The sequence below is a fragment of the Phoxinus phoxinus genome (genome assembly GCF_949152265.1).
Source record: "Phoxinus phoxinus genome assembly, chromosome: 2".
Taxonomy (NCBI): domain Eukaryota; kingdom Metazoa; phylum Chordata; class Actinopteri; order Cypriniformes; family Leuciscidae; genus Phoxinus; species Phoxinus phoxinus.
Window position 1 is genome coordinate 36,470,066 of NC_136877.1, and position 52,842 is coordinate 36,522,907.

At 38.6% G+C, this 52,842-nt stretch overlaps 3 protein-coding genes across 4 annotated transcripts; 1 reads left to right on the forward strand and 2 right to left on the reverse strand.

Moving 5' to 3' along the window:
* Window positions 1–1,002: 1,002 nt before the first annotated feature.
* Window positions 1,003–6,080, forward strand: anxa2b (annexin A2b). Of its 2 annotated transcripts, none has more exons than XM_079604801.1 (13): window positions 1,003–1,138; window positions 1,914–1,968; window positions 2,141–2,234; window positions 2,940–3,034; window positions 3,191–3,304; window positions 3,993–4,083; window positions 4,156–4,235; window positions 4,401–4,460; window positions 4,615–4,708; window positions 4,794–4,889; window positions 5,193–5,251; window positions 5,377–5,499; window positions 5,649–6,080. In XM_079604801.1, exons 2-13 carry the CDS (start codon window positions 1,918–1,920, stop codon window positions 5,706–5,708), a joined length of 1,017 nt encoding a protein of 338 aa, XP_079460927.1. In that variant the 5' UTR covers window positions 1,003–1,138; window positions 1,914–1,917; the 3' UTR covers window positions 5,709–6,080. The 2 variants fall into 2 exon arrangements, with proteins under 2 accessions (XP_079460927.1, XP_079460926.1); XM_079604800.1 differs by lacking the exon at window positions 1,003–1,138 and adding an exon at window positions 1,309–1,549 and having other exon boundaries at window positions 5,649–5,939.
* A 715-nt stretch (window positions 6,081–6,795) lies between these two features.
* On the reverse strand, window positions 6,796–11,335 carry LOC306987866 (intelectin-like; the record flags this gene model as incomplete). Its single annotated transcript, XM_079592468.1, has 7 exons — window positions 6,796–7,429; window positions 7,644–7,747; window positions 8,043–8,163; window positions 8,241–8,399; window positions 8,530–8,769; window positions 8,855–9,054; window positions 11,284–11,335. The coding sequence occupies 7 exons, from the start codon at window positions 11,333–11,335 to the stop codon at window positions 7,277–7,279; spliced, it is 1,029 nt and encodes a 342-aa protein (XP_079448594.1). The 3' UTR covers window positions 6,796–7,276.
* A 21,278-nt stretch (window positions 11,336–32,613) lies between these two features.
* Window positions 32,614–33,504, reverse strand: foxb1b (forkhead box B1b; the record flags this gene model as incomplete). Its single annotated transcript, XM_079601310.1, has 1 exon — window positions 32,614–33,504. The coding sequence occupies one exon, from the start codon at window positions 33,502–33,504 to the stop codon at window positions 32,614–32,616; it is 891 nt and encodes a 296-aa protein (XP_079457436.1).
* Between the last annotated feature and the right edge of the window lie 19,338 nt (window positions 33,505–52,842).

Below are 52,842 nucleotides of genomic sequence, written 5' to 3' on the forward strand. Positions count from 1 at the left end.
TTTTACATTATTAGCTCTTCCCCCTTCCGATGAGGATGGGGAAGCTAATCTGCTCTGCCCTGTTAGAGCTCTGAAGGTCTATTTGGAGCGTTCTGCACCCTATAAGCTATCAGAACAGCTCTTTGTCTGCTTTGGTGTCCGATTCAAAGGGTCTCCAGTCACGAAGCAGAGACTGTCCAGATGGATAGTGGATGCCATCTCCCTGGCATACGCCTCAGTGGGTCAGGTTTGCCCTATAGGCACTAGAGCCTATTCAACTAGAGGCATGACCTCGTCTTGGGCTTGGTCCTCTGGGTTTCCTATTCAGGACATTTATGCGGCGGCCGGTTGGTCCTCGCCCTCCACATTTGTGAGGTTCTAAAACATGGAGGTTCCTTCCCTGCAGGCGAAGGTCCTTTCTGTATGATTAGACCCGATGAAGTCCGGTCTCATCTATGTATCATGCCACTGTTCACAAGCACACTATCCCTTACTATGAACCAGCCCCTGGCTGTTTTTGGTTCCTATACATAATCAGACCCAACGGTGTCCGCTCTATTAGTATATTATTTTGAGCTTATTAACACAATCATATATATATGATTCAGACCCGACAGTATATATATATATAGTTTGGCTTGTTTCTGTGAGCCCAGGGGTTCTGGGCTTCAGTGCAGCCAGTTACTTGGTGCGGCGTTTTACATTGCGTCCCCACTGCATATAGCTACGCAATACGAAGTGACTGTTCTCGAAAGGAAACGTACTCGGTTACTTATATAAACAAATAGTAAATTTCAAATAATGTAAAATTATAAAACAACAACACAACAACAACTGTTTTGTATTTATGATGCCAGTGATGGTTAATACAAAGTTCTGTTTGAATTTTTTTTAGCTATACAGTAGTAACCTTAACTCTAATAACTATGAGGTTTGGTCACAAAGTGTGAATACCATGGTCCATTTTTGTAAGGAATGTGTAGCCAAGTAAATGAATAACTATTAAGTGACTTTTGGGTCTGCATCTTGAGTGGGTGTGGGTGTGGATTAATAGGAGGAGGCAGTGAGTCATTGGCTGGGTGCATTTAAGAGGTAGTCCCATTGAGAGAGATACAACTGGAACTCCAGAGCTACACCATCACACTCCACAGCATCTAAGGTAAGAATCTTGTCATCTGTTGTGGTGCTCCACTGATTAGACTGAGAAACATAAACCGACTACAGCAGTATTGTGAATATTAGCAAAAGTTTAGCATTGTGACATTTTTGTTTCTGATTGTAGCTACTACTTTTCATTTTCTAGTTCAGTATCTGTGTGTGTGTACGTGCGTGCGCGCGTGTGTGTGTGTGCGTGCGTGCGTGAGTGTGAGTGTGAGTGTGAGTGTGAGTGTGTGTGTGTGTGTGTGTGTGTGTGTGTGTGTGTGTGTGTGTGTGTGTGTGTGTGTGTGCGTGTGCGTGTGTGTGTGTGTGTGATGGTCAGAAGTCTGTGGAATGTGTCATGGGTGTGCGTCCGGGTGCGCCTGAACAAAGTTCCAGCAAACCTTCTTGTCTCCTTCACAAATCACCTCATGTATGCTTCAGAAGGAAAATGATTTCCTGTTAGCACTGCAGGGCGCTATAACCGCTGTTGTGTTGGCTGCAAAGAAATAAAAACACACCAAACAGCTTTAGTCTTTATTAATAACATACAGCTTTCTTATTGACACCTTTAAGGCCAGTAAAATGGCTTATTGACTTACATAATTGCCTGTGATGACACTGAAGCCTTTATCTACACTGCCACACTAATCACTGTATCTATGACAACTATCACTTAGACCTTTGAAACTATGGGCGAGGTTGTATTTTACAGTGGCTTAAAACACAGATTGCATCTCATTTTTCCTCTACTCATTGTTCACCTTGGATGATTGCGTGTTCTCTGTCCTCTGCAGGAAAATGGCTTTAGTGTCTGAGTTTTTGACGAAACTTACATTGAGTTATGGAGGGGTAAGTATGACAACTAATATAAAATGCAGTATTATCAAAAATGCAACAAAGTACATTTCTTTGTTAAGGTGGCTATTAAGATTCATCATTCGTTTTGGCCAAAACTTATTTTTGATTCTGTTCGGAATATTATCTAGTTATATTTCTATATTTCTTTATGTCTTTTTTTCAGGAGAGAGAACCTAAATGCCCTACGGTGGTACCAGCATTTGATTTCAACCCAGAAGAGGATGCAGCCAAAATAGAGACAGCCATCAAAACCAAAGGTAAAATAGGGTATAGTGCCATACATATTTCACATTTTCCCCAAACATTTGCAAAGGAACTTTCCAAACTTTCATGTTGAACACAAAAATGAGTCCTCAATGTAATTTCATAATTGTTTCAGGGAAAGATTTCTTTCATTGTTTTTTTATATTTGCTTAGCAAACTAAATTATCTTTGGCCTTCTGTTTTGGCTATACCTTAAACAGGATTTGTGGTCATTTAAGACTGCAATTCAATGGGCGTTGAGCCCTTCTCTGTTGAAATAGTATTTGTAAATAACTAATGCTAACTGGCAAATATGAGTAAGTATCTTGGGATTTGTATTTAGATAGCATCCGGAAGTATAATTACAATTTAGTAGAAAGAAAAAGAAAAACGGGTTTGTGTTGCACTGCCTTGTAAGACATAATACATATTAAAGTAATAACATAACAGTTCTCTCAAGCATTGCTATTTAATAAATATTTTGCTGCACCACTTTTGAGTCATGCATCCTTCAATGTTTTTAAGTGCTTGGGATTGTGCACTCTGTTTCTTTAAAAAAAATGTATGCTAGTAGTGTCAGTGTCAAATTAGTTAATGACTGTTTAATGATTTTATACTAGGAAATTAAAAGGTGCAATTAGTCCTTCAAGACCTTATCTTAATAATGCTCTCTGGCTTTTTTTCTCAATCACTATCTTCTCCTCTCATTCTCGCTTCAGGTGTTGATGAGCAGACCATCATTGACATTCTGACAAAACGCTGTTGCTCACAAAGGAGCGAAATTGTGTTTGAGTATGAAAAACGTGCAAAGAAGGTACACACCATAATTATTTAATTTTAAACATCTGTATTTTCTGTTTTAACTGGATCATCTACTAACCTTAATGAAAACTATATTTGAATATATGTATGTACATACTGTATATTGTCTATCAAAGTTTCAAACAACCTGAGGCTGTTTGTGTTGTAGGATTTGGTGAGTGCCCTGAAGGGGGCGCTCTCAGGCTCTTTGGAGCATCTGATTGTGGGGTTGATGAAGAGCACAGCACAGTATGATGCCTCTGAAATTAAATCATCAATGAAGGTATGTTGCATTGATCTCTAATCGTTTATGAAAACTCTGCTTGCTTTCTGCTCTCCCCTGTTTTAAAATTCAGCTCCTGGTCCATATTTAAAAATGTTCTGTCCTGTTACCGTTCAAAACATATTACCGTTCAAACGTTAGGAGTCTGCAAGATTTTTGAATGGTTTTGAAAGTCTCTTATGTTCACCAAAGCTGCATTTATTTGGTCAATTTTACCGTTCAAATATTGAATATTTGAATATTATTCAAATATTCTTCAAATATTCAAATATGATTGAATATTATTTGAATATTACCGTTCAAATATATATTACCGTTCACATATTACCGTTCAAAAGTTAGGAATCTGCAAGATTTTTGAATGGTTTTGAAAGTCTCTTATGTTCACCAAGGCTGCATTTATTTGGTCAAAATTCAAATGAATATTTTACAATATTATTGCAATTTAAAATAGCCTAACTGTTTTCTATTTTAGTGTATTTTAAAATTGCCTCATTACTCCAGTCTTCAGTATCACAAGATCCTTCAGAACTCATTCTAATATGCTGATTTGGTGCTCAAGAATGATTTTGTATTATTATCACAGTAAAAACAGTTCAAAAGAACCGCATTTATTTAAAAATGAAAACATTTGATAACATTCTAAATGTCGTTAGAGTTGTATTCACGGTATGCATGTGTTTTGCAGGGTCTGGGCACTGATGAGGAGAGTCTAAATGAGGTGCTGTGTTCTCGCAATAAAGAAGAGCTGATGGAAATCAAGAAGGTTTACAGAGAAAGTGAGTGCCCTTAAAAAGCATAACAAGCAAAGCACAAATACACTGGCATTCATTTCCCCTTTTCTCCTGCAGTGTTTAAGAAGGAGTTAGAGAAAGATATTTCCGGAGACACATCTGGTGATGTCGCTAAGCTGCTCCTGGCCCTTGTACAGGTAACATAGATTAACCAAAAATGTCTCAGAGTTATTTGTGGTAATTATGATCAAATTCCACTTTATTTCCCAATAAGTAACTGGTAATTCCTTTACCGCCAACATAGCCTGCAAAGTGCAGATCCTGAATTGCTGTGCTCATACTGTATTCATTCATGTCCACAGGCCAAGAGAGAGGAGCCAAGTAGCGTGGTCGACTATGAGAAGATTGACAATGATGCAAGAGTGAGTAGAGCCCTTTAAACTTAGGAAATTCAACTGACTCTTATTCAACATGCTTAAAATAATATTATGATAAACCATTGTACATTCAGATGACCACTGGAATAACCAACAAGTTAACTTTTTGTAATCCTGTGTCCATTATGGCGATTTTTAGGCTCTTTATGATGCTGGAGTGAAGCGAAAAGGAACTGATGTGACCACCTGGATTACAATCTTCTCTGAGAGGAGTGTCCCACATTTGCAGAAAGGTGACAAGTGAACAGAGATGTATTAGAAGTCAACTCTCATGATCATCCTTTGTGCAACAACCTAATAAAAGCCTCTTTTTCTCAGTGTTTGAAAGGTACAAGAGATACAGCCCATACGACATTAAGGAGAGCATTAAAAAGGAGGTGAAAGGAGATCTGGAAAAATCCTTCCTCACACTAGGTATCTATCAGCTGTCTGTTCTTCATATAAGCTGTCGTCAAACTTAAGAGATGTGCTTGGCAGATTTGATGATGGTTATGCCTGCTGGCTTAATAACACTTTCACACTCTTACTCCTTCCTTGGGAATGTCTTTATCATGTCTTGTTAACCATAATCACAAGCTGTTTGGTGAGGAACATTTTGTGGAAAGCCCTGTGGAAATGCATTAGTGGCAAGAAGCCAGAAGAGAACTGAAGAGAGTCTCCTACCAAAGTCAGAGAACCTGTAACCTTTTCTTACGATTGATCTCTGTCTTTCTGCAGTTGAGTGCTTGGAGAACAAACATCTGTATTTTGCCAGCAGACTCAATGACTCCATGAAGGTGAGTATCTAATTGTCTATATCACATTTGAAAATCTAACCGTGTCATTTGACATGTAAGGAGATGACATTGGCTAAATTTGAGTTCTGTGGGTCAGTTTCTTCTATCGATTTTGATGTTCGCAGAGTAAAAGTGTGAAAGAGAAGGTAGTAACGCGCATCATCGTCTCCCGCTGTGAAGTCGATCTAATGAAGATTCGCTCAGAGTTTAAGAGGAATTTTGGAAAATCTCTGCACCAGACAATTTCAGTAAGTATCCAGTTGTATACTGTACATCTTTCTTATTTGTTTTGTTATTATCACCCTCTTCTTTTCTTTCTGCTCTTAGTTTGCCTTCATTCAAGAAGCATTTTAATAAAAATCTCTTTAATCTCTTTTCATTGTCTTTTTCTCTTCAGGAGCACACTAAGGGTGACTACCAGAAAGCTCTACTTAATCTCTGTGGAGGAGATGACTGAACATAATCTATAATGTTCTGCTGAAGATGTCTAGCAGTGACCTTTCGAAACAATTAGCTAAAATGCAGTATTATTATAAGCATGCTTTGTGAAAAGAATACAGAATAAAGTTTTTTTCAATTGTTGTTCAAATTAATAAAAACACTTGTAAGTACACATGGTTTTGAATGTGTAAATTGTTCACTTTCCCATGGCCACGGAGGGTAATCAAAGATTGTGGGTCACATTCAGTGGACATTCATTTATTATATATATAATATACAGTGAAATAAGGCAATTTCTCTCAAAAATCCTGTTGTCACTGGTGCGCAATACATTCTGAGGTGGGGTAGGCAAGGCCGCGAAGGATCCATCTGGTGTATCCTTCATTGCATGGGAAACGAAGGACGGATTTGGAGGTCGCATTTGAAGATGCCCTCGAATTGGAACAGCCTTCGTCGCGCCTCAGTGACGCAATCGGCCTTTGAAGGATGCAGCCTCTGAATTGGGGCGCAGCTGACAGCTATAGGGAGGGGCTCTAAAGACACCCCGAATAGCTGTTTCATTGCAGGGGGTATACCTTGTTGTAGGGGTGTGGTTTTTCATTACTGTGAATCAGAACACACTTGTTTTCACGGGCACTGAGCAGAGTTGAGCTGCTGCAGTCTAAACAATACACTGTAAATGAGACCACAGGCTGCTCAAGAGGGTTCAGACAGTTCCACATCTCAGGGACCTCTGTAACTATAAATCAGCCGTGTTTTCTGGTGCTTCTTTTTGGATATCTGGAAAAATAATAAATATTGTGGGAGAAATTCCCCTACGCACCTGACTTTAGTTTACCTGGGACGTCACTTAATCGACCCCAAACGTCGCCTAATAGATGTTTACAAATTTATCCTCAAGCATATCCTAACCTCCGACGACTCGTCCCCTATGAACGCTATCTTGGGAATAAGATCTCTGGTGTTCCACTAACCTGTTTTGCAGTAGTAACCAGACAGACTCCAGAAAATGTCTTTGAATATGCTTTAATCACGACCGGGAGGATCTCACAAATTTCATAGAGAATCCCCCCAGCAACAGTTTATATAGGATAGGTACATAGTAAAGGTAACATGACAAATTACTCATCATCATCACATCATTTTTCTCTATTATGATTCATTTAAAAATTCCTCCACAATATGTATTCATAAAACATTGTCAAAGTATCTTGTAGACTAGAAGTTAAACTGAAGTACATTTTTAATCTGATGTCTGAACAGTATTGACAACCCACTGGTTTTATTTAAACATTATACATTTGTATCCACGTTTGAACAGTTGTAAAAAGAAAACCATGAACATTGATAGGTGCTAGATGTAAATAGCCGAAGCTCAATAAACAGCTCTATAAATCTGGTTTGGTTGTTTTTACAGTTACAAACCCATATATGCATTCATAGATGACAGACCAACATAGAAGATATTATCATAAAGAAATACATTTGAGCAAATAATTGTGTATGTAAATTTCAGGTGTTAATAAATGTGTAATATCTTAGAAAGAAGGAAAGGAAGCTGACGATTTTAGATTATCCGGAGTGTCAGCGATAAAAGAGAAGCACAGCTGCTTCAGTTATCTCTTTGGAAGCACTCCATCCTGCATTAGTACCATAGCCATCCAAGTCGAAACCCGCAAAGTCCCCACACTGCCTCGGGACCGCCTCAGGAAAGTGTCCACCTCCACCAATACAGAACTGCAACAATATGAGGACATTGCTAACAACAAGACATACACTTCTTCAAATTCAAATGCAGTTGATTTATTTTCATTGTAAATGTTTTATTATCAATGTATTTACTGTTTATACACACAGTAGTATGAAATATTGTCTGTGGTGATTAACAGCATGTCACAAATGTTGTCCATATACAGTTATTTAAATAACCCAGAATATTATTTTAACTCACATGTTCAGTGTGGCAGCCGGTTGGTTTGACACCTGAACAAAGAGCCATGGCAGCCTTTTCAGTATTGAAGACTCTGAATGAGATGAATCCAGGCATAAAATTTGCTGGGAAAAATGTACAGAATATCATTGATGATAATATGTCATGATATGTCCATGAACACATGAAATGGCTTTCATTCATTAAAGGGATTGGATCTCAACAATGATGATGCCTTGCCTTGTACCTCCCTTAATAATACACAGATTTTCTGACTGTCAACTGATGAAGCCACTTTCATTAAAACTATTTGAAAAATATTCATTCAAGAGGTATTGCCAGGCTGTTGTTGTAAATAAGAATTTGTTATTAAGTGACTTGGCTGCTTAAATAAATTATAAATTGGGGGGAAAAACATACTTCTTGAATTGGGACCATATAGATTTTTGTTGTAATCCACATTTCCGGTATCATACACTATTGGAATGGCAGGTCCATTATCAGTGATGCATGTCCCTATTCCAAACCTCACAGGGAATTTCTGGGGGAAAAAAATGTGTTTTGTAATTTCACAAAAAATATTTTCGTGAATGTTTCAAACCCAAAAGTGTATCTGACCTTGAATAAATTGAAAAGGTTTCCTCCGTGGAGAGTTAAGAAGTGATTCTCAGTGTGGTATCGCAGGACGGAGGTAGCGGCCCAGTATTCCAAATCCATATTATTAGGAACATGCCACACAGACACATCTTGTGCTGGAATGTCAAAGTATCCAGGATTCTGAGACAGAAAGGAAACAGACTATCATTTCAGATTCTACAAAAAGTAGAATCTGTGTCCTGAATTTCAGTGTCCTTTCTGTTGCTGCTATTTAACTATTGCTGTAAAACCATACATTTAATAAAAATACCTTATAATCATCACTTGTAGAGGCCTCTGCAGTTCCAAATGTGACTGTGTTTGCCCATGTCCAGATAGATTGAGCCCACTGCAGCGCGTGTCCAGATAGAAGAGAAATCATGAAGGCTATAAGTGCACGTTTGGCTGTGGTTGCATCTCGAAGTATAATGAGCATTGTAGAAGGAACCCACTGCGTCCGATGGACCATCCCTGCTGGGGTCAATCGTGCTCTGCATGTTGGTCTGGTCTTCTGTCATGATACAGAAGAGAACAGACAGGTGAGTTATAGCACACAGGTTTTATAGTAAGCAGAGGGTAGAGACAACAGTGGGAACCAGGCGATGGTGAGTGGAAGGTGACTGGAGATTGTCGATGGTGACTAAGCTGGCTGTAGACTGATGATGGGTTTCTGTGCAGCTGGTGATGAGCTGAGATGACTGGCAAACTGGAACAGGACGATAGATGAAGGACAAACGGAAGACAGGAGACAGGATACTGGCGTGAAAGATCACAGGTGAGTATTCAGGTAAGGAGTCTGTATGTCGATGTAGCATTGATGAGACCAGACACTGAGGTGAAGGTGATGTGTGTATATAGTGAGTAGTGATGAGGGAGTGCATTGTGCAGAGAGTCAATAATCAGGTGATTGGGAACGAGTGTGCGTATCCTAGTGATTGAGTGATGATTGGTGTTGTGTTGTGACACATCCACAGTATTTTTACATTAGGACTTCCCTTGTATCTAACTGCATTTTCAGAACTTTATTGTAAAATATACAGTACTTTACTGCCTATTTTAGTCCAGTTTTTACAATTGTACACTTAAAAAAAAAAGCTTAGTTTTACTAAGAGTTTACAGTATTGGAAAATATAAAAATTACTGGAAAAAACCCCCCAATATCATAATGTATTTCTAGTGGATACTATGAAGGTACCCAGCATTCAATGCGTTTTGTTGTATGTTGCGTTTTGTTGTATTGTTATCTGTGCAATGTGCATCATTAGTTGATGCTTATAAGAAAAAAAAAGTGTTCTGTTGCAAGATGATGTCATATCTTTCAAAGATAAATCTCAGCAGTTGTTTCACTATTGTGAAAGATCCATCAACACACATTTATGAATTTGAAACAAGATATTGGTAAATCGTCATGCAAAGATTAGTTTGAATAACTTAAAATCAGCCAATTAGCTTATTTTATATATTAGTTTTTATATTCTTATTTTTTATATTTTTATATTCTTTGTTTTAACAAATGTTTTCATTTGTCATACTTCTGACTTGACTAGATCAGAAATTTTAGTAAAGTCTATGATCCCATGGAACGATAATACTATTATGGTAAATAATATCATTTCTGTGGCATGGTTAAAGACAACTTTATAATGTGAATTCACAGTGAAAAAAGATCAATGCCCGGTATGCATTGATTTTACAGTACATTTTTTACTACAGTAATTTATTGTCAAATAATACTATAATCCTGTATTTCTGTCAGGACCACTATCGTTGGTAGAGTTTGGATTGCCAGTATGGTTCTGTTCTGGGCAAGAACTCCCGGCGCATCCATGCAGCCTAGCATGGATAACAGCAGGGAGAGCAGCAACATGAATGAATTGCAGATATATTAATTCAAGATTTTTAAGGCCTACAACATAATTCGAGAATTTATTCAGATTCAATGGGCAATCAGAATGCCAAATATTGACTGCACGAGAGGAGGAGCTGGGGATGGAGGAGGGTAATTTGCTCCTGAGAAACGCTATAGCCACTGATAATACTGAAAGAGCTTATAGTGATAGGCGTCGTATTCCTATAGGTAGACGTGGATCAGCTGATGCGAGCTTGACTAACGTGACCTGCCAGAACTGACACTACGCTTGATTTTCCTGGCAATTATTTTAGAGAACATCCAGAAGACAAATGATTTTGTTAATATTGCATAGGTTACTTGAATGACATACACTGCAAGTTTAAGGGCAGGTCACCCAGAACACCCTAGAAACCATTTACTGTAGCAACAACACCCCAGCAGCAACCACTTTAGTAAACACCAAGAACATTTACATATTCTGACATAACAACATTAAGCTATTTTACATTTTTAAACAAGATGATAAGTTGGCTTTAAGACAAGCCAGCATAAATGCTTCAATCTAGTTAAAGATTCTTACCTAACTCTGCTGTTAGTTTCCGTGATCTTATTGATTTACAGACGGCATTAGATTTCTCAGTTAGCCGAGAAGCGGTCATTTTCCGATTCACATTCACAAACAAATGGAAAAAACAATGGGCCTTGCTGTCTTTTTCCCCCCAGTTATTTGTTGAATGAAACTGACTACAATGTGCAGCTATAAGACAAATATAGTGTTTTTGCCATTATTTTGCGGTATACTTCAAATTTTATTACTGGGATAATTCTGGGGTGGCATTAGGGTGGCAAAGCTTTTGAGTGGTAGTTGCCACACCGTGCAACCACGGTAGATCCGCCCCTGCAAAAAAAACATTGGCTGCATTGCTTTACCTAACAGTGTGTGGGACAAAAGAAGTAGCCTATGTCCGAATTGACAGGTTGCTTCTCTATACTCAAATTGATGCTTCCTCGTTTCCTCGCTCCTACGTCCTCAAGCCAGTGACCCGGAAACCAATCAAACTCTAAGGAAATCTCAATTCTCTGGCTGCATTCGAAAACTTACAAATGCTGCGATGGGGTTTGGGGCTGGGTCCATGGGACTGTTTCTGGGGGTTCCCTTTTTTTTTTACCTACCTTTTGTCTGCATTCTCTTTACCCTTGTCTCATGTTCTTCCCTCAGACTCATCCCCTAGAAACAGTCCCACGGACCCAGCCCCATACCCCATCTCTGCAATAATAATTAATAAAGGCTGGTTTAAAGTACTTCTTCCTGCCTCTATGTATTAATGCTCATGGGTAGCCTAAATGAGTTCCATTCAGACCTTAACAAGTCTTTTACTGTTATATGTCAACAAGATTCAACAACATTTTCACCTGGCTATACTATACCCAATACTATACCCAATGTTTATATCTGTTGTGGTATTTATGCAAATTAGCACATAATTATTAGATTATGCTCCGTTTGCCCATGTTAACAAACAATAAAAACAACTTTTTATTAACAAAAACTTTTGTTTGTCTTGATGTAAGTAATCAACTCAGTCATTTTCATGGTGATATTTAAAGGTTACAATTTTGTACTCTATTTACGTGAGAAAAGAATGAACAGGCATATATGAATAGGCTATATTTGGGTCTTTTTCTAAACTTTCCCCTAATGGGATTTTTCCCCCCTTACTCGGGATAAGTAATTGAGGACTCCATATTGAGAATACAAAATCAGTTAAGTTTGCTTCTGTTTTCATAAAATGACTTGATTAATAAGGCAGCGAGGCAACGGGTCATCTGCCTAACGTGAGGTGAGGGCTGCTGGGGCACGTACGCATCCAATGTTAGCTCCTGGGATACCTTCATCTGATTGATTTTTGAAGGCAAGGCAGCATAGATGTATCCTTCCAAAGTGTGGGCAACAACACAGAAGGTAAATGAAACAACGCAGTTTAACTTGAGGCGATCATCAGCGTCCAAGGACTAGGCCTATGGCTTTTGTAGATGATATAGTTAGGCTATTCAATGGATATGTCTCTTTCCATATAAAATATGACTCTTTAAGTGTCTCTTTAGGCAAGGCAAGGCAAGGCAAGTTTATTTATATAGCACATTTCATACACAGTGGTAATTCAAAGTGCTTTACATAGAAGAAATTGAAATAAATACATAAATAATAAAATAAATAAGAATAATTAAAACAGTTTAGAAAATAAAATACAGTGCAAACAGTCGGACGAACAGTGGCACAGTGCTCATTCAGTAAATGCAAAGCTAAGCAGTGGTAATTCAAAGTGCTTTAGAAGAAATTAAAATATTTTTTTTATAATACTTTATGGAAGTATTATTATATGTAGGCTAGCCTACTATAGACAAATAATATTGTGTCTCTTCTTCAATTGGACATAGGGCCTTCATTCATGCCTGCAACTTTACAAATATGTTTTCAATATCATTAAATTAAGAAAAAAATAATGAATGGTCTGTAAGTATTTTGGAGATCACAGTTTTTGCAAACTTATTGTATTGGGCTTTGTTCAACTTTATGAAACTATAATGAATATGCGAGTTTTTACAACAAGGCAATTTATTGAACATTTTTCAGTGTTTAAACTGAGATCTTAAAAGGATTTGCTATCCTGTGGCCCCCTCTAGTGGACAACATTAGTATAATAGCCTTCATCTCTGAATCGCATATTCTAAATGGCTAATCATTTTTTTTATTTAATTATACAAGAAAATTAATGATTACTTTATAGTAATTATACATTATTATATCACTTGTTAAATTGTTATTAACTGAGCACAACCACTGGCTATGCACCCCTATTCCTAAACTCACTAGCCTACTTCAGACCTGTGTGCCCCCCAGAAGCTTGTGTTACAAAGCAAGAAGAGACACAAAATCACGTTCACTGACCTTTACTTTGACTGTTCCAAGCTGATGGAATGACCTGCCTGACTGACCCGAGCTAAATCTTTAGTCATTTTCAAAAAAGAAAAAGAAAAAAAAAGGCTGAAGAAGCATATTTGATGTGTAACACTTTACTGGCTGTATGGCCTACTGCCACAAGAGGGCAGTAGGTTAACTTGAACTATTGAATTGCCCTTTCCAACTCTTCGGAGCAGATCTTCCAAGCTGCCTTACATTCTCTAGTCTAGCAGACAAACTGATTTATTTTTTATTAAAACTTAAAAGGCGATTTAATTATAACAAAGCCACAATAAACTTTAACATTCATAGATTGGATCGCTATGACAGCTCCTATACTACTCTTTGTATAAAGTTGAATTTGAATAAAATGTACAAAATAAACTGTTTGTCCTGGCCGGTTTATTTGTATGTTTACGTTTTTTTAAAGTACATTTTTCAATATTTCAATATTTAATTGCATATAGATTATATAGGTCTAATATATAGCCTAATGTTATTAAAGGCCCATAATCTTAATGATCTCAAGTTGAGGTAAAATTACAGCTTGAACCAGGGGAACTAAGAATGCTGATAAGAATGGCAGAAAAGAATGTGATGTGTGTATTTGTCAATTGAACATAAGGTATTTGCTATCTTGATCATTTGTTGAACTTGTGCATACAGTCCACTGCCACACACCTTGTCGACATTTCTGACCCTCGGTTATTGTAATTGAGTCCTCCAGGTCAACTATATTGTTATGATCACAGTCTGAAAGAGCATGAATAATAGAGTGTGCACTGCTGTGTGTTTTCTGAAGGTGGATGGCAGTACATCATCAGACGTGACAGTTTTTAATCTTCCAGATTAATGTCATTCCTCAGAAGCACAGGGGATAGAGCAATGAGGATGTTGTCATTGCTTCTCTCTGGTTTCCCTCTCTCCTTTCATTTCCCTCTCCTTTTTCCCCGAAAGCTCCAAAAATGTTACATTTTATTATGAACAAAATCTATATGCTTATATACAATCTATTTTGTGATGGCATCAGCTGTTGTAAGAATTGTATTGGTTTTAACATGGATAGGGTGAGTTGATTTTATTATACTAATCACTTAATAAATCTCAAAACACATTCATCTGATATTTTTTGTAGATGTTTACAGGCGATCATTTTTCGTGAAATTAAACTTGTTTACAACAGCTACAGGCTATAATTGCTATGGGCAGGCGTCTAGAAAAGCCCGCCAGCACACCCTCACAGAACTAAACACATATTTGTATTTCAAAGCAAACTCAATTGTGCCATAGAGCAACCCTGATCAATCAGTCATGTGCTCAGAGACAAACCCAATCATACAGGCACAACATACACAGGCACATACACAGCGATTCTAATGGACTGGAAGGGTAGAGGAGGCCAAACTCTGCAGGCCACATATAACGTAAACATTAGACGTCTCATTGAATTAGTATCACAGTGTGAAAGACAAAGTGCTGGCAAATGTAAATGAGGCCAGACATGCAATACTGCTGATTGGACTTACATAATTAGAATAATATTGCCAAGAGTCTTATTAAGAAGCAGAGGACATAAATAACCAGGGAGATGAGTTAATAGCAGCCGGCTAAAGTAGCTCTTAAATATGCTAAGGCCAGCTATTTCTGTTTATCCATGGCCCACTGATAATCTGATTATTGATGTGCGGGTGCTATCGGAGGTGAACGATCCCATCCTTGTGGTGCTAGATGTGGTGGCTATTTTAATTTCAATTATTCAGCTGAGTAATTAGGGTGAAGACAGCCAGTGAATGGCATCCCTCCCTGCCTTAGGAAAACAGTCACTGTAACCACACAACTGCAAAAAATAATATTAGAGCTACACCACCGTTCAAAAGGATTTTTTTAAAAAGTAATCAATATTTTTATTTACCAAGGAGGATGCATTAATTTGATCTAAAGTGACAGTAAAGGCGTTTAGATTTTATAAATACATGTCAAATAAATGCTGTTCTTTTGCTCTTTACATTGATCAAAGAATCCTGTTGAATTTTTTAGTTTTTTTTCCCACAAAAATTGTCCATTGTATCTTGTCTAGTTTTGTTTGTGTATCCGCTGTTGGTGAGTCTCATATAACCATGTAAAATAAATAAAAATTACGTTGTGTCTTGTCCGTGCTGGTGTCCGTTTCCGTTCCGGTGCCTGTGTCGTTGTCTGTGCTGGTGTCCGTGTTTCATGTCTGTGTGCCGGTGTCCCTGCCAGTGTCCGTTTCCGTTCAGGCGTCCGTGCCGGTGTCCCTGCTTGTGTCCGTGCCAGTGTCTGCTGGTGTCCGTGTTTCATGTCTGTGTGCCGGTGTCCCTGCCAGTGTCCGTTTCCGTTCAGGCGTCCGTGCCGGTGTCCCTGCTTGTGTCCGTGCCAGTGTCTGCTGGTGTCCGTGTTTCATGTCTGTGTGCCGGTGTCCCTGCTTGTGTCCGTTTCCGTTCAGGCGTCCGTGCCGGTGTCCCTGCTTGTGTCCGTGCCAGTGTCTGCTGGTGTCCGTGTTTCATGTCTGTGTGCCGGTGTCCCTGCCAGTGTCCGTTTCCGTTCAGGCGTCCGTGCCGGTGTCCCTGCTTGTGTCCGTGCCAGTGTCTGCTGGTGTCCGTGTTTCATGTCTGTGTGCCGGTGTCCCTGCTTGTGTCCGTGCCGGTGTCTGCTGGTGTCCACGTTTCATGTCTGTGTGCCGCTGTCCCTGCTTGTGTCCGTGCCGGTGTCCGTTTCCATTCCGGTGTCCGTTCTGGTGTCTGTGCCGGTGTCTCCGCGGTCCAGTCCCTTCACTGCTCCGTGGTCCAGGCCCACCATATCTCCACGGTCCAGGCCCACCACTTCTCCACGGTCCAGGCCCACCACTGCTCCGAGGTCCAGGCCCACCACTTCTCCACGGTCCAGACCCTCCACTTCTCCACAGTCCAGGCCCTCCACTTCTCCACAGTCCAGGCCCACCACATCTCCACGGTCCAGGCCCACCACTTCTCCACAGTCCAGGCCCACCACTTCTCCACAGTCCAGGCCCACCACATCTCCACGGTCCAGGCCCACCACTTCTCCACAGTCCAGGCCCACCACATATCCACGGTCCAGGCCCACCACTGCTCCGCGGTCCAGGCCCTCCACATCTCCAAGGTCCAGGCCCACCACATATCCACGGTCCAGGCCCTCCACTTCTCCACAGTCCAGGCCCACCACATCTCCACGGTCCAGGCACACCACTTCTCCACGGTCCAGGCCCTCCACTTCTCCACAGTCCAGGCCCTCCACTTCTCCACAGTCCAGGCCCACCACTTCTCCACAGTCCAGGCCCACCACATCTCCACGGTCCGCGGTCCAGGCCCTCCACTTCTCCACAGTCCAGGCCCTCCACTTCTCCACAGTCCAGGCCCTCCACTTCTCCACGGTCCAGGCCCACCACTTCTCCACTGTCCGCGGTCCAGACCCACCACATCTCCACAGTCCAGGCCCACCACTTCTCCACGGTCCGCGGTCCAGGCCCACCACATCTCCACAGTCCGCGGTCCAGACCCTAACCCTAACCACTTCTCCACGGTCCGCGGTCCAGGCCCACCACATCTCCACAGTCCAGGCCCACCACTTCTCCACTGTCCGCAGTCCAGGCCCACCACTTCTCCACGGTCCGCGGTCCAGGCCCTCCACTTCTCCACAGTCCAGGCCCACCACATCTCCACGGTCCAGGCCCACCACTTCTCCACGGTCCAGGCCCTCCACTTCTCCACAGTCCAGGCCCACCACTTCTCCACAGTCCAGGCCCACCACATCTCCACGGTCCAGGCCCACCACTTCTCCACGGTCCGCAGTCCAGGCCCTCCACTTCTCCACGGTCCGCGGTCCAGGCCCACCACTTCTCCACTGTCCGCGGTCCAGGCCCTCCACTTCTCCACAGTCCAGGCCCACCACTTCTCCACAGTCCAGGCCCACCACTTCTCTACGGTCCAAGCCCACCACTTCTCCACGGTCCGCAGTCCAGGCCCTCCACTTCTCCACGGTCCGCGGTCCAGGCCCACCACTTCTCCACTGTCCGCGGTCCAGGCCCACCACTTCTCCACAGTCCAGGCCCACCACTTCTCCACTGTCCGCGGTCCAGGCCCTCCACTTCTCCACAGTCCAGGCCCACCACATATCCACGGTCCAAGCCCACCACTTTTCCAGGGTCCAGGCCCACCACTTCATTTTTGAATACCTTGCAAGCTTAGGCTAAACATTCGTTTTTTTTAAGATTGTGCATTTTCCAGCTTGTTACAAATTGTCTTTTTATAAGGAAAAAACTTTTTTTATGATGGGGTCAAATTATTTTGTGGTGGGGTCAGTGAAAATGACCTATTCACCTGAAAAAATAGAAAATGAATAAGTTAGTGTAATCCAATAGGCAATCAGTAAAAGGCAGCATACATTTATATTTATATGGAGTCCATTAAATATTGCTTAAATAAAAGCAGATAGACTGGGGGGAAGACGCATCTCATTATGTGCACTTTAAAGCAGTGCAGCCAGAACATTGTGTAGGCCTCTGCTGTTTTACATATAGATGCTGTGATTCTGTCATGGACCCCTATTCTGGTGACACCGGCCCTTTGCTAGATTGCATGTATAATTTATAGACATGGGGTGCCTTGAGTTCATTTGGTGTTGTTTATATCAGCTTTGTACTTTTCTTAATGCTAGTTGTTGATTCCTCTTGAGCGTGTCAAAACCTCAGTGCTAATAATTGATTTGGAGACTGAAACTTCTGCACAGGTTGTTCCGGCCAAGAACGTTAACTCGCAGAGCTCTTAGAGATGAATATATGATTTCCCCCATTTCTGCCCTGCAGCTTTATGAAAGCTTGCACTTGAAGGAACAAAAAGAATACAGAATCAACTTATTGTCATATCTCGATTTCTTATTTTGAATGAGGTGTACACGATGACAGAATGAAAATGAGAGGATGTCAAATGAAGGAAACTCCTCAAGCCTCTGTCACTCACACAGCTGTCATCATAAAAGGTGGTTATGTATCAAAAGTGATACAATTATTAGTTTGCTTCTTGCTAACTAATAATTAAGATCATGTTTCACCCTTCTTACAGAGATTTATAAATGCAGAATGTTTAGAAAAAACATACTGGTTTCATTTATATTTACTCTCTCATTTCAGATGGGTTGTTTGATGCCTCTCTGTCACTGTTGTGTTGAGTGCTCGTTGGGGACTTGCGTTTGCCCCGTGGCCATGAAGAGAGTGCAGTGCTCTCTCTCAGCCTGCAAACAGAGACGCTTTCATTTCCGCGCCAAGCGCTTCCGCCCTGGGTGAGTTTCTCTCTCTCTCTCTCTCTCTCTCTCTCTCTCTCTCTCTCTCTCTCTCTCTCTCTCTCTCTCTCTCTCTCTCTCTCTCTCTCTCTCTCTCTCTCTCTCTCTCTCTCTCTCTCTCTCTCTCTCTCTCTCTCTCTCATTCACTCTCTCTATCCAAACACACTCACTGCAATGGTGCTGTTACATACACACTATCAGTAAACAACAGATTTAGGCCTAAAACAATATGACTCCCTGTAGACTTCAATTATTTATAAAATCAAACAAGTACGGCTGTTTGTTATGTGGGCGGCCTTTGATGAATATAAGATAAATGCCCTGCCTCAGTGAACAATCCTGCTTCCTTCCAAAACCAAAACAAAGTAAACTTATGCAGAGGCCATGCACGATGTCCTTCTCGTGTGTCAGCCGACCTCTTACTGTAAAGACTGATTCTAGTTTTATCAGTGATCTGCATAGTTCAATGCCTGTGCTTCAGGGGAAGTACTTTAAAGCAGTATTACAGTAAAATGAAAAATAATTAGCAAAGAAAATAATGTAAACACACTACCGTTCAAAAGTACCATTACAAAAAAAAAAAAAATCTTATACTCACCAAGTCTGCATTTATTTAAATAACTGTTAATTGTTAATTAACTATGTTTATTTTAAAATGCAATTATTGACAAAGCTGAATTACTCCAGTCTTCAGTGTCACATGATCCTTCAGAAATCATTCTAATGTGCTGATTTGGAGCTCAAGAAACATTTCTTATTATTATCAATGTTGAAAACAGTTGTGATACATTTTCTTCAAAATTATTTGTAGAATAAAAAGTTTAAAAAAGTTTATAAATATTTTTTTAATTGTTTGAAATAAAAATATTTTGTAACATTCTAAAAAATCTTTACTGTCACTTGATTCATTTGTAAAAATTTTTTTTTTAAAAATACTACTTACTATGTGATTTATACTTCTTTAAGTTGTGTCTGTGTCTGTGCCTCCCTCCATACTAAAGTATTGTGAATAGCCCCTCGCTAAAGTGGAAATATAGAGTTTAAAAAAGTGTTCACTAACATAACTTTTGTATATTTCTAGGCTGTGTCCAAAACCAAAGGCTTAACTGCCTTAACTTTTAAGGAAAGGAAACTTTGGATTCAGACATGTCTTAATGCTTTCAGCCTTTTTATCTTTCAGGCTCTCCATCACGTTTAAAACTAGTATGGCAATTCAAGGTTTGGGTGGTACCAATTACTGAATTTTGTTATTGTTTATTAAAACAGAGTGCTGAATTAGCGGATGTGTGTGTGTGTGTGTGTGTGTGTGTGTGTGTGTGTGTGTGTGTGTGTGTGCGCGTGCGTGTGTGTGTGTGTGTGTGTGTGTGCTCTTGGAGTAATTGATGGAGTCGGATGGGTATTTAATGTTGCGTGTTATGATGCTTGAGATTTTATTACAGAACTTAATTACTTTTTTGTCCTTTGTTTTCTTTACGAAACAGTCTTGCCACAACAAACAGAATAACATCTCAGGAAATACTTTGGTGAACATTGTACAATCCATGAAAGGAATTACATAATGAATTTAAGATGCTTAAAGCACACACACAAAAAAAGAAAAAAATCTTCAAGTCAGCGTTAACGTCTGACCAGAAAGAGATTGAAGTCCATTATCATGTAAAATGATTATAATAGCATAATGTGGTGAAGCATGTTTATTAATACTTTGTGGGCTAATGGGTGGCCAAAATTAGGAAGCCGAAATTGAAGAAAAGAAGTGTTGAAGAGACGATTTACATTGATTCAGTTGTATGGATGTTAATTATATTTAAATGATGCGATATATAATTATGAGTTATTATTGAAACAAGATTAGTTTTTTTGGGGGTGAACTATCGCTTTGAGAGTTATGACTCTATATGCTGTATGACAAAAGTTTTGAAGATAAATGTTAGTTTTTAGATGTCATAAAGCAATTCTTTACCTCAAACATTCCCAATTTAACAGCATAACTGCTCATAACTGTTCTTTTTAAGCAGTCAAGCAGTCCTGAGACGTTTTTTCTGTATAATTTCACAATTATTGAATTCAGATTCAGGTACAGCCTCTTACATCTTTTTCACTACAAAAACAAGAGGAATAATTCCAAAAAGACTCTGTGATCCCCAAAAGTATTACTGATGTGTGTTTTCTTTTCTGCACCACTCATGGTGTTTCTGATGAAGAACAATGAGGATATATCAATGAGCTCCGTGGCCTCTGTCACTTCTCCCATCCCCTCGTCTTCTGCATGCTAATCAGCGAGCTGGGTGCGCCGCCCTGCTAGATTATTATAAATGCTGTTTATGGTCCTGCTATGACAACTGTGAAGGGCACGGCAAAGAATTTATCATGGGACGGTTTCCCTAGCGTCAAAATGCGTTATGGTATTGTAAATGACCCTTGATAATGAAAGAAGATCCTCTTGTTTCCTGCAATAAGAGTGAATAAAACATCAGGCACTTCACAGCCAGGTTTATTGTTCGAGCATGGCTCATTGCAATTTGACTTCTCATTACAAAAGATTTTTTTCTTATTTCACTTTTGTGGAAGTCATATCGACAAATAAAACATCCATCACCTCCAGTGTTAGCTCAGTAAAAAGCAATCTTGATTTTGTTTTTAAAGCAACATCTTAAAATTTAAACATAATCCACCAAGCAGTTAAATTAGGCCACCATGCGCTCTATATTTTGTCCTGCCAAACGGGTAATGATACATGCTAACGGAGCCAAACAGGGTGCAAAGCTCATATGTTTGTGTAAGTATGCAAACATATGGCAGTGATGGAGAGGGAGGCATGGCCTCGGGGAGCCCTCGGCAGGCATGGCACCCTCTGCATCATGGCTCCTCTACAAAGGCAGTCGGAGACGCTCCACAGACCTATCGGCTTCTTCCGTCTGTCAGTTATTTGTTAACCAAGCAAGTGCTAAAATAGAAATGTTGGATACATATTCAAATGTTAATAGCCTATGTAAAATAGGTTTATTCTTGCAACAAAAAAAAAAAAAACATATTGGTGAATTGAGCTTTTTTTTCTAACTGATTTTTTTTTTATTTGTGATCAATTCATTAGTAAATCTAAATATGAAATGTGAATTGTTAGCACACTTTATGTTCTGTTCTGGTTACTTTTAAACAATGTTATTTAGCATAATCTACACTGTGGATAATGTAACCAGCATTTGTTAAGCTTATGTAGTCAAGTTGATTTAGTGATATTAAATCATATTTCTGAACTAAATACAATTATTCATTTGACTTGATTTCATTTTTAGGTTATCTGACAGAGCAAAAGCGATACGATAAAAGTAGTACAGACTACAAACTAAAAGTATATATAAGGCATATATATATATATTTATAGAACATGAAATGTTGTAGAATGGAGGGTCTAACAATGTCCAATGAATAGAGTCCCATGCCAGATCAGTTTGAGCTTTACAGCCGACAGTAAAACATTTTAGTGGTGAAGAAATTTGGGTCTCGTTGAAATCTGGCCCCGTGTTGTCATGGATGACATACGGTTATTTTTCGTGAGGCTGAAACATATTTTATCATAATCAGTATATGACGAGAGAGTGGGGCCTTCACACATCATTGACTTTTCTTGCTTAGTTAGATGGTGAAGGTCAGAGTTCTTAGCCTTTATGGTTGTTTAACTTTAAAGAATTATGGCATGTAAAGAACACACCCCATTTATTTTCTCCTCAATCGGAGGCTGGATTCTCGAAAGTACAAAGTGGTTTTCTTCACTACAAAAATAGAGGAAGGAAGTAATTTCAGATTTTGAATCTTAAATGCTCATTTAAGAAAAAATACAGTAGATCTTATTTAATTCATTTCAGGGCATTTATATCCTAATTTCTTTTTTAACTGGATCACAACATAAGATTGAATAATAACGATACTCAGAAAATCAGGTATCGTTGACAGATGTATTTGAATATTTTATATTTATCAGCGGTTTATAAAATATTAATCTGCAGTCACATGCCTCTGATGTCAATAGTTTACTTTCTCTGTTATGTTACCCTACATTGGTGTAACACTTCATCTGTCAGCCATTGATCGGTTTATCAAATTTTTTGCATTGGATTACCAAGTTTGAAAGAGCAGTTATTATGACCACTAGAGGGAGAGAAAAACCATAATCAGTGAATACAAACTCAAATAGTCCTAATCTGAGCCCAGAGAAGATCATTATATATATGTGTGTGTGTGCTTGTGCAATGGTATAATAAACACTTTAGCATATTCAAAATGTATAATTTTTTAAAATCATGAATTTCAATGAAAAATACTGCTTTGTCCCCGCTTTTGATCCACTCTTAAACTCCAACCTACAGCTGGAAAAAGATAGTGATAAGGATTTTCTACTTGGTGGCAAGTCCAAGGAAAGCTGGGAGGTTTGTTCTCTGTTTCAGACTTTTAGGGACTGACTATGTCAGAACCTCTTGTATAGACTTCAAAGCTACCTGTGAATGAAAGCTACCCGTTGTTCCTTTCAAACGCAAACTTGGTAAAATTAAAAGTGCTTCACAAGCGCATTAGACCACCAAGCTCTGAATTACCACTCCAATAAACAATGTGATGTTGACACCGCCCCCTCTTCAGTCCTGTGGAGCTCTAGGGTGGGAGTCTTTCTCTTTTTCAGTAAGAGGCTTTACTCCAGTCTTATTTTACCCTTGTAACTGTCTCTTGTTGTCCTGAGTTGGGGTCTTTCTGGGTGTTTTAATGAGTCAGGAGTGGGCACCGTGACCCAGAAATATAAAATCAAATCATTTCAGGATGGTGACCACAGTACAGTGTACATGAAACTTCAGCATACCTTCAATATGGTAATTTTGCTCTAATTTTGAACCAGAAATTATACATTTTTTACAAGACAAAAAGGGAGCACATTTTTTTGGGAGCACATTTTGTATGATTTTAAATAAACAGTCACAGAAGGTATTTTGATACCTACAAACCTTGCTTAAAAATGTTTGAATGTTAGGCTATATGGTATCAAAATATCAAGAGGTTTATTTAAAAGAAATAGAAATAGCACAAGCAGACTTTTAATGCAAATTCACCAGTGTTCATTCTGTTACTCTTCTCTTGATGTCAACTGATTTCACAAAAAAAATACTTTTGAGATCAGTTTGTTTAAAAGTAATTGGAAAAATTTAAAGGGGTGGTAAAATGCCCTTTTCACAAGATGTAAAATAAATCTCTGATGTCCCCAGAGAGTGTGTGTGTGTGTGTGTGTGTGTGTGTGTGTGTGTGTGTGTGTGTGTGTGTGTGTGTGTGTGTGTGTGAGAAGTTTTAGCTCAAAATACCCCACATTTTATATAGCATGTTAAAGTTGGCACATTTTGAGGGTTTGCAAAAACGCACCATTTGTGCCTGGCCCTTTAAATGCAAATGAGCTGCTGCAGAGGGCGGGGTTTCAAGAGCTCATGTGTGTTGGCACTTGGCAGCTGAACGCAGACACACTAAAATGACAGAAACTGTTCTGCCTTTAATGTTAAAACGGAGTCAGACGAAAATGGAGAGACTCAAGAAGAAATGACAACATGTAGAATGCAACAGGACGTCTCTGAATGGTTAGTTGATGAATTTATGTTGCTGATGATGTGGAGTTAACTATCTTCAATTAGGATATTCTGTCATGGTAATCTATAAATCGCTGGTATAGGAACTGTTGTGAGATGCACACAGAGTGACTTTCTCTAGCATGTGGAAATTTTGTGGATGCTTAAGTTTGAGCTGACTCACAAATGTACTCTTGTACAACAACTTTTCCTCTTCTCAACATGGACTGCGTGTTCCCAGGGCGGGCTTTATGTACATTTTAGGGTTGGTGATGTCACTAACCCGGGAGGAATGTTGTGTAGTCCCTACCAGCCGTTTGTTGTAGTCCTTTTCTTTAAAAGCAAATATTTTCCTTTGCTTTGAACTTTGAGCGTTGTAACTTTGCAGATGTTGTTTATGCTCAAACAGCAACATTACACACTAACTAAAGTTAGAAAAGTGAAATCAAATCATACTCAACCACCCCTTCAATATTTCATCTAATGCAACCATTTTTAAGTGTGACTTAAGTGTCCACTATATTTATGCGTCATGGTGACTCCTTGAAGTAAATATTCTATACAAATATACTTTTCTTCTTGATAGTGAATTGGGAAAACTGTTCCAAAGGTTTGCACTGAAATTCATGACATTCTATAACAGGGCAATTGCTTAAAAAAAACCGTTTTATTTATAAACAATTTACTTTTAAATTGAGAATTGATCAATGGCCAAACTTCCCACTGATGATCAGAAATGTAAACATTAATAATGAGCCTGTAATTAAACCATCAGAACTTTATTCAAACACTGTGTCATGAATCCGACGGTTTATGAGTTCCTGAGAGCTTTGTTTGTTGTAATGGAACTTTACCAGGAGGCAATCTGTTGTCACGGCAATCAGCTGCCACTGCTTGAATAAATCATTCTATTCAGCTTCAGCTTGTTCTGTTTGATTTGCTTTGACCTAAATAGTACAGCTCACATCGAGGTACAGTTGCCCTTTGTGTGTGTCCATCTGTACCTCACAGACTTTAGGAAACATGAAGCCTGCTGTTTGCATTTAGTTAAATAATCAGATCTATAGACTCCAAATGTATATCCTGCGGTCAAGAACAGCGAACAATAAATAAAACAGTTAAATAAAAATCTGCAGAATGCTATTTAAATGTCAAATTTGTTTATTTAATTGTGTACCTACTAAACTGATTCAAGCAGATTTAAGTAAACGTTCTTCCAGTAACATCAATGGAAATCTCTGGTCTTGAAGCTAGCGTGTTAACTAATAAGAAACGAATGCATTTCATATTATTTTTGCATATGCTGCTTTTGCATACAATGCCTGCTAAATTAAATAAACATTTTGTTTTTTAATTGTAAAATTAATATTGTAAGATATATCACAGTTGTATTAAAGTTCTGTATCCTTCTTTGCTCTAGATGTGAGAATTGGACTTTTCAGAATGAAGACAAGATCAGTTTCCTCCATCCATTGTGTGATAATTGGCTGAAGGGTAAAGGGGAGCAATCAAATTGACCCTTATTTAGAAAGAGTGCTTTTATGGAGGCTTGAGTAATTCACTCTCACAGAATACTAACTGCTTCCACCACATTCAGCCCACCTCTTTCTTGAGGCCACGCACCTGTGGAAGATAGAAACACCAGTCTCTGCCCATCCAGGTGTCAGTCGTGCTATCATAATGGTTCTGTGTTCAAATACCATCTCATGTGTGATCATCTACAGACATGAAGTGTTTTAAGAGTTAAAGGAATAGTCCCCCCCCCCCTCCCCCCAAAATTCAATTGAATTTTTCAATTGAAAGCATGCTCGAGTTTCCGATCACCAAATTTGAGTGCTCTATGTAGCCTATGTTTGCTGATCAATGTTTACATGTGAATAAAAGCCTAAATTAAATCCGTTCATTATATAAAGTGATCACATCTCTTTAGAATACTTGGATTAAACCTCTTGATCTTTATGAACGTTTTGAAGTGTCAGAGTTTTGGGTGAATAGACTTTCAATGAGGGAAGAGAAATCTCTCAGATGACATAATTTAAATTTTTGGGTGAACTATCCCTTTAAGAGTCATCACAACATTTAACCCTGGTTTCACAGACAAGGCTTAAGTCCCAGACTAAAATGCATGTTTGAGCTGTTTTTACTGAAATATGTTTTGTCAGTGCCACTGTTTTGCCTCAATGTGCACGCCAGTGATGTTTTTTTTTCTTTTCTAATGCACATTTATAAAAGCTACTTAAAGGGATAGTTCACCCAAAAAATTATCCCATGATTAACTCACCCTCAAGCCATCTTAGGTCTATATGACGGTCTTCTTTCAGACAAACACAATCGGAGTTATATTAAAAAATATTATTGCTTTTCCAAGCTTTATTATGGTAGTGAATGGTGGTCCAAAAAAGTGCATTCATCCATCATAATAAACTATACGACTACAGGGCGGTTAATAAAGTCCTTCTGAAGTAAAGCGATGGGTTTCTGTAAGAAAAGAGTAACCCCTAACGCAATGTACAATGTAGGAGTAGCGTATAAGCTTTAATGCCTCTCGCAGTTCAAACAATAGTTTACAACAGTAGTTTATAAAGTTTCAAATATGTATATGTTTCTTATACAAACACATTGCTTCGCTTCAGAAGGTCTTTATTACCACCACTGGCCCCGATGCACTTTTTTGGGCTTCAAAATCTCAACCCCCATTCACTGCCATTATAAAGCTTCGCTTGGAAGAGCCAGTACATTTTTTTTTTTATAACTCCGATTGTATTCAACTGAAAGAAGAAAGTCATATACTGTACACCTAGGATGGCTTGAGGTTGGTAAATCATGGGGTCATTTTCATTTTTGGGTGAACTATCCTTTTAAATATCCAAATTGAACTAAGGTCTAATCCTGGCTTAATCTAAGCCCTGTTTGTGAAACCAGGCCTTGGTGTGTTATGTAAAACACCTTCAGCATCATTTTAAACAAACATTCAGCACAGCTTAGTTAAAAAATGGAAGATGTAGTTCTGCTTGGAGTTGTTAAACAAAGGATTTGAAAGGCATGATTTCATGGTAGTTCAAACTACACTACTCATTACTAATTATCTTCTCATTGACTTTGTAAATACATCGACAATAGAACAAAGTTAACATGAACAAAGCACAGAGGAGGTAATCCCAATTACAAAAGGTCAGTTATTAGTTCCTGACATTGGGAAGGACTTAACACAGATCAAAGAAACTCAGGCCATTGTTATGAGCCAAGCAGAAAATGTACTCTTCCTTCCTGTTAATGCAACATGGGAGAAGATATTTTCGGAAATGTTTCAAAGCAAGTCATTTACTGCCTTGGTTAGTTCATTTAATTCTGTAGTTTGTTACTTGCAAGGTTGTATTATAATCATTTGAGTCTAAATTTAGATTTAGAAGCTGATAGGTTTAAATACAGGTTAGAGATTTCAGTGACCACATAGGATTTTAATACTAAAAACATCTAAAAAATGCTGGGTTGTTTCAACCCAATTTTGGGTCAAATATGGACAAACCCAGCCGTTGGGTTCAATTTTCAAATTACATTTTTAACGTTTGGGTTTGTCCATATTTGACCCAAAATTGGGTTGAAACAACCCAGCATTTTTTAGAGTGTATGCTTGTGTTCCTTCTGGGATTCCTTAAAAATGTGACTCAAAGCTGGAAGCAGCACCTGACCCCCAGCAATTGGTAACCCTAACCGTTTATCTGTCCATCTCACTCTGTGCACAGAAACACGCTGCCCTCTGTCACCTCAGGTGCGACTGACCCTTTGAAGTGTCATAGAGGTGTTAGTTTATGAGAAACAAGGAAGATTCCTGCTCAGCCTAAATCAACTTGCCAGTCAGCGGCTGCAGGGGAAACATCAGAGCTTAACCTGTCATTACACTCGCACATTTAAACCATCACCTGAGACCTGAAGACGCCCCAGAGCTTCAGTTAAGGTAGGGTGTTAATAATTAAATTGTGAATAATGTGAAAATGGCTATTTGTGTGAATGGGTTGTTTGGAAAAAGTAACGTCGTTAAAAGTACAGTCAACTATTTAGCTACCTGTTTATCTACTTGCCAATATAGCTGATGATGAGTGATTTTATGTTTCAAGGGACAAGCAGATTATTAGTTTGTCGAGTTTCATACCTAAAATTTTACTTTTTACCAATTGGACCAACTTGTGACAATATTTCCCTAATTGAACTTGATTCAACTACAAACATGTCCTTGACAATTAATGCTGATGCCTCTGGAGCCCAGTAATATTGTTGCGTGTTTCTTTCAGCGTATGTGTTTTCAGTATTACACAAGAGCAGCACCTTAAGGCCCTGTCATCTTTAGGGAACTGTCAGTCATCTGCTGTTACTGTATGAAAGAGGGTCATTGGCGCCACCTTATCAGATCAGAACCAGACTTTGTAATATTGAGTGTTCAGACACTGAACTCCTTCAGGGCTTCTTCTTATTAAGCCCTGCAACAAAACAAGGAAAGTTTGGAGTCAGTAAGATTTGTTTTTTTTTTTCAAAGAAGAAATAATATTAAAATATAAAATAACAGTTTTCTCTTTTGATATATACTTTATAATGTGATTTATTCCTGTGATGGCAAAGCTGAATTTTCAGCAGCCATTATTCTAGTCTTCAGTATCGTGATCTTTCAGAAATCATTCTTATTTGGTGCTCAAGAAACATTTCTTATTATTTTGAATGTTGAAAACTGTTGTGCTGCTCAATATTTTTGTAGAAACCATGATATATTTTGTTCAGGGTTCTTTGATTAAAATAAAGAAGGAAAATAGAAAAAACAGCATTTATTTGAAACAGAATTTTTTTTTGCAACAATGTGAAAGTCTTTACTGTCATTTTGATAAATTTAACGCATCCTTGCTGCTGAATAACCGTATTAATTTCTTTCAAAAAAATCTTAATGATCACAAACTTTTGAGTGATACAAAAAGATGGCTAGGAAGGTCTATCATTTCAAGTGATTGTTCATTTGCCCATGATGATGGGCATTAATGATTGCTCCTCTGAAAGAGACAGAAACTCTAAACTATTGTACTTTTTTAGTGTTTTTGGCATGGGGCATCAGCCACTTTTACATTGTGCGTTGTAAACTCAAAAACTTACGCACACAAAAGCGTGCTGTTCTTCTCACTGGAGGTCTCTTAGTGAGACAAAGCAACTGCATTTGCCCACTCACAACACCAAACACACAGACACGCAGGGGATTGATCACTCAGACCAGCATCGCTGTGTCAACGGACCCAGTCGCCTGGCAACATGTTGAAAGGCCTGAAGTGTATTGACGGGACACAATAGTCCTGGCCAGTGTTAGCTGGGTGATGTTTTATGGCTGACCAAACAGTCCTTACCGCTCTTGCTCTACTCCAAAAACTTGAGAATGTTTACTCACAGCACTATCTTTTAAATCGTTTTGTGATCAGTCATCTGTTCAGCTGACAAAGAAATAAGTCGATTTTCATTTTAAAATTCTATTTTATTCTAGAAACTTTATAAGGCATCTATATTATATTTTAACATCATTTTGACAGTATTTACTTTGAGTATTTTACTTTACGTCAGAAGCCCAATGGTCAGTGATGACATTTGTTGCTTGAGCTAATATTGGCAGTCCCTCCCAGTGGTGTAATTTGTCTCACAGTCTCTGCTTAGAAGCATGAATTAAATGTTGACACAGTGATTTCATGCACACACAGGCGTTTGGCTGGGTCGAGCAGAGTCTCCCTTTGCAGCTGCTGCTGCTTTCAGCTACAGCCATGCTGATTATTACGGGTTAGCTCAAATATCCGTGCACTGTGAATCCTGGACAAGAATCCTAGAGAAATCAGGCACCTTTTCCTATTCAAACAACAACTCCGCAGAGTTGTCTTATCTCACTGTTTGAACTTTCTTTTCAAAACAGGGCTTGTTTTCTCACTGAAGTGCTGTAGCCTACTTTTTAATACTTAGGCCTGTTCATTTTCATATTTTTCATATTAAAATAATAATATTTTTAAAAGATTCTTGGAAATGATATGGATAAACACAGTATATTTATTGATATACCTCAATTATTAATTATACAATTTCCAGATCAGAAATGCACAAATGCAAAGCCAATTTGTATTTATTTCACATTAGTTAAAAAAATAAATAAAGTTGTTTAGAACTTTGTGTGTGTGTGTGTGTGTGTGTGTGTGTGTGTGTGTGTGTTTGATTTTCAGTCTTCAGGCTTCACAGCTTGTTGATTTATGGCCTTATAAATATCCTTGCCATCCCCTGCCTGAGCATGTTCAGGTATTTTGCTCATAAATATGCATGCCCCAAATTATTAATGTCACAGTGAGAAATAAATAAGGCTATTTAGCTTACTGCTGGAAAAAAAATTCTAACCAAATAAGTTGTGAGTTGATTTCAAGCTTGATGACATTAGTTTTTCTAGTGTGATTTGTAAATAACATGTTCCTGTCCATTCCATCTCCTGTGTCCGGGTTAAGGCTGCAGGCTCATTATTCAGGCCATTGGCCACATGCATGAATAAATGGATAAATTACACATGCTAATTACCTTGGATGTTTCTCCATAATGCATTATATTAATTAAATGCATGACAATGTATGAAATGCGACATACTGTATCGAACAAACAACCTATACTAACCTTCATCTGTGTCAATATGATAGCACTTGTGTCTTAAAGAGTTTGACCAACTAGCAGCAAGAAAAGAGGTAATTATTCTTAATTGTTCAATTCAAATTAGACCACATAGTACCATTTCTTGTAACAGACTTTAAAAAGTTAGGACCAGTCTTGACGAAAACAATAGATGACTAACTTTCAAGACAAGTCTAAGCAGTTTATGCAACACAGATCGTTTATGGCATATGTTATAAATGTGCTTTTTACATACACAAATATGATTGTATGTTGTGCTGTTATTTTTACAGCTTAAGTTAATGGTTTATTAAAATGCAGCAGAAAGAAAGCAGAACAATTATAGTATTCAGTCATTTAAAGTAATTTAAGTAATTTAAAATATTAATGAATATGAAAAACAGCTGCTTTATATTTTGACTGATAAAAATGTAGGCCTATTTAAGTTGAGTAAAAGTTTTAAAAAGCATGCATGTCTCTTGACGTTGTAGTTCTAGATATATTTATTTACGTGGGATCAAATTATTTAGCCACACTTAGAAATATAAAGAATCTAATTGTAAAATATACTTAATTGCAAAAATATTAATTAATATTGGTTTAGTAAGTCACTTCCCCTTAACTTCACCACATGTATTTCATTACATCAACTATATGTTCCAATAGTTTAGCTAACTATAAAGTTTCTACAAGAGTGTATTATTATTATTTCCCCTGAAAAATGTTTTTGTGCTATTTTTCATAATGCCACTTGGGTTGATATTTCGTTATCCAAAATAATAACTCATACATTTGTATTACATTTTATTTATTTATTTTTAATTAAATTATTAGCCTATTATTATTTGTTGTTGTTGGTACGAATATTTTTTTATATTTGTTTGGGGTCCGCTAGTGTAGATTTTTTTTATATAAAGAAGACTGTCAGTAATAAATAGAATTCAAAATTGCTGCGACAAGTCATCGATTGAGGAAATAAGCAATTCCGGCCCGTTTATTTCAGTTAAGGTAGCCTATTGGCCTACAGTCTTTTATTGAATAAATTCCCCTCCGATCTTAGCCTACTAAAGTTGCGTAAAAGCATTTAAACAAGCCCTCCCTTTCATCTTTAATCGACAACCAATTGTCCACAACAAGTGGTCCATGAGTTCAGAATTTTGTCTTTTAATATCACAAAAGTGTTCGATGATTTTATTGTTGTTATGCTGCTGATTCAAATCTCTTACTCTGTATGTTGGGCAACTCCATTACACAAATTAAAATGACAAGTCTCAGGGTATTTTAATAAGGTTTGATGACAAAGTTTATAATTTATTTCAGGTGTATATACGTGAAAAGCAGCATGCTATAGTACAAGAGCATGTCAACATTATACAGAAAACTTATATACAACAGCTTTCACTATATTTTCAACGAAGCTGATAAATTAGACTGAGCATTGTTCACGGAACAACATCTCTTGCGATATTTGTAACATCACACCGAAAGTGCATTGGAGTATTTCCATTTTTATTTTTCTACACTGCCACACGAAAAAGCTGCAGCATCTGTGCTTATACATGCAATCATAAATCCCCTTTCAGTTCATTTACTGGGTGTCGATGAGCTTTAATGGGTAAGCAGCCCAAAATATAAGTTACAAGTAAAATTATCTACATGGAGAATGTATTGTAATTCATAATCATACTTTCCTAAACTCTTTACGCTCTGTTCTGACATTTTCATAGTCCATTGTGCATTTTTCAATTAGATTCTTAAACTTTAAAAATTAGGTAGCCTAATGACACGTCATTGAAATATTTAGTTAATAATCAAACTTAACAGATTGTTCAATTTCACTGTATTTCGAGAACATTTAAACAAGTCAACTTTTTTTAATTTCAGCGATATAGCCTATGTTTTGTGAGTTTTCTTGTCTTGCCTTTATGTCCGGTGGATGTGTAAGTTAAGTTTCAAGTCCCACTTAAAGTTTTAAGTGACCTCTTGACAGTGCACGGCGGCCGAATGGAGCAGCGAGGTCGGGCTCGGTGTGGCAGGGCTGCTCTGTCCGGGAGAGGTCGGGCTCAGGGACTGTGGAGAGCCGGAGAGGAAGCCTGGAAGGCGCGCCTGCAGCGTCGAGATGGACGGAACCGGAGCCGGGGTGGGTTTGATTGGCACTGGGATCGCCGGTAAACTTTGCGCGCCATGACTCAAGGATTTGAATGGTACTCCATAGCCAGTATACTCAGCGTCTATCACATTACTGCTATACATGTGGGGCCAAGCCGTGGTCAACTGATTGTGTATTTGATAACCCGTAGACATGGACTGCATGGTAGAGAAAGCAAGACTTCCTGGCATTTTGTAATCTCTGGCAATTATATTTTCAATGGCAAAGGGGTGTTTGAAAGTGGAGGGTTGTGAAACACTTAAGTTGTAGCTGGTCATCTGAGGTAGATGTGTCCCTAAAGTTGTCATTCTGAGTTTGGCTTGTTGCTGGAAGTAATGCGCCGCGTCTGAGGGTTTTTGCAGGTGCTCGGAGGTGATCATCACTTTGAATCTCTTGCGGCGCCTCAAGAAGCTCCCGTTTTCGAACATGTCACCGCAGCTGGGATGGAGAGCCCAGAAGCTGCCTTTCCCCGGCTGGTCCGGTCTTCGCGGGATCTTAATGAAGCAGTCGTTGAAGGAAAGGTTGTGGCGCAGGGAGTTCTGCCAACGCTGCGTGTTATCTCGATAATAAGGAAACCGGTCCATGATGAACTTGTAAATTTCGCTGAGCGGGAGCATCTTCTCCGGGCAACTCTGAATGGCCATAGCGGTCAGCGAAATATACGAATACGGCGGCTTCTGATCGCTGTACGTGTTTCTTCCAGGACGAGGCATTTTGAATTAGCCTCAGAGTCAACGAGAGTCACAGAGTCAATGACGAATAGCTTCAAAACACTCCGAGTTTGTTGAAAATGTCACACTGATCCGAAGTAAAAAGTCAGACATCTTAATAAATGCAGGTGCTTCAGGTGACACTCACTTATCCATTCTTGTAAAAGTTTTGAGCAAATTATGCAGTTCGTTTCATTCGTTTGTTTTAGGATTTTGTGAAATGCTTTCCATTAAAAAAAAAACTTAAAATCTCAACGTCTTCTCTCATGGCCCCTCTCGGAGTTCTCTCTGTGTGTGCGCTAAAGTCTCTGAGCTTCTGTCCCCCTTTTTCTGTGTCTCTTCAAGTGCTCTCTGTGTTGTCACATGACAATCTTCCTCAAAGGAGGGGCGCGCGCACTGTCTTCTAAACAGTTTTCATTTACACCTCTTTTACGCGACCCGCTGAACCAATAAAATTCATCTCCGCCTGAGAACAGAGCGCGGCAAGAGGCGACTGGATGTGAAATGCACCTGGCTATTTTGTTCTTCAACTTTGTAAACATACACAGCATGATGGCACACTGGCAGTCATTTAGGTGGGGAAAACCACAAAGGAGAAGTCTTCTCAGTAGCTCTGGCATAGTAAACCCTTAGCTTTTCGTTTAATCTCAGGTTGACGTTGAGGTAGTGTCATTTTGGCACCAACCATTATAACCACACTAATTAAAATCCTTTTTTTTTCTGAAGCGGATCTTTTCCAATTTAGTTTTTATTTAATTTCTAGCTATTGTAATTTGTAAAAAAAAAAAAAAAATTCTTCTAAGGCACCCAATTGGGCTCCTAATTAATTAATTAATTTATTTATTTGTATAGGCTAAATTAATAATTTTAATGATTACACTGACAAAAAATGTTTCCGTGTTTGTGTATAAACATTTTCTTTTCATTCATTTAATTCATTTTCAACTCGAATTTCTTAATCGAATTAAGTGTTCTAAAAAGTTGGCTATATCTTCGTTACTTTGGCACCGTTTGGTAGCCTACATTATTTAAACTTTAAGCCACCAATTCAACTTAAGATTTCAGTTAATATTTTGTATAGGCTAATCATATTAACCGCATGTCTGTCTTTATCAGGAGGTCAGATAGCCTATTTAACTTGTTCGTATTCTTTGTAAAGCTAGACAATCACTCAGGACCACACACAGGCAGATTCCCATTCACACTGCTGGAGAAGTAAATTTATGTGCATAAGCGCAATTGCGATACATGCTGGAATATACCTTAATGGTGCGTGTTTATATCGAAATGAGTTTGAGTTAAATCCATTAATTCTCAGAGTGAAGTTTTGTAGTCGCAGCCTAGGCTATATAATTTAGAGCATCAGCGTGAGGATCACATTTTATTGGTAAACTATTTTATCGTTAATTAAGTATTTTTTGTGATTAGCCTAATACATTAATTTATTTAATGACGTTTAACAGATTAAACTGTGTTTTATTCCTAAGGTGTTAACGTCATAGGTTAAAATAGACTAAGTTCACATCATCAGTTAAAATGAAGAATATTTTAGAGAAGTAGGCCTATGTTAAAAATGGCTTGATTGCCATGCTTGTATGGAGAGTTGTTAGCCATTGTAATATCATTGTCAATTTCTAAATAATGAACCGCTTCACCATGAAAATAAAGAACGTGGGATAGTCGTGGAGAAGTGCTGCATTACAACAGAATGATCTGTATGTCTCAATCCTGACTCCTGTAAATTAGATGAGGACTGTCATAATTGGTCTGAGGGGTGACGTCAGGCCTTTGATTGGAGGATGAACTTCCAAATCACATACCAAGTTCTTTTCCCGTTTTATTTGGCATACTATGGGTTTGTGAAGACCTCTTAAAATGAAAAGACATATTAATACACAGTCTTAGTAACAAAAATAAACGGTTTTATGCATTTATAGAAATTTTATATGAAGAAAAAAAACAATAAACTTAAAATACGATCTAATCTCTAATTATTTTTTAACATAGCCTAACAGACTAGCATTAAAAAAAGAAACATCATTAGTTAAAATTAGATCAATAGCTTTTTAAATAGCTTTAATATAGCCTTGTCAGCACCATATTGTTGTTGTTTTTTAGTTGTCTGTCTGTTATATGTTAAGTGAATATCTAATCTGTATTATTACTATTGTCTTTTATTGTTGTCATTCCATTTTGACAGGCATCCAGCTGGAGGAAGGAAGCAATGAATTATATTGAATGTACCAACATTCTCTGACCTAACTGCCGTGCGTGTGTGTGTGTGTGTGTGTGTGTGTGTGTGTGTGTGTGTGTGTGTGTGTGTGTAGATGCTGCAGTTAACCCTTGACCACTAGCACTGGCTGAGACTGGGAGCAGGTTGATGCTGTATTCCGTGATGAATGATATTTAGTCTAATGGAGAACATGTGACGCATCTGTGTCTGATAGATGATACTGGCCTGTAAATACAGCCCCTTGCACAATGATGTCTCATCCTTAGCCAGCCTAGAGCCTGGCTTTTTGTGTTTTGTTTTGAATATTTTTTATTCTGTTCTTGTATTTACTTGTCTTTTGCTGTTTTTTTATTCCTCAATCTGAAAGTTATGTTAAAAGGTGTTTAAAATAATAAGAATGCAGGGTAAATGTTAAGTTATCGAAACTTAAGTTTCAATATGTATCAATACTTTTATATTATATAACTTGATGGGGCACTCTGACAGGTCATGAAGAGTTCATGAAGATAACTGAGGATCTGCCTGTGGCTGTCAGCATTACGGCAACCAGGCCTCACCTAAGCAGGGCAACAATTTGCAGTATAATAATGACAAAAGTCCTGATAAAGCGCTGATAGGCGAAAGATTTCTGTAATAGTTAACTGAGGTATGTAAAAGTACACTACATTTCTAAACAATTTGGAGCCTTTTTTATGTTCTTAAAAGAAGTCTCTTATGCTCACCAAGGCTGCACTTAAAAAAAAAACACATTTAAAAACAGTAGTGTGGAATATTATTACAACGTAAAATGACTCTTTTCTATTATATCATATTTTAAAATGTAGTTTAGTCCTGTGTTGGCACAGCTGAATTTATTTGAAATAGAAATGAACCATTTCAATTAATAACCATTTTGATTAATTGAATGCATCCTTGCTGAATAAAATAGTCATTTCTTTCCAAATGACTATTTTAATATTTCCATTTCTGTTTTAATGGTTGTGAATGTGAAGATCCCCTGCCTTGATTTTGTACATTAAATATGATAATAAGCCATAATGTTTATTACTTTCATCTGTTTTGTTTCTATTTTGACAAAGTATATACATTTTTATTTTAGATAATCAGAGTAGCACACACCAAAACGTGTAGACCAAAATATGGGAGTCATTGTATTAGATTGTAAAGTGGATTATTGACCTCTCAGCCTCTTATGTTGTTCTCAAGAGTCATAACACACTCCCTGTGATGTTTGTTTCGTTTCTGCCCTCCTATTTATTAATGCTCAAGCGTGTCTGCTTAGAGGTGTGTGTTTATGTATGAATGTGTCTATACGCATACATTATGGTCTCTGCAGGCTGTCTGAGAAGTCTGTGTGAGTGGCTCTGAAGTGCGATGGCTGATGATGAGCATGTTTGATGCAAGGATGCAGCTCGTCCTCCTCTTAAGCTGGCTGTGCATCTCTGGTCCTGCTGCAGGAACATCTTTCTGATGGTAATGAGACCAGAGGAAGTGTTGTGCCACTGTGAACCCTCTCAAATGCAGTGGTAAGGTGTGACCATGCAAAGGCATTTCATTACAAATAGCCTTGCTATCATTTGGTTAAAAATTATGTTGATGCCCTTGTTGTATTTAACTAAAATATTGGTTTCATTCATTGAAAATTAAATAAAGCTGAAATAAAATAAAATATAAAGATAAGATGAACTAAATTTAAACTTAGGATAAACTAAATGAAAATTAGACATGTTGTCTTGGCAACTAACTGGAATAAGTTATGTAAAATTACTAAAATTTAAATTAAAAATAAGTAAATGATAAATACAAACAAACTAATAAAAATGGGGACACTAGGGTATAAAACCTAAACCAAATTTAAAATGAAAACTGAAAATATATAAATAAAGGCTCATCAAAATATTAAGTGTGATACTTAAAGGGGCTAAATATATATGAATCTTCATGTATTAATTGCTTTTTTATTGCAAATGTGTGAACAGCTTAACGAAACTTAAATGTAAACTGAAGTGACACGCAGCATTAGTCAATGTGTTGATGTCATTTCCACTGAAGCAGGGAGACAGGACGGGATATCAGACAGCTCCTCCCCTTTTTTTAAAATAGCCAATAGGGTTTCGTCGCTCAGCCAGAGCAGTTGAGCTCGGTAAAGCAGCAGTTTCCTCCTAATTTCCTCCATATTTAAAATATAGCATTCTGTGCAGAATCCAAATGGGTCCGATACATTTTCTGGTATGCGCCGACATATCCGCTCTGTGCTATCGTGTAGACCTGAGCAGACTGTGTGTCAGCTGTGGCAGTTCGCATTAATCCAGACTTTATTCGCCCCAAAAGAAACCATATTTACACTGTCTGAATTGTTCCCTATCCTGTAATGTGTGAACAAGTAAAAAAAAATAAAAAATTTGCCAGCTTTAGTCTATTTATAATGTAGGGGGCGGGACGCTTTCGATTCTAGCATTTGATTGGACAGAAAATCTAATAAGAAGCTGAAGTGAGTGATGCCATCAAAATCATTTATCCATATTGGCATAAGTGAGACTGTAAGTTTTAAATGCTTATCTTCTACATGTGAATTTTGTCATTGTTTTGGAGCTCACTATAATATTAAGGCTAACATACTAAAAGCCACAAAACTTTTAAAAAACGAGACCTTCCCCGACTTCATAGGTTGTTTATGGAAGCCTGTAATCAGATTTTCTTTCTTTTTTTGCCAGGAAAATCAAAAGGATGTGTCGGTTATACGCGCTCCGGTGTATTGAGCTTGTGCACATTGTTCAGATGCTTTCTTAACTGCTGCTTTCTTACTGCTGTCATTTTTGTTCACATATTTACATATTAATCTAAACGTGGACGGCGTCTGGATGGTCATTAGCAGCATCGCTGCAAATGTATTTTCAAGACTTTTTACTTCTAGTAAAAAAAACATATGTGCTGACGAGCAGTTGTGAATGCAGTAAAGTAATGCAGCATACGCTCTGAGTTCTTTAATTGTCTCCCTCCCTTCCACTCAGAGGGCATCGTGAATATTTAATAAATAATTAGCAACATAATTTTTCCTCAGGAGTCATCACAACTCTAATTGCATTGTGAATTAAATGATGAGCAACATTATGGGTGGTACCCATATTCTGTGATGTCAGGAGAGTTAAAGCAATATCTCTCTGATCAAAGGAGTCAAGTCTATGCTCGCTCAAAAATAATGTCAAGATATCTCTTTCAGAAAACAGACTGGGAGGAGCTATTCTAATTAAGAGGATTCAGCAGCCCTTTCACTTACGCTTGCATATTCATTTCAGTAAATGCACTATGCAAATCGAATGTGGTGGTGTGGTAATGCCCTGTTAATTTATTCAAATTTATCAGAGCAGATTTCAAATTTATTAGAAGACTTGTAAAATGGACCACTCTAATTATGCGCTGTCTCAGCTAGACCACTTATCTTGATGTGCATTTGTGTCATTGTTAGACTCTGAAGCTTATGCTGTTTTTGGTTTAGATCAAATGCCATGTTCTGTATGATAATATAAATCTCAATGCTTGCATAATTATAATAAAACAATGAGTATTTTTTTCCCTTTTCGTTATCATGAGAATTACTGTGTAGGAATTTTGTTTGCTTTTTTCTTTGTTCAAATCTCACAATTATGCATGTTTGATTTTTAATGACAAGTTAAAGGTTAAAATTAATAAATAAAAATAAATTAATAAATAATTGACACATTTATTAATAAATAAATAAAATTTAACATCAATAATAATAATTATTATTAGCAATTGAAAATTAATTAAATGATCCAATACCTAATGCTATGAAGCATCCGTGAGTGGATAATACAAGATGTTGTGTATTCTTATCCCGCCATTGATGACCCAGACTTCCTTAAGTACACACGTAAATACATTGTGCTGTCTCTCCATCACCACACACACACACACACACACACACACACACACACACACACACACACACACACACACACACACACACACACACACACACACACACACACACACACACACACACACACACACACACACACACACACACACACACACACACACACACACACACACACACACACACACACACACACACACACACACACACACACACACACACACACACACACACACACACACACACACACACACACACACACACACACACACACACACACACACACACACACACACACACACACACACACACACACACACACACACACACACACACACACACACACACACACACACACACACACACACACACACACACACACACACACACACACACACACACACACACACACACACACACACACACACACACACACACACACACACACACACACACACACACACACACACACACACACACACACACACACACACACACACACACACACACACACACACACACACACACACACACACACACACACACACACACACACACACACACACACACACACACACACACACACACACACACACACACACACACACACACACACACACACACACACACACACACACACACACACACACACACACACACACACACACACACACACACACACACACACACACACACACACACACACACACACACACACACACACACACACACACACACACACACACACACACACACACACACACACACACACACACACACACACACACACACACACACACACACACACACACACACACACACACACACACACACACACACACACACACACACACACACACACACACACACACACACACACACACACACACACACACACACACACACACACACACACACACACACACACACACACACACACACACACACACACACACACACACACACACACACACACACACACACACACACACACACACACACACACACACACACACACACACACACACACACACACACACACACACACACACACACACACACACACACACACACACACACACACACACACACACACACACACACACACACACACACACACACACACACACACACACACACACACACACACACACACACACACACACACACACACACACACACACACACACACACACACACACACACACACACACACACACACACACACACACACACACACACACACACACACACACACACACACACACACACACACACACACACACACACACACACACACACACACACACACACACACACACACACACACACACACACACACACACACACACACACACACACACACACACACACACACACACACACACACACACACACACACACACACACACACACACACACACACACACACACACACACACACACACACACACACACACACACACACACACACACACACACACACACACACACACACACACACACACACACACACACACACACACACACACACACACACACACACACACACACACACACACACACACACACACACACACACACACACACACACACACACACACACACACACACACACACACACACACACACACACACACACACACACACACACACACACACACACACACACACACACACACACACACACACACACACACACACACACACACACACACACACACACACACACACACACACACACACACACACACACACACACACACACACACACACACACACACACACACACACACACACACACACACACACACACACACACACACACACACACACACACACACACACACACACACACACACACACACACACACACACACACACACACACACACACACACACACACACACACACACACACACACACACACACACACACACACACACACACACACACACACACACACACACACACACACACACACACACACACACACACACACACACACACACACACACACACACACCCTCTCTCCACCTGCCATATTAGCAGGGTGGATTTATGACATCATTAGCTTAAAGTATTAGATATGCAGGGACAGACCATGACTTTTATTAATTAGATTAATCTAGAGGCCCTTACTCAGAGTGTGATTAACCCCGCATGCATCAGAGAAACATATCTGTCCCCTTGCTAAGGCTTTGACACGAGTGCCACAGCATGACCTCTATACCCATCTTTATCATGCAAACCTGGACCTTTTAAAGGGTTAGTCTTTGAAAGAAAAATCATGATAAAGAACCGAAGCTGAAGAACATCAAGCAAAAAAAAAAAAAACACTTTATTTGTCCTACAACGTAAACTTTACATGCATCAGAAATAACTACATTGTATCTGTTGGGGATTGCCCCACTGAAACTGGTGGATTATATTATTGACCGCTGCAGAACTCTGGTCAGGGAGTCGGAGTCATCAGATAGAGTTCAGACGTTTATTGTACAAGAGTGACCATACACATAATAGTGTACTTGAGGTAGTTTCTGAAATAAATAATATAACAGAAATAAATACTCATTGTCTAAATATATTCAACAACTTAACAGATTGCAAACTCAAATATAAACATCTCTGTAAAATGCACTGATACATCAAATATAAATGGAGAAATATATTAGTACGAGTCTGCAATAATAAACTGCATAGTGCAATGAAATTGACAAAAAACACCAAAATATGGATGATAGAAATTGGACTGTCTCATTAATAAAGGCAGTAATAAATGACAACCAGTGAAGGATATTATCCCACGGAGAAATGCACTTCAAGATAATACCTAAACATGAACAATACGAGCCGCGATGCTAGTAGGCAGTGGGCCAAGTCTGTTTTTCTCCTTTAGTTTTCGATTTGATAGATCTCCTCCAGGGAACTGGTTAATTTTTTATAACTGGCTTTATAAATTGTTGTTGAGCACATTACTGCTTGTTTCCAACGTCAATTGTTGCACATTAAAAATATAACGTAGATATAATCTCGCTAGCTAACCACAAAATGTTAGCCGGAGTAAGAACCAATCAAAGCTCGTGTTGTTACCTTGTCAACTTGAGTTGACCAATCACGTCATTATTTGAACCGGTGCCCGAAGACCCGGATGTGAACTGAACTCGCGGGCGCGGCGGCCGGTCAGTGGCGAGTCCTCCGTTTTTTGGCTAGTGTATGGCTGCACCACACATCGTGGAAACAGTAGGTAACTGATTAGCACTAGCATTATCCGAAACATTGTAAAAAGTCTGAATGCATTGGTCTTGGCATATGTTCGCCGAATGCTACACACGTGGGTAATGCTAAGCTATTTGTCGTTTTAAATGTAGCTAGTATACGGCAAGTTGGCTAGTGTTAGCACCTGAAGTAACTTTGTAACGTTATGGTAGGATCAGCTTTTTGTTCTGTGGATACCGCAAGCTAATTATTTATTTAACTGTGTGTTGTAAAGAGTTTATCAAGGGCTTATTTGCATTTGTCTTAAAATGTTGACTATGACGCTGAAGTTTTTTTTTTTTCGTCCAGAAGAAGAAAGTTTTAAAGTTTTTTTCCATCGTTCAGCCCCTTCCGTGTAACTAGCTAACAGTTATATGAATTTATCTTATTTGAAGTGAAGCTTATGTACTGCGAGAGTATTTCCAAAACATCTCCAGGAGTAAGTTACACGATACACGTTGTCCTGCCTGTTTTAGACAACTCCCTGCTCCAACACGGATGATATAAACAGCTTCCATAGTTCATAATGAGTTGACAGTTTGAATCAGCTATGTTGGGGCAGGGAGAGATCTAAAACACACACGGTTATATAGTTAGCTTACGTTATCTCCTGATTCCTGTCTAATCGCACATTGTATTTTGTATATTTTGCATGCGTTTCCTCTCCTGATGGTGAAGCCGACATCTGTAGGGCAGAAGGCAGACGCTCTTGGAACACCTCACTTGGGTGAAGTAGGCAACGTATTAACGGTATCTCCATGAGGCAACGTCCACGTTGGATTTATTTTGTATAGTTGGCTAATGTTATAGTAAGGCAAAAATTAGATAAGGGGTTTTCAAAGTCTGAGACTGCGTGCCTTCAAACAAAGCGTGGGAAACGACGTGCCCCCCACCACATTTTTAGTTTACTTGGTAAGTTTCGCTCAATTCCTGGATGCCTTTGGGATCATACTTATATATTTTTTATCCCATAGGCACTCAACATTTGAGCCAAAATAGCCTAATATTGCTGAACATAACTTCTTACTGCACCAAACAGTTATAAACAAAGGTCTGTCCTAAGGCATTTATTAGTTTCAGCCTGATGAGGGGAAAACAGTTCCCCAAAACTACTGTATCTGAACTCTCACACATGTGGGCTATTCTGTGTGATCTCCTTTTGATAACTAATGCAAGTAATGTAATAGTTTCACTTCCATTGATCCTCCCCTGAAACTGTTTGGAGGCCCGCCACACACTTTGAAAACCCCTGAGTTAGATTATCAACGGCTAACTAGGGCTATTTAGTGAATTTACAACACCAGACAAAAACGAACTTGTACCAGATTAACTTTTATTAGTGTCAAGTTATTTAAAGATGTAGTCAGGCCATGGCTGCACGCTCACAATGTTGTGTGTTTCATCCTTAGACAGCGTTGGTGCAGTTCCTACATATGGCGCTTTTCCACTGCATGGTACGGTACGGCACGGCACGCTTTGGTGCTTTTCCACTGCATGGTACGGTACGGCTCGGTTCGGCACAGCACGCTTTGGCGCTTTTCCACTGCATGGTACGGTACGGTACGGCTCGCTTCGGCTCGCTTTAAATGGTACCACCTCTGTTGAGGTTCCAAGCGTACCGTACCGATACTAAATGTGACGTGAAAACACTGCAGATCACTGATTGGTCAGACAGAATCGTCACTTCAGCGTCATTGTATTTGCGACACGAGACACTAAACCCGCTAGATGTAAATAGCCAGACAACAGCCAACGCGGTAGCACCTGTTTTTAGAGTATTTACTTGACAAAAGAGGTAAAAAAAAAAATCAAACAAGAAATGGCTGAATCGTGGTCAGTGGACGAGGTGCAGACGTTCCTCTCGTTGGTTGCCGAGGAGCGGATCCAGAGCTGGATGGGGCAACACGGAATGAAAAAGTGTTCCAAGAAGTAGCACAGCTCTTAGCCGCACACGGCTACCACCGGACCTACAAACTTAAAAAAAAAAAAAAAAAAAAAAATGACTACCGAGCCAGTAGAGGCGGCAACTATTAACGATCAGTCCCACCCACTTTGAAGCGGTACTAACTGCAGTGGAAAAGCAACCGAAAGCGAACCGAACCGTGCCGTACCGAGTCGAGTTGTACCACGCAGTGGAAAAGTGAAGCGAGCCGAACCGTTCCGAGCTGAACCGAGCCGTACCATGCAATGGAAAAGCACCAATAGACACATGTCTGTGCATGGTAGATTTCTACATGTGCAGCCCCCCCCCACCCCCCCCACACACACATTGTAATGTTTTGCACTGGCAATGCACAAGCTCCAAGACACTTTTTGGTGCTGGTGGAAATGTCATCCAATGAACTGCATAGAATTCCCCCTCGATCCTCCATCAATGCTGCATTGGGGGAGGTATGTCTGGCAGGCTTTGCAAACTTCTCCTGTAGAACAGAGGAATAGAAAATATTTTGGTATATATTCCAGTATGAATAGGATGCATTGTCAGGTAGACAAATATGACAAAGAATGTGTTTATCAAAGGTGGTTACTTTTAATCTAGTAATCTCACTGTTTAGATTTGTAAGAATACCATGTAATGTCTTTGTTTCAAATAAAACATTCCTTTAAAAAAATGACTTTTGTGTTCAATTCATTGTCAACCTTACACTATTCACTGTAATCTTATATTGAATATGCTTTTTGCCCTTGTTAAATCTCCAGCTTTTCAATAATTTTTTTTAAGATAAAATGTTCAAAAATATACATGAATAAAAAATCACTTTGTGTAGTTAAGATTCACTGGTAGTGTGAGGTTTATTTAACATACTTTCTTAAACTAACTACAATACACACATACATAGCCAAAGTTACACGATCAATACACAATTATTTTAATAGAAAATTTGCAGAATTTATGGATTTGATACATACCTTCAGTATCTTTGGCTGCCATTTCTCTCCTCCTACATGCTCTTGCAATGTGATCTTTATTGGTGAAGAGCATGTAACGTTAGCATTCCCTATGGAAGCCCACATTAACTGGCACATCTTGGGCTCTCCAGGTTTCTGTTAAATTGAATGTTGCTATGGCTTTTTCAGCTATTAAACTCTCAGCATTGTTGAGGTTAACCCATTTCTGGGCACACTGAACAAATGATGCCCAACTTGTTTGAGAAAATAAGGTTATTGGGCTTTTTGCCCTAGAAGCAACATGTATACAGCACTTCATATTGTCGCACACCGGCTGTCAATCGCGTCCCGCTTTGTTGTTATGCGGTCTATGTAAATTTCCATGTATGTCACGGGTGATCAATAACATTAGAGGTCTTCTGACGGTAAGTGCACAATGTATAGTATAGCTCGTGTAGACAAAAAGTATATAAAGACTATTTAAATCGCAGGATTTCGTTATAAAGAGCAAAGTTACTGTATCAAATATGTTGGTTGTCAGGGAGACGGGTGATTTGTTTACGTTTTCCGGCGCTACGATTTAGTAGTTCTACAAATTTGCCCGTTTAAAAATGTAAGAGTTTAAATCGATATCTTCATAAAATGTGCACACATCAACGTTGGAAACAATGATTACACTACTTATAAGAATTTTTACATGCCATCTGTAAACAAATCACTTAGTTCCTTGGCAGGGATCTGTGAAATTCACAATTTCGGGGTCCGGCCCACGGCCTATAGCGGGATAATCTGCTCGTTAAGCAGGATCAAATTACAGAGAGAGATCGCTAGACGAACAACATCACAAACATGGTCTAACTTAGCGCAGATGGGATACAGCGTGACAATCTGCGTTATTAACAATATACATTAGAAGAAAACTTACTTTGTCACAAACTTTATCTTGCACATAAACACTGCACATGAATGTGTGAACGCGATATGATCGCTCAACTGGAGTAGCTTAGTGAATAGGCAATTACACTGAGTCCGTACGTGCTGAGAATGCTGCACTACGTCATTTGCGTACAACGCAACTTAAAACGTCACACACGTAGCTACCTTAATATTTAAAGGGAGAGAATTCACAACAGTATCTGCTACAAAAGCAAGTATAAGCACATTCTTTATCATAATCATGCTGTCTGTCTGCATGAAATTGCTTGAGCGACACAACCAGTCTTCAGTCGAGCCATAGAGAGAGAGGCACAGAGCCAAGGTGATGGATACACCACTGTGAACAGGAATAAGTGCGTTTGTGTGCTTGATAAAGACGTGAGAGTGGCGAGAGGTGGAGACTGAAGCTGATTAAAGGAGGGAGACGCTCCACTCCATCTTGTCTTGTGTCTTGCGTGTCTTATGATATCTTATCATTAGTTCCCCTGACAGTGATTTAGCAGCTGCGATTCTCTCTCATTGCCAGGGAACAGTGTTTAAAAGTAACCTTCTTTTAATAATCGTGGCCATTTGTCACTTCCGCTACTGTCAGAGTCGAGTGGAGGTAGTCAGACATCACTTTTTTGGTGTGTGTGATTTTCCGGCCTAAAGGTCTCAGAGGGCTCAGTCTAGATAGAGGAGTCAGCAGGCCTTTAGGAGAATATCTGAACCCTTACATCCACTCATGAGGAGTCCAATCAGTCAGATGATGAATCAGGGTCAACACTGAATCAGAGGGGCTTATCTGGGCCACTTTCCGCATTTGCACCCAATAGAGCAGGGGTGTTCAAACTGGCATCTGGGGACCCTCAGGGGGTCACAATGGGGTAATAGGGTAACATTTGAGAGAAGACAGTAAAAAATAAACTTCTATTTAGCATCAATGCATTAAATAGATGGTTTTTTTTAAAGCAACAGAGTGTTAAAAGACTTCTATCTCTATATTTCTTTCTCTATATTTCAAATAAATACTGTTCTTTTAAACTTTCGATTCATCAAATGTATCCACAAATATATTACAGTAAGCAACACAACTGTTTTCAACATTGCCAATAATAAGAAAAGCTTCTTGAGCAGATTTCTGAAGGATTCTGTGATGATGCTAAACATTCAGCTTTACCATCACAGGAATTAATTAGATTTTTAAATATATTAAATTAGAAGAGTTATTTTCAATTTTGATAATTTTTCACAATATTGCTGTTTTTACTGCATTTTTTTATTAAATAAATGAAGCCTTGGTGAGAGATTGACACATAGCTTATCATTTCATTTTAGGAACAACATGTTTGTCTCACACAGTATGTATTTGTCTGTATAAATGAATGTACATAATGTACACTGTATACACTATATACGTGTGTGTTCGTGTGTGTGTGTGTTATTTACTGTAAGTTGTGTGAGTTTTCTATGTTCATTGTGTGCTTGTGTATTGGCCTATGCTAGAATGTATGCTAGTCTTGAATCTGCATATGAGATCGATAACTCTTTAGTGTACAGATAAGGTTTATCACGAGTCACTCTGACAGCAGTCATTTTTCCTCAGCCTTGTTTCCTCCAGGCATCTGTGTTCTGTAACGGCAGTGCGTTGCAGTCTTCCGTATTCATATTACTCTGCTTGTGTGCGCGCGCAAGTGTGTGTGTTTGTGTGTGTGTGTGTGTGTGTGTGTGTGTGTGTGTGTGTGTGTGTGTGTGTGTGTGTGTGTGTGTGTGTGTGTGTGTGTGTGTGTGTGTGATCTTGCCTGCTTGTTTGAGGAGAGATGTATGAGACTGTGTTGGATTCGGTGTTGTTGGTGCGAATGTGTTGACATTTTGTCAATACAGTATTGGCATTCCGGTTAAGCTGAGGATTAAGTGGATAAATGTGTAGTAAATGGATTGTTTGCTGTTGTGCCCACCATAAATCAGGTAGCGCCACTTAAACGCACACACATACAAGGTTTAGGTTGCTCTCTTTCAAGTTATTACTTTACAATAGCAGAAAGGCCAGTTCTTTAGTGCCAAAGGCCATTAAAATGTCAAACATGTCAAATTTGTACAGCATTTAAATTCATTTCATGTGCTAAAGTGCAAGGTTGAACGCAAGTGTGAAATCTTAATTTGAAATCTCTCATGAGTAAAATGTAAAATAACACCACGTCTCATGATTTAACTGTACCTCCGACTTCATACGATGTGTAGTTCTACCAGAAAGACTCGGGAGATAAATTGATATAACAGCGTATATTTATTAACAGCCCAGCAAGCATGAATTTATAAAGTTCTTTGGCGTAGGCCCCGTCCTTAGAGAGCAATGCGAGGGTAGCGGAATCTGCATATCCTGCCTGAAGACGAAGGCAGGGGCGCAGCCGACCCCCCCTGGAGGTTAAGGAAGGGACCATCCTGGTGGTGGTGGGGAGGATGAAGGGGAAGGTGCCATCTGGGTGGTGGTTGGGGAGGATGGAGGTACTTGGCAGCGTCAGCATCTGCGAACTCAGACGAATGTAAGTACCGATCTTTTATACTGTGAGTGTTAGCACATGATTGGTTAGGAGAGAAGTAATACGTGGCACGCTGATTGAGTCTTCCTGGCAGAACCTACGCTGAAGCTGTCATTTCTGTAAAAATATTGGATTTCATTCGTCTATGCTCTGCTTAATCTGATAATCAGTGTGAATTAAAACATTAATGTAGTTGCAGGGTTAGGATGAATGATAATCTATGACATTAATGGAATGTGTTCTCTGTTCAGCAGAGGTTGAACAAGTCATGAATCAAGAGATAATCAGAATGCTTTATGAAAATAAGATCTGCACACTGCACACTGTAAATTAAACGGATGTCAGTAACTTTTCTAACTTGTATTTTTGGATGGCTGATATGGGAATTAAGAAACGAATGTGATGATTAAAGTTAAAAAACCTAGAAGGTTTTTTTTTACTATCATGACATTACCAGAACTTTAACATTATTTATATGTATAAAACATTTTTTAAATAAATAATCTTTTTCTTGGTTCTGGATTTAAATTGGTCTTTGGATTGGTCATAAATGTATTCTGGAACTGGCTTGGGGTTCTTTCTATATGTTGTAGTAGCAGGTCTGTATGTTGTATTTTAGTCAGGTGAACCGTAAGTATACTGTATTTAGATGTTTATTAGTTTCATGACCTTGAATTTGAGTACTTGTGTTCTGATGTCACTTTTGTTTGTGTTAGTTTGTTTGCATGTCATATTTATTTTTATACACGGGCCAGTATTTCATTGTGTGGTACGATGTAGTTGGTGCATAGATGGATTATCTGCATTGATTATCTGCGTGTATCATTAATTATCTAGGAAGTGCTCTCAAGGTCACAGGGCTGGAAATTTAATTATGCTGCCACTTTATTAAGTGGTCCATTTAAAAATGCTGAATTGCAGTAATTAATTTGGGGGGCAGTATTCCCACAGGAAATTATTATTTTTGCTCCTCCCTCCAGATTAAGGGTGTGTAAGTGTAAATGAACATGTGAAGGCAGTATTTCATTTCCTGTATGAGTTGACAGCTGCTTTATTGGTGGGTGGGTGGTGGTCTTCTTCTTTGATGGCAGGGTCCTCACATCTGGAGGACCATGCATCCAAGCACTCAGGTCAGCCTAACCGGTTGATCATTTTGAGCTCAACGCAGGCTTAGTTCAATTAGAAATATTTAAGCAGCTTTTATAAATGTGCCTTAGAAATAAACGTAGGTGAGCATCTTGAGACTAAATCAATGGCACTGACATATTTTAAGATATACTCGTGCACATTTCTTTCAGTTAAAACAGCTCAAAAAATGCATTTTAGAATGAGACTAGTTAAGCCTTGTCTGTGAAACCAGGAATATGTACTATATATATATATATATATATATATATGAATATACATAAAATTATTTCTGAAAATTATTTGATTAAAAATAATAAGATATGTGCAGTTATGTAGTTGTGTATAACCTGAATTACACTGTCCTGAATACCACTGAATTCAGTAAATGTCCAAAAGTTTGGGGTCAGTATTTTTTCAGCAAGGACACATTCGATCAAAAGTAAAAGTAAAAACATTAATAATGTAAAAAAATAAATCAAATCTATTTCAAAAAGATTCTGTTCTTTTGAACTTTCTGTTCATCAAAGAATTCTAATAGATCTGTTTCCACAAAAATATTAAGCAGCACAACTGTTTTCAACATTGAGAAATGTTTCTTGAGAACCAAATCATGATGAATGATTTCTGAAGGATCATGTGACACTGACTGGAGTAATGATGCTGAAAATACAGCTTTGCCATCACAGGAGTAAATTACAATTTGAAATACATTACAATAGAAAACAGTTATTTTAAAAGAAAAATTTATATTGCTGTTTTTACTTTATTTTTGATCAAATAAATACAACCTTGACGAGAACAAAAGATTTACATATAAAAAGACATAAAACATTTTTTACTGACCGCAAACTTTTGAACGGTAGTGCAAACATTTCAAAATAACTATTGCAAACGTTTACCATAAACAATTTTTTAATACCAATGCATTTTTTATTATTATTATCTCTATATATTTGATAGTTTAATTGTTTGTTATTTAGTTTAATTTTTATTATATATTATCATCATGACTAAATTAATTCTTAACCATTGTCACTAAACAGGCTGTTATTTTGAAGCTCATGGCATCACAATAGCAGAATGGGTTACAATGAACCCACGGCACTGAATGAAGGCAGAGGAGCAGAATGAGAGGAGCTAATCTGTCCTGCTCCAGCAGTGGGGGAGGATGATGCAGTCGTCTTCACTGTTTAACTATAGGGACAAACCAGCATCACAGCGTTTGTGGCTGTTGAGGGTGAGCTTTGGTCTGGTGGGCCGAAACCGGGAAATTTAACTGAAAACGCTGTCCATCAGAGACAATGAACTGTCAAGAGTGGCATTGATTCATCTTTCTATTTGAACTGAACAGGATAAGATCAAATAAAATAAAGGCCTTTCTCTTGGTATTCCCCAGATGCCATATCAAAATAATATCAGCCATTGAAAGGATGCTATAGTACAAAGTTCTTATTTTTATCTTTTTATGTACAGTACATGTTTGACAGCATTTTACCTTTTTGATTTTAATGAAATGTGATTGTATGTGTTAATTTTGCTCTACATCACCTGACATATTTGATTTAATTAGAATGAATGGCCTCAGAATCGTTTTGCATAATGCTGAAGCTGTTTGAGAAAATATCCAGTTTGTGCTTAATCATGCTGTTATACGGCAATGGGGAAATTAATTAAGCTTATCTCAGTCTCTGGGGCATTGTTGTGTTAATTGTTCTCATTGACTTGTGTAATTATTTGTTTGCTGATCACATTTGCATACTCTTGAAATTCCTGCTGATGAATGGTGTAATGATCGGTGATAAGCTCTGCTGTCTGTACCAGCCTGTGTGCTGTAAAATGCATTCAGATGTATGAGAGAGAGACTCTTAATGAAAATCAGTTTAACTCTTTGATTCATGAACAGATCTATCTATCTATCTATCTATCTATCTATCTATCTATCTATCTATCTATCTATCTATCTATCTATCTATCTATCTATCTATCTATCTATCTATCTATCTATCTATCTATCTATCTATCTATCTATCTATCTATCTATCTATCTATCTATCTATCTATCTATCTATCTATCTATCTATCTATCTATCTATCTATCTATCTATCTATCTATCTGTCTGTCTGTCTGTCTGTCTGTCTGTCTGTCTGTCTGTCTGTCTGTCTGTCTGTCTGTCTGTCTGTCTGTCTGTCTGTCTGTCTGTCTGTCTATCTATCTATCTATCTATCTATCTATCTATCTATCTATCTATCTATGTCTGTCTGTCTGTCTGTCTGTCTGTCTGTCTGTCTGTCTGTCTGTCTATCTATCTGTCTGTCTGTCTGTCTGTCTGTCTGTCTGTCTGTCTGTCTGTCTGTCTGTCTGTCTTCATTTAAAATATTTATTCATTCTCAGTTTGTGTTCAGATCCAAATCTAATGAGAAAACATTGCAAAGATTTCTGAAAGAAAACATTTTCTGATTTTCCTGAAAGAAATCTGAAA

Coding starts and splice junctions, on each gene's coding strand:
- anxa2b (XM_079604800.1), top strand. CDS start 1,452: ATGGTCAGAAGTCTGTGGAATGTGTCATGGGTGTGCGTCCGGGTGCGC. Junction 1,969..2,140: donor TTACATTGAGTTATGGAGGG/GTAAGTATGACA, acceptor TCTTTTTTTCAG/GAGAGAGAACCTAAATGCCC. Junction 5,252..5,376: donor GACTCAATGACTCCATGAAG/GTGAGTATCTAA, acceptor TGATGTTCGCAG/AGTAAAAGTGTGAAAGAGAA.